The 72,089-nt window shown below is 49.3% G+C and overlaps 1 protein-coding gene across 4 annotated transcripts; it reads right to left on the bottom strand.

Moving 5' to 3' along the window:
• Positions 1–19,082: 19,082 nt before the first annotated feature.
• Positions 19,083–53,219, bottom strand: LOC145338687 (CXXC-type zinc finger protein 1-like). Of its 4 annotated transcripts, none has more exons than XM_080183081.1 (15): positions 52,821–53,219; positions 47,557–47,687; positions 46,543–46,643; positions 46,012–46,157; positions 44,530–44,685; positions 41,702–41,863; positions 38,697–38,804; positions 25,572–25,756; positions 25,120–25,327; positions 23,397–23,507; positions 22,274–22,323; positions 21,808–21,904; positions 21,387–21,539; positions 20,859–21,007; positions 19,083–19,355 (listed from the first exon to the last, which is right to left on the bottom strand). In XM_080183081.1, exons 1-14 carry the CDS (start codon positions 52,830–52,832, stop codon positions 20,861–20,863), a joined length of 1,767 nt encoding a protein of 588 aa, XP_080039207.1. In that variant the 5' UTR covers positions 52,833–53,219; the 3' UTR covers positions 19,083–19,355; positions 20,859–20,860. The 4 variants fall into 4 exon arrangements, with proteins under 4 accessions (XP_080039207.1, XP_080039206.1, XP_080039209.1 ...); XM_080183080.1 differs by having other exon boundaries at positions 44,530–44,688; positions 52,821–53,218; XM_080183083.1 differs by having other exon boundaries at positions 44,530–44,688; positions 52,727–52,825.
• Between the last annotated feature and the right edge of the window lie 18,870 nt (positions 53,220–72,089).

The following is a 72,089-nucleotide window of genomic DNA, read 5'->3' as shown; positions in this document are numbered from 1 at the left end:
GTGTGCCCTGAGGATCAGGCCTGAGGCCTCAGCTTTTAACTTATATTAACGACGCAGACAAAGTGACGTAGACTACTGGATTTCGGGTTGCTGGTAGTACAAAGCGAGGTAGGAAGGTAAGCTGTGAGGAGGTCACAAAGAGATGTGGACAGGTTTCGTGACCAGGCAATAAGACAGCGGGTGGATTATAATGTGGGATAGAGATTTTTTTCCCCACTGGTGGGATCTTGCTATGTGCAAATTGGCTGCACAAATTTCCTGCCTTCTAACAGAGGCCACATTTCAAGATGGAGATAGCCCTTTTTGGGCTGTGAAGTGTTTTGGGACGTCCTGAGTTCAGGAAACACGAACATCTCCCATCGTTCATTAACCAAGGAAGTAAAGCAGCCATTTTGATTAAAAAAAACACTTGCACACTCAGTTCTGCCTCTGTTTCGCTTGCGAACGTGAAACATGGTTAAAGTTCAGCTGCAATCGTTGCAGGAATATGAGGGCTATCTGTTTGTCTTTTGTTTCAGTAAGCAAATGAATAACGAGGCAGTGTTGGGTTCCTGGTTACCCTCACATGGTTGGAGGATTGTGTTGGAATACACGGTTGTTTATCAGCTCTCACTCACCAGTGCGTTATTTTCAACCGATGCGTCATTTCAAAAACCACGCACTGCTTTTGAAATTGAAGGCACATTTCCATGCTACCCTGTCGTAAAGGCACCGTTATATTCTCAGTTGACCAGCTCTCTAGTCTACAAAGCTTGGTGAACTCTGTGATGCGAGGAAGCCATTCGGCCCATTGTGCCTGTCCTCTTGGAAGGAGTTATCCAATTAATGCCCTCCCTCATCCCTGTTCTAGCTCTTTTTCTCCCATAGCCCTGCAACTATTCATCCAATTCATAGAATCCAACAATGCAGTAAGGGGTCATTTGGTCCATCAAGTCTGCAATGACCACAATCCCACCTAGGCCCTATCCCCATAACTCCACTCATTTACTCTAGCTAGTCCCCCTGACAGCAAGGGACAATTTAGCATGGTTAATCAACCTAACCTGCACATCTTTGGACTGTGGGAATCAACTGGAGCACCCGAAGAAAACCCACGCAGACACTGGGAGAATGTGCAAACTCCATACAGACAGTGACCCAAGCCAGGAATCAAACCCAGGTTCCAGGTGCTGTGAGGCGGCAGTGCTAACCATATGAATCTGCTTCCACAGTCCTTTCAGGCAGCACTTTCCAGATCACAACAATTTGCTCCTCATGCCACACTCTGGCTCTTCCAGCAATTCTCTTCTCTGCGTTTCCTTTGTGGTTTTGAAATGATTCCATGAGTTCTGATACACTGGAATTGAATCAATTATTATGATTCATGTATTGACCTCCTTTTCACAGGGCATTTTTGATATTCAGTCACATTGCTGGGGATCTGGAACCACGTATAGATCAGAACAGATAAAGCTGGTAGAACGCCTTCCTTAAAGGGCATGAGGACAATTGACAGGGTCATCGCAAGACTTTTAATTCCAGATCTTTATCACATTCAAATGTCACCATCTGCCTTGGTGAGAATTGAACCTGAATCCCCAGATCTTAAAGTTTATTTATTAGTCACAAATAAGGCTTACATTAACACTGCAATGAAGTTACTGTGAAATTCCCCTAGTGGCCACATTCCGGCACCTATTCGGGTCAATGCACCTAACCCGGACGTCTTTCAGACTGTGGGAGGAAAGTGGAGCACCCAGACGAAACCCACACAGACATGGGGAGAACGTGCAAACTTCACACAGACAGTGACCTAAGCCAGGAATCGAACCCAGGCCCCTGGCACTGTGAAGCAGCAATGCTAACCACTGTGCTACCGTGCCGCCCACTGCCCTGGGTTTCTGGATTATTAGTCCTGTGACAATACCACTTCGCCACTGCCTCCCCTACTTTATAGAACTATAGAACCCCTACAGTGCAAATGTAGGCCATTCGGCCCATTGAGTCTGCATGGAAACCACATTCCACCCAGGCCCTATTCCCGTAACTCTACATATTTACCCTGCTGATCCCCCTGACACTAGGATTAATTTAGCATGGCCAATCAACCTAACCCACATATCTTTGGACTGTGGGAGGAAACCCGGTCACCCGGAGAAAACCCATGCAGACATAGGGAGAATGTGCAAACTCTACACAGATCGTGAGCTGAGGCCAGAACTGAACCCGGGCCCTTGACGCTGTAAGGCAGCAGTGCTAACCACTGTGCCGCCCCACCCCTGCACTGTTCATTTCATTATAGTCCAGAGAGCCAACTGGTGAAAGATACAACTGGAGCCAATCTTTACACATTTCGTGATGTGTTACTGTTCACACAGAGAGTCCAAGTTGCTCTGCCAACAATCCTTTTTTGCATGCATGTTGTAGTCTGGAGTTCTAGATAATAATGACAGAGGCTCCAATTTCTTTCCAGCATCTGGTCAACCAAGGATCTCTCCCCGTCTGACCATCTTACTGGCAGTCCTTTCAGGCAGCGCTTTCCAGATCACAACAATTCGCTCCTCATGTCCCACTCTGGCTTTTCCAGCAATTCTCTGTGATTCCTTTGTGGTTTTGAAACGATTCCATGAGTTCTGATATACTGGAATTGATGTGTAGATGTGTGTTTGACGTATCTGCTCGTCGACACTCAACTTCTTTGACTGTGTTATAAATGCAACTTCCTTGGCTGCCAATTCCTGCAGTGAATGAGAGGACGAAGACCTCACTATACATTCGTTATCAAATTTATTTAGATTTCCTTGAGGCCATTTCTAAAATTTTAGAAACTGGACAAAGACTGTTTAATATGGCTGAATATATCTGTGATCTTTGAACAAAAGCTGTCCGGCTGTATCAGGGAAACCCGTACCTCGTTAACTCTGAAGGAGCACTAATGATGTCCCCTGTGGGCTGCACAGACCAAATTCATTAAACCAGATTGGCCAACCAGCATCTACCGGGCTGTCAGGATAAAGAGACCCACAACTTTTCATTCTGTTCTTAATGGCTGGAACACTTAACAATCCCACGGCCCCAGATGAGCAATACACATGGTGTGGAGAGATGGGTGGCACGTGACTTGGACATCTCATTTCTGGAACCAATGATTTCGCCTTACCGTACTTCAAACTCAGCCTGCCGTTAAGCATCCTTCAAGCAGTCCCCCAGAAAAGGAGCTCTCCCCCCAGATTGGATACCTGTCCTCCATCTACAATTTTTCCAGAGCAGAACGACATTCACAGACGAGAGCAGCACTGTGAGTATAAAACTAACTTACCGTGGGGATCCACGGCCTAGTCTGCAGGGAGCAGTTGGAGGGCAGAACAGAGCAGCACTGTGAGTATAAAACTAACTTACCTTGGGGACCAGAAGGTAGGTTTCCGGAAGAGACCTTCCTACTTCAAGTGAAGGCAAGCGTCCAGGTGAGGGCAGCAGAGCAGCGAAGGTGATTGATGGTTGCAGATCACATTTGCGTAAGTGCAGTTCCTGTGACCGAAGGTGGTTTGTGGAGGAGCTGCTGTGAAGGGATAGTTAAACCCCAAATGCTACTTCAGTGCTTCCCTCCCTCCCTCCTCCTTTAACCAAAAAAAAAGTTGGCAGGAGGACCACAAGCAAGGGAGAGGTGAGTTGCAATTCTTTTATCCTTTTAGCTGGATAAGGGCAGCGGCATGTTCCTCCTGCTAGACGTGGGCAATTAGGGAGTAATCTTGGTTCCCTGACAACTTTGTCTGCAGGAAGTGTGTCTAGTTGCAGCTCCTCACAGACTACATTGTTTGCTTGGATCAGCAGGTGGATACACTGCAGAGCATACAGGAGGCAGAGAGCGTGATAGACACTAGTTACAGAGAGGTTGTCACACAACAGGTTCAGACAGGTAGATGGGTGACTGCCAGGCAGGCAGGTAGTGCAGGAGTCTCCTGTGTCCATTCCCCTTTCAAACAGGTATACTATTTTGGATGCTGTTGAGGAGGATAGCCTGTCAGGGGGATATACCAGCAGTAGCCCAGGCCTGTGACACCACAGCTGGTTTTGCTGTGGGACAGGCTCGGGCAAAGAGCAAGCAAGCAGTAGTAATAGGGGACTCGCTAGTTAGAGGCACAGACAGGCGTTTCTGTCGAGACTCCAGGATGGTGTGTTACCTTCCTGGTGCCAGAGTCAAGGACGTCTCTGAGCGATTGCAGGACATTCTGAAGGGGGAGGGTGAGCAGCCAGAGGTCATTGTGCATATTGGTACTAACGACATAGGTAGGAAAAGGGAAGAGGTCCTGAAATGTGAATATACAGAATTAGGCAGAAAGTTAACTTACAGGATCTCAAAGGTAGTAATATCAGGACTATTACCGGTGCCACGTGCTAGTGAGAGTAGGAATAGGAGGATTAGGCAGATGAATGCCTGGCTTGAGAGCTAGTGCAGGGGGCAGGGATTTAGATGTTTGGATCATTGGGATCTTTTCTGGGGAAGGGCTGATCTGTTCAAGAGGGATGGGTTACATTTGAACTGGAGGGGGACTAACATCCTGGCGGGGAGATTTGCTAGAGCCATTCAGGAGGGTTTAAACTAGTTTGGCAGGGGGAATGAGATCGAAAGCAGTAGGGAGATAGAAGAGAAGTTTGAGGACAGCACAGACATTAAAGAGAGCACATTAATTAGTAAAGGCATTGTCAGTAATCCTAGTACCAGACAGATCAGGCAAAAAGCAAGACAGAGAGCAAGGGAAATCCAGATTAAACTGCATTTATTTCAATGCAAGAGGCCTGACGCGCAAGGCAGAGGAACTCAGGGCATTGATGAATATGTGGGACTGGGATGTTATAGCAATTACTGAAACATGGCTCAGGGAGGGACAGGACTGGCAGTTTAATGTTCCAGGGTACAGATGCTATAGGAAAAATAGAACAGGAAGAAAGAGGAGGGGGAGTTGCATTTTTGATTAGGGAAAACATCACAGCCGTACTGAGATAGGATATAACCAAGGGTTTGGCCACTGAGTCTATATGGGTAGAACTGAGAAAATCACTTTACAAAGAACAAAGAACAAAATCAGCCCGGGAAACAGGCCCTTCGGCCCAACGAGCCCGCGCCGCCATCTCAACACCACCAGTCCACCTCTCTACCCATGACCCCTATCTAATGTTTTATGGCCATCCAGATTGAGGGAAACTGATTTAGGGACAATTTATTCCTGCCAATCAGCCTAACAGCACATCTTTGGGGTGTGGGAGGAAACCGGAGCACCCGGAGAAAACCCACGCAAGCACGGGGAGAATGCGCAAACTCCCACAGACACCGGCCCAAATCCATGTGTCTGCACAGCAATCAGCGATAGTCACTGAGCTGTCGTCTTGCCCAGTATCTTGTCCAGTTTAGGCACACACTAACGACATAAAGCACTAGGCCAATCTCGAACAACCAAGAGCAGCCCCAGTACGACCCATCGCGTGTATGCCCCTCATTGGACACGAGGTGGACCGACTTATAGTACAACCCTTTGATAGGGTTGTACTATAGATCCCCAAATAATCGGCAGGAAAATTGAGGAGCACATATGTAAGGAGGTTACAGATAGCTCCAAGAAAAATAGGGGGGTAATAGTTGGAAATTTTAATTTTCCCAACATTGACTGGGCAGCCATAGTAATGGAGGGTTGGATGGAGAGAAATTTATTGACTGTATTTAGGAGGCATTTCTTATTCAGTATATGGATGGCCTGACTAGAGGAGGGGTGCAAAACTTGACCTCCTCTTGGGAAATAGGAAAGGCAGGTAACAGAAGTTTGAGTGAGGGATCACTTTGGGACCAGTGACCATAGTTCTATTAGTTTTAAGATAACTATGGAGAATGATAGGTCTGTCCCAAAAATTAAAATTTGAAATTGGGGCAAGGCCAATTTTGATGGTATCAGGCAAGAACTTTCAAAAGTTAATTGGGTGAGTCAGTGGGAAGGCAAAGGGATGTCTGGTAAGTGGCATGCATTCAAAAGTGTGTTAGCCAGTGTTCAGGGTAAATACATTCCTCTTAGGCAAGACTGGCAGAAGTTGGGAATCCTGAATGGCTCAGGATATTGAGGCCCTGGCCAAGAAGAAAGAGGCACATGACATGCATAGGCAGCTGGGATCAAGTAAATCTCTTGAAGAGTATAGGGGATGTAGGAGTAGAGTTAAGGGAGAAATCAAGAGGGCAAAAAGGGGACATGAAATTGTTTTGGCAGATAAGGCAAAGGAGAATCCAAAGAGCTTCTACAAATACATAAAGGGCAAAAGAGTAACAAGGGAGAGAGTGGAGCCTCGTAAATATACCAAGGTCATCTATGTGCGAATCCACAAGAGATGGGTGAGATCCTAAATTAATATTTCTCATCAGTATTTACTGTTGAGAAAAGCATGGATGTTAGGGAACTTAGGGAACTAATTGGTGATGTCTTGAGGATATTACAGAGAAGGAGGTGCTGGAAGTCTTAAAGCGCATCAAAGCAGATAAATCCCCGGGACCTGATGAATTGTATCCCAGGACGTTGTGGGAGGCTAGGGAGGAAATTGCAGGTCCCCTAGCCGAGATATTTGAATCATCGTTAGTCACGGCTGAGGTGCCTGAAGGTTGGAGAGTGGCAAATGTTGTGCCTTTGTTTAAAAAGGGCTGCAGGGAAAAGCCTGGGAACTACAGGCCAGTGAGCCTCACATCTGTGGTGGGTAAATTGTTGGAAGGTATTTTGAGAGACAGGATCTACAGGCATTTAGAGATGCAAGGACTGATTAGGGACAGTCAGCATGGCTTTGTGAGTGGAAAATCATGTCTCACAATTGTAATTGAGTTTTTTGAAGGGGTAACCAAGAAGGTAGATGAGGGCAGTGCAGTTGATATTGTCTACATGGACTTTAGCAAGGCCTTTGACAAGGTACCCCATGCAAACATGGGCAGAATTTGCAAACTCCATATAGACAGTGACCTGAGGCTGGAATTGAACCTGGTTCCCTGGTGCTGTGAGGCAGCTGTGCTAACCACTGTGCCATCGTGCTGCCAGTTGCTTGGCCATGCTTATATTGACCCCTAGTGTCAGAGGCATTAGCAGGGTAAAGAGATGGGGTTACGGGAATAGACCTGTTAGTTGTTGATGCAGTCTTGAAATTTTTCTGCAATGTAGGGATGTTAGGATTCAACACTGAGGAAGTGTCGCACTGAAAAAGGGTCAGTGCTGAGAGAACGGCATACTTTTGGAATGTCAGTGTTGAAGGAGCACTGCATTACCTGATGGTCTGTGCTGAGGGAACTTTGCACTGTCAGTGGGTCATTGCAGAGAGAGTGCCGCATGTTGGAGGGTCAGTGCTGAGGGAGCGCCGCACTGTCAGAGGGTCAGTGGTTCAGTGGTGAGGGAGCGCCGCACTGTGGGAGGGTCAGTGCTGAGGGAGCGTTGCACTGTGGGAGGGTCAGTGCTGAGGGAGGGTCAGTGCTGAGGGAGCGCCGCACTGTCAGAGGGTCAGTGCTGAGGGAGCGCCGCACTGTGGGAGGGTCAGTGCTGAGGGAGGGTCAGTGCTGAGGGAGCGCCGCACTGTCAGAGGGTCAGTGCTGAGGGAGCGCCGCACTGTGGGAGGGTCAGTGCTAAGGGAGCGCCGCACTGTCAGAGGGTCAGTGCTGATGGAGGGTCAGTGCTGAGGGAGCGCCGCACTGTCAGAGGGTCAGTGCTGAGGGAGCACCGCACTGTCAGAGGGTCAGTGCTGAGGGAGGGTCAGTGCTGAGGGAGCGCTGCACTGTGGGAGGGTCAGTGCTGAGGGAGGGTCAGTGCTGAGGGAGTACTGGATTCTGTTCTTCAGGTGAAGCATTCGACCCGGGGTCCCTTCTGATGTCTTATGTGGGCATAAAGGATTTCTATTGAAGGAGTGTTTGACGAGATGGGCGTGGGGGTTTCTCCTACGCTGTGCTCTGGGCAATATCCCTCAGCCAACATTTGAAAGCCAATTTTCTGGCCATTATTGCTTTTTTCATAGGATCCTGCCATGCCCAAGCTAGATGCTGTGTTTTATTTGCAACCATCCTTCAAACATCAGCTGCCAACTTTATTGCAGTGTGGTGTCCAGAAATTGTGGCAAATGTTGCAGAAATGCAATTCTTTAACGCTTAGCACCTCGTATCTCACCGAGGGAATTCCTTGAAGGAGTAAGGTTATCCAGAACGGAGGGAATTTTTGTGATCGGGAATTCCGAGGTCACTGGAAGAGCAGATTACCGGCTCTCCTCGTAGCTGACACAAGCTAGTCTCCGATGTCTGGCTGGTCGATCGCCCATGATGTTTGTGACGCACCATGATATGAATGCCTTCACAATACCACCCAGTGTGTGAACAAGATCGGACGAAACCAGCTCGGCGAGGCCAACTTGTGGACAGTGCCTGCAACTGCTCCGTGGCAGTTGACGTGGGAAAGTCGAATGGGGAGATTCTGAGAAATGTGACCAGATGAAAAAAATGATTGCAACAGGAAAGAAGGTTTGCAAAAATAAGTATCCATACTACAGAAGATATTCACCGGCGAGAGAGAGAGGAAACGTAGAAAAATTACAACATAATACAGGCCCTTCAGCCCACAAAAGTTGTGCCGAACATGTCCCTACCTTAGAGATTACTAGGCTCATCTATAACCCTCTATCTTCTAAGTTCCATGTACTTATCTAAAATTCTATTAAAAGACCCGATCGAATCCGCCTCCACCACCGTTGCCGGCAGCCGATTCCACACACCCACCACCCTCTGAGTGAAAAACTTACCCCTGACATCTCCTCTGTACCTACTCCCCAGCACCTTAAACCTGTGTCCTGTTGTGGCAGCCATTTCAGCCCTGGGAAAAAGCCTCTGACTATCCACTCGATCAATACCTCTCAACATCTTATACACCTCTATCAGGTCATCCCTCATCCTTTCGTCTCTGCAAGGACGAAAGGCTGAGCTCCCTCAACCTATCCTCATAAGGCATGCCACCCAATCCCTCTGACAGTGTGGCACTCCCTCAGCACTGACTCTCCATCAGCGCAGCACTCCCTCAGCACTGACCCTCCTACAGTGCGGCGCTCCCTCAGCACTGACCGTCCCACAGTGCGGCGCTCCCTCAGCACTGACCCTCCCACAGTGCAGCGCTCCCTCAGCACTGACCGTCCCACAGTGCGGCGCTCCCTCAGCACTGACCCTCCCACAGTGCGGCGCTCCCTCAGCACTGACCGTCCCACAGTGCGGCGCTCCCTCGGCACTGACCCTCCCACACCGCGGAGCTCCCTCGGCACTGACCCTCCCACCGTGTGGCGCTCCCTCGGCACTGACCCTCCCGCAGTGCGGCGCTCCCTCGGCACTGACCCTCCCGCAGTGCGGCGCTCCCTCGGCACTGACCCTCCCGCAGTGCGGCGCTCCCTCCGCACTGACCCTCCCACAGTGCGGCGCTCCCTCGGCACTGACCCTCCCGCAGTGCGGCGCTCTCTCAGCACTGACCCTCCCGCAGTGCTGCGCTCCCTCCGCACTGACCCTCCCACAGTGCGGCGCTCCCTCAGCACTGACCCTCCCACAGTGCGGCGCTCCCTCAGCACTGACCCTCCCGCAGTGCGGCGCTCCCTCGGCACTGACCCTCCCACAGTGCGGCGCTCCCTTGGCACTGACCCTCCCGCAGTGCGGCGCTCCCTCGGCACTGACCCTCCCGCAGTGCAGCGCTCCCTCAGCACTGACCCTCCCGCAGTGCGGCGCTCCCTCGGCACTGACCCTCCCACAGTGCGGCGCTCCCTCGGCACTGACCCTCCCACAGTGCGGCGCTCCCTCAGCACGGCGCTCCCTCAATAGTGAACCTCCAACAATGTGGTGCGCCTCAGGAGTAAGTAGGTTGTTCAGTAAATGTTGGTGCAGCCAGTGATGCCCACCTCCAGTGAATAGAAAAAAGAATCCTGAGAAGGAGTTTTAAAATTCTGAGAGGGGGGTATGTGATAGGATTGCATGAAATATTTAAAAGCAAGGGCTTGTGGAAGTGGCATTGAATTCAGAGTCTCACAATCTGTCTGTTAACTCGAGAACTGGGTCGCCCTGCTTCACAGTCAGCTGAACAGCTTCACACAGAAATGAGAGGAAGGGCCACAGACAGCAGAGACACAGCTCGCAGGAGAGACGTAGGTAATGAGAGTCAGAATCGATCGCTTCCCTCCGCTCTGTCTGTGAGCAAGCTGTTTAATCAGTCCCTCGGGCATCGCTGCGAAGGACTCACGCTGGGCTGCAGTAGGTGCTGCATCTTTGCCATTCCGTACACATACCAGCGCTGCCGAGAGTCACAGGAGCGCAAGGATTAATCATCCCAGGAGTCTGCCAAAGCAGGAGCAACTGCAAGCAGCCAGGTGCCAGAGCGACAGACCGGGACCCTGCAGTCTGCAGGCACAGAGGTCAGAATGCTGGCTCGAAGCAGATGGGGGGGGTGGTGTGAGAGAGGCAGCTCACACACACCCCTGGGGTCTGCCAGGCTTATCAACTGCAACCTCCTCATTCTAATCACTGGATTTTAGCATCAGTGCACACGCCTCCGCAAAATACAAATGCGCATGCAGAGATATGGCCTTTCACACTTGTTTCCTGGTCAGACAGGTTCGGGTTCAAAACCACATAACCACAGACTCAACAGCACATGAAGCAGACACTTCCCCAGCAAGGCTACAAAGCGGGTGCCCGCTCTGTCGCAGTGTCAGTGCTGAGGGAGCGCCGCACTGTGGGAGGGTCAGTGCCGAGGGAGCGCCGCGCTGTGGGAGGGTCGGTGCCGAGGGAGCGCCGCGCTGTGGGAGGGTCGGTGCCGAGGGAGCGCCGCGCTGTGGGAGGGTCGGTGCCGAGGGAGCGCCGCTCTGTGGGAGGGTCGGTGCCGAGGGAGTGCCGCACTGTGGGAGGATCAGTGTTGAGGGAGCGCCGCACTGCGGGAGGGTCGGTGCCGAGGGAGCGCCGCACTGCAGGAGGGTCGGTGCCGAGGGAGCGCCGCAGTGCGGGAGGGTCGGTGCCGAGGGAGCGCCGCACTGTGGGAGGGTCGGTGCCGAGGGAGCGCCGCACTGTGGGAGGGTCGGTGCCGAGGGAGCGCCGCACTGTGGGAGGGTCAGTGCCGAGGGAGCGCCGCACTGTCAGAGAGATGAGATGCCAAACCCAAGACTATCTGGCCATTCAAAACAGCACAAGATTCCACCACCACAGTTGAATGAAGAGCTGGGGTTGGGGGAGATTGGAGCCCTCCATGGTGTCCTTGTGCCAATACGATCTCTGTAGCCAAAGCATGAGAAAAAAAGTCATGTTCATAATCATGTGGCTGTATGTGGGATCTTGCTTTGCTCAGTTTGACTCCCACTTTCCCTACCTTACAACGCTGACAAACCTTTGACACTGTCTGGTGCTCAGGGGTATTGTGAGGCGGTGAAGGGGCCTCGAGTAAAAAGCACATTGTTTCCCCCTTCCATTTCTGTGTCTGCTGGAAAGGGGGCTACATTGCCAGCCCGGAGATCTCTGGGGATTTCTCGTGGGCTGACGGAGGGCAATGAAGGGATGACACTGCCTGGCTGTGTTGGAGGCCTGTCCCATTCAGATATAACACATCGATCAATACTGCAGAGAAAGAGGCCTCTTTGTGTTGAGGTCTGCTCCGGAATGCCACCTCGCTGTTGCGAGATGCACTTTTGACCTGCATGTTGCAGTCCAGACCTATGGATGATGATGCCGGAGGCTCTGGTGTTGTTTTCGTCATATGCCTGGCCAATAATCTTGCCCCCTTCCCCCCCACTGCTCAAGTACTGACCCAGTTCCCCTTGCAACCCATTGACCAAATCTGCCATCTTTTCTCAAGAAGTAAGATCGCAATTCTTCCTGCCACCGGAGAAACATATCCGCCAGGAAAAGTCTTTGCAGTCCTTTTTACCCCTCCTCCCGCCCCCCAGCTTTCTTGTTCACCACTCCGGTACAACTGTTTTTTTAAAATCACACCGCGTTCCTTGCCCATCCCCGCCCTGCCTCTACGACCTCTACAATCTCCGCCTCCTCCAATTCCGGCCTTTCGAGCATCCCCTTCATTCCCCATCGCTCCGTCATGCTTTCAGCTCCCCGAGGAGGCTCTAAACTCTGGAATTCTCCCTCTCTCTTCCTCCAGGTTGCCCGTAACAACGGTTGACACGAATATCACTGGTGCTGCGGTCAATTCTTTGCCATCCTGCCCTTTATACTCCTGCTCGTGGGGATGTTGCACTATTTGAAAGGCACTAACTTAATGCAAATTGACGCTGAATTGAAATGTGACATTTGACACACTGCCCTTCACCTAAGATCCTATTATTGATATTTTTGGGGTAATCCCTGATGAGGTAACTGTGGACCATAAAATCCCTATAGTGGAGGTCAGTTGGCCCATTGTGTCTGCACTGATTATCTGAAAGAGCTCCTTACACAGGCCCTCCCCTCCACCATATCTCCATGATCCCATAACCCCCCCCACATTTACCACAGCTAACTTGCACATCTTTGGACGCTAAGGGGCAATTTAGCATGGCCAATCCACCTAACCTACACATCTTTGGACTCTAAGGAGCAATTTAGCATGGCCGATCCACCGAACCTACACATCTTTGGACACTAAGGGGCAATTTAGCATGGCCTACCCATTTAAGATGTACATCTTTGGACACTTAAGGGACAAATTACATGGCTAATCCACCTAATCTGCACATCTTGGGATTGTGAGACGTAACTGGAGCACCCGAAGGAAACCCACACAGACACGGGAAGAACATGCAGACTCCACACAGTCGCTTAAGGCAGGGATGGAACCCTGCTGTTGTGATGCAGCAGTGCTAACCACCGTGCTACCCCTAGATAGATGCTTTTCCCTTCAGCTGATTGCTTGCACGTCAATTTATCCAATTGGAGATCTGTGGCTCCACCCTCCCACTTGCAATGAGTCAAGGAGATAATGATGTTTCCTAAACTTGAAAAGATTGAAAGCACCTTACACAAATCAGTTAAAGAAATTATTCTGAGCTTACTGTCAGCACGATTCTGTCTATTCCTACCCTCCCCCCGTCTCTCTTTTCGCCCCATTTTGTACCAAACTCGTTCTTTGCCTGTGATGCAACTTTGTGGTTTGATAAAAAAAAATCCGGAACCTTCTCCTGGCGACCTTGGCAGCTAAGCACCTAGCCTCATACGACCCCTGATGACGGCTGTGTCGCAGTTGGAATCGATGTATGGAGCCAGCCATCAACAGGTGATGTGTTCGACAAATTAACAGGGCCACACGCGAAGCACATAATTGCAATGAACAGACAGGCAATCGAGGGATCTCTGATGGGCAGAGCGATGGATCAATAAATGCCACACTCAAGTGACAGAAGGGCTCCCACAGGAGAGGAATGAATCGATTGATGCGGGGAAATTGAAACTTTTGATCAATGACTGAAACCATTTGGGAGGGGGATGGCCGCTATTGTTATCTACCAATCACGAAGAGTCCATTGATCATTGTCGGATTAACCGGCAGTGACAGGACCGAGAGTCAAATGAGGAACCTTCTGCCCAAGTGGAAAGTGGCTCCTTAACGTTCAGCTCACCTAAGAGCGAGACAATCCGTTTCCAACTGAGCCCATTCATTTGAGCGCTACTGATCGACCCGCCCGGGCCCCTGCTCCTCAGGCAGGGAGAACTCCGCAACAGACTTCCGGCAGTCCCCTCCTTCTCCACACTGACGTCCCAAAGAGCGTTACAAAAGTAGGGCGTCTATTCTTCAGTTATCTCGGGCACTGGTGAGACCACACCTAGGATATTGTGTACAGCATTGGTCTCTTCATTTGAGATAAGTAAATTGGGGAGGCAATGGCCTCATGGTATTATTGCTACACTATTAATCCAGAAACTCAGCTAATGTTCCAGGGATCCAGGTTCGAATCCTGCCATGGCAGCCAGCGGAATTTGAATTCAATAAGAAATATCTGGAATTAAGAATCTACTGATGACCATGAAACCATTGTCAGAAAAACCCATCTGGTTCACTAATGTCCTGTAGGGAAGGAAATCTGCCCTCCTTACTTGGTCTGGCCTACATGTGACTTCAGAGTCACAGCAATGTGGTTGACTCTGAACTGCCCTTGAGCAACTAGGGATGGGTAATAAATGCTGGCCAGCCAGCCACACCCATGTCCCATGAATTGAACAAAAAAATTGCACTGGAAGCAGTTCATAGAAATTTGTTTCAACTTGTTTCTATGATGTGGGCACCTATGGCTAGGCCAGCATTTATTATCCATCAGAAGATAGTGGTGAGCTGCCATCTTGAACCACTGCCATCCCTGCAGTGTAGGTACACCCACAATGCTGTAAGGGAGTTCCAGAATTTTCATAGAATAGAATCCCTACAATGAAGGAGGCCATTTAACCCATTGAGTCTGCATCATCCACAGTCCCACCCATAACCTCATATATTTACCATGCCAATCCCCCTTACACTAGGGTCAATTTAGCATGGCCAAATCAACCTAACCTGCATACCTTTGGATTGGAAACTGGAGCACATGGAGGAAACCCACACAGACACAGGGAGGATGTGCAAACTGCATACAGACAGTGACCCGAGGTAGGAAAGGAACTCGGGTCCCTAGCGCTATGAGGCAGCAGTGCTAACCACCGTGCCACCATGCTGCCTCTTATTGAACCAGTCACAATGAAGGATATATATTTCCAAGTTAAGATGGTGATGAACTTGCTGTTGCCCTTGGCCTTCTAGATGGTAATGGTCATGGGTTTGGAAGGTGCTGCCAAAGCAACCTTAGTGAGCTCCTGCATTGCATCTTGCAAATGGTACATGTCTACCATATTTCATCAGTGGTAGTGGGGTGAACATTTACCAGACTAATACCAGGTGTGGGTGGGTTGTCTTATGAGGAAAGGTAGGACAGGCTGGGCTTGTATCTGCTGGAGTTTGAGTAAGAGGCAACTTGATCAAAGCCATTAAGATCCTGAGGGGTATTGACAGGGTGGATGTGGAGAGGATGTTTCCTCTCGTGGGAGTATCTAGAACAAAGGGTCACTGTTTGAAAATGAAGGACTATCCACTTAAGAGATGAGGAGATATTCTGTCTCTCTGGGTGGTCAGTGTCTGGAACTCTCTTCCTCAAAGGATGGTGCAAGCAGAATCTTGGAATATTTTTAAGGCAGAGGTGAATATATTCTTGTTTAATGGGGGGAAAGGTTATCTGCTGTGGGACCAAGGTTACAATCAGATCAGCCACAATGTTATTGAACAGCAGAGAAGGCCCAAAGGGCTACGTGACCTACTCCTGACTCTAATTCGTATGCTCACCTATCTTTCTTCATTATTGATAGGTTCATCATCCTCCTCCAACGCCTCTCCTGCTGTCAACGCTGCTGGGTGAGATCTCGTCTACCCACTTCTGTCTTTAACTATTCAGTCGTAGGTATGAAAACCAGGAGCAATGACTTCCCTTCCCCTTCCCATCCCATTGCGTCTGGTGTCCCCCCCCAGGATCGATTCTGGGCCCCCCTCCTGCATTTCATCTATACAGTGGCCTCACCCAAGAGTAGTGTTACTTTTCACATGTATGCCCCAGATCGACCGCACCTCCCTAATCTCCAATCCAATGCTCCACTCTCGGAACTATCAGACTGTGGATCTAACGCGAGCTTGTAGTGGATGAGCAGAAGCTTATCACACCAAACTCCAGTTCCCAAGAAACCGACCCCATCCCTCTCTGGTGACAGTCCGAGGTTAAACCAGTCCGTTCGTAACCTGAGACACATTGAAAGCACCAGCACCCATTAACCCCCCAACCCCTCCCAAGATGAGATTCCAATCATATCTGCATCGTCACTAAGACTAGCCAGTTCCAACCTCCATAACTTGGCCCCACTTCACCTATATCAGCTCCTCTGCCATAGAAACCCTTATCCGCAGCTATCTTACCCACCAGACGCTCTCCTGTTTGCTCCCCGACATTCGACCCTATGGAAACTTAGCTCACCCCCCCAACTCTGCTGCCTCTCCCCGCCACAGAGGCCTCGCTGATCGTCACCCCTTGTGCTCGCTGACCCACACTTGCCCCCAGCCCGCAACACCGCCATTTTACAATTCTCATCCTCACTTCCAAATCCCTCCCTTTGTAACCTCCTCCAGCCCCTTCTGTAACTCCGGATTCTCTGTGCTCCTCCAATTTCAGCCTCTCTAGCATCCCATCGCTCCATCATTGGTGACCTTGCCTTCAAGCTGAGGGGATGGGGGTGCTCAAGCTCAGAATCTCCTCCCAATACATCGCCCCTGCCCCACTTCCCTCCTTTAAGGACCAACCTCTTTAACCGAACTTCTGGTCACCTGCCCGATATGTCTCAGGGCCAAATTCTGTCTGCCTATGACTGCCCTGAAGCACCTTGGAATGTCTTACTCCATTGAAGGTACCATGCAAAATGTTGTTGTTAACATGGATTAAAAGGTCCACTCGAGGGAGTGCTGCACTGCCAGATGTGCTGACTTCCATACAGTGGCAGCAGTGTGTACTGTCTACAGGATGTACTGCAAGAACTCATCAAAGGCACCATCGACAGCACTTCCCAAACCCGCAATCAGCTAGAACAAGGGCAGTAGACGCCATGGGGAAAACCCATAGGCCTGCAAGTTTCCCCCTGCAAGCCCACACCTCCCACCACCGCACCCCCCCCCCCCCCCCCCCCACCCCCAACACACACATACACACCATCCCGACTTGTAAATATATTGGCCATTCCTTCACTGCGGCTGGGTCAAAATCCTGGAACTCCCTCCCTAACAGCACTGTGGATGTACCTACATACAATGGACTGCAGCGGGTTCAAGATGGCGGCTCACCCACCACCTTCTCAAGTGGGGGGAATTAGGGACAGGTAATAAATGCTGGTCCGGCCAGCGATGTCCAGATCCCATAAATGAATGAAAAAAAATCTCAAAGGAGAGCACTGCACGGTGTTGGCAGTGGGATGGACCAATCCTCTCTGGTGTTCCCTGGCCCAGTATTTATCCCTCCACCACTGAATTAGAATCATTGAACCCTACAGTGCAGAAAGGGGCCCTTCGGCCCATCAAGTCTGCACTGAACACAGCCTCTAATTGCAAATCTGTTCTGGGAGCTAGCTGCATATGTGCAATGACTGCTGTGGTCCCATCCTGCACTGGTGATTACACATTTGGGGAATAATCTGCACACTATTGACTGCTGTGGAAAGTCCTGAGGGCAATGGGGGGAGGTCCCTTCTCCCTCCGATGAACCTTGGTGAGATGTCAGACATGTGCATGCTGCTCTGGGTGAATGACCGTCCTGGGTGAGGTTCAACGGGTACCTCAGGGCAAGGCAAGACCTGTTACCTTCCAGATTTATCCACAAGTTTCAGGGCCAGCCAATGCATAGGTGGGGGCATGGTCTCTTTCCGAGTTTTGGCCAGTGCCCCCACCACCCCTTGAGCAAGTGGTAACTCAGTCAGTGAAAGGTAGCAGAGGCCACACAAACCTGAAGATAATGCCTCAAAGGGGCAGGAGTATAAAAGTTGGCAACTGTACAGTACTGGCGTTTCTGCAGTTGGAATACTTACGCACAGTTTTGGTCTCATGACTTAAGGAGGGATGTACCTACATTGAGGGAAGTCGAGAGAAGGTTCACCGGGCCAATCCCTGGGATGAAGGGGGCTACTGTCTTATGAGGAAAGGTTGAGCAGGTCGGGGCCTGTACCCATTGGAATTTAGAAGAATGAGAGGGGATTTTATTGAGACATCTCAGATTCTGAGAAGAGGTTTGACAGAATGGATGCTGAGAGGAGGTTTCCCTCCCTCGAGGGTGGGGGGGGGGGGGGGGCTGGGTTCCAAAATAAGGGGGTCTCCTGTTTGTTGTGAAGTTGAGTTTGTGAAGTTGGAATTTGACACAGGTAAAGGTATCAAAAAATTGTTAAAATGATAGAGGAAGGAAAACATTGCGACGTCCCTCTGAAAGCTGGTGTTTTGCTTCAGTGCTTGGAGGTTTAAAATGCAAAGTACATCCTGAAGCATTTGTACCAAAAAGTCAAGCAATAGTCTCGACAAGACAAACTGTCTTTTTTAACCCAATCAATTTAAAGCAGGCACTTAGCTACCAGGAACCTAAAAGATTTGAATTTGATGGTGTTGACAACAGCAGACCAATCCTATTGTTGGAAAATTGAGAGGTCATCACAAGTATAAAAGAGTGCAGGGGGTAAAAAACAGGAGAGCAACAGAAGAACTGCCACCTCTTAAGCCTCGAGGAGGGAGCAGCTATCAACTCTGCCAATTTTAGATACTTCTTAAAAGAACGCACCATCTAACTAGCAAAAGGTACCAAATCAGTAAGAACTGTCAGATAGAGGAATCAACAGAGGAACCCCAAAAGATTCTGAAAGTCACAAACCTGGTTGTATTTTTGAGTAACTGGATTCTATTATTATTTTTTGGTTAATGAATGAGAATTGTATTTATTTGAACAGCATTCCACTGGAATTTTATTTTGTTTGGTATGTTACTTGTTTAGTTAAAGTTCCTGGTTAGTTAAATAAATAAATTCTTAAAGTGCTCATTTTTAATTGAATGTCAAATATTTCTGTTTGTTAACCACTAAACATTACTGAAGGACAGTTCACACCTTCCCACACACTTAACAGATTACGAGGTGAGGCATTCCTCTTTGCAGGATTTGGTGTTACTTCCCAAAAGGGTGTCAACCTCCGCATTGTAACACATTGAAGACGGAGATGAGGAGGAAGTTTTCTCTCAGAGGATGATGAGTCTGTGAAATTCTCCCCCCTCCCATCCTGGCCCATTACCAGTGGGGGCTGCGATTCATTGAATATATTAAAGTTAGACAGATTTCTGATTGACAAGGTGGGGATGTGGGGTCGATGGTCCTAATCAGTGCATATTCCAGCGTTCACTCTTTCAACAGTGGCAGGAAGTCAGGAAGGGGTGCGGGTGGGGTGTTTGTCGTTGGCTATTGCTAAATTGGTCCCTCATTTCTGTGATTCTCAGAGACAGAACGTGCAACAAGTCAGCAATAGGAAACAGTTGGACACTTTATTACTCTGATGGGTGAATCTGGTAGGTGACACAAGAGAAAGTTGTAAAAATCAGAATTTACACACGCGTTCTGTACATGTTTCTTTTAAAAAAAAGGCAAGGGGATTCTCTGCAACAATCACCAGGCTCGGACTACTCCCCTCCTTTTGGTCAAGAGATGACAAGCTGCCTTTTCAAGTCTGGCATGTGCTTGTAAAAGAAGGACCCCCGCCTGGCATCCTTACATTTTGGACAAATTACACCAATTTTCTGAAAAATGAACAAATGGCCGTCAGTCCCAAATAGAATGCATTTAAAATATAACAAAAACTCTTGCACAACTTTGAATGTAGGTCTGGCATCTGAAGGAAATGACGCCACTTGTCTGCTGAGAGAGCAGTGGTGGCATGGGAGGGAGTCCTTTGTACTGCCACTGGCTGCAACCCATGTCAGGCTGATTGACCACTGGGGTGGCAGCATCATTATTGCAAGGGCAATGGAATATATAAATGCAGGCACGTTGGACTGCTGTCGCACAGGGCACCTGGAGCACCGTGCAGTTACAGTCCCTTTAATTGGGAGAAAAATAAAGATACAATTGTATCAGAAGCAGTGGAGAGTAGGTTCACTGGGCTGATTCTGGGGATGAAGGGATGTGTGTGGGTGGTGAGGGGGTGGACAGACAGGAAAGTGGATTTGAGGCTGCAATCAGATCAGCCACGATCTTATGGAATGGGGGGGAGGGAGGGGGGAAGCAGGCTCAAGTGGGGCTGAACAGCCTGACTCCTGTCTTGTAAAGAGAACTTGCAGGTAGGGTTTGCTGGTGAGTTAAGCTCAGGCTCAAGAGGTGAACTTGCTGAGCGTCTGCCAGAAGTGGCAATGTGATGGTGGAGTCAAGAGTCTCTCTGCGCATGTCCGCTCTGGGCAAAGAAACAGGAACTGGGGGGGGGGGGGGGGGAGAGGGGTGAATGTCAGCAGGATCCTGCATTCCACACACTGCTTCAAACTCTGTCCTCGCTCATGTGTGCACACACACTCGTGCACTCATCCACTCTTCCGCAGACACTCTTGTGCATGCATGCAAATACATGCACGCGTGCACATATACTCAAGACACATGTGCAAATGCACACGTGCACCCAGTCACAAACATCTGCATACTCATCCACACGTGCGCGCGAAGGCACTCAAACATGGACATACATGCATTCAAAGCCTGTGCACACGCAAACACTCATGCACCCTGCGTACTTGTACACACCCAAACATGTGCGCATGATGGTGGCAGTGGTGCCACACAGCACTAGGGACACAGGTTCAATTCCAGCCTTGGGTGACTGTCTGTACAGAGTCTGCACGTTCTCCCCATATCTGCTTGGGTTTCCTCCGGGCGCTCTGGTTTCGTCCCACAGTCTGCAAGATGTGCAGGTTAAGTGGACTGGCCATGGTAAATGGCCCCTTAGGGTATCTGAACAGGTGCTGGAGTGTGGCGACTAGGGGAATTTCACAGTAACCTAATTGCAGTGTTAATATAAGTCTACTTGTGACATTAATAAATAAGCTTAAAATTAAAATGCGTGCGTGCACACACTCATACACATCCACCACACACACATACACAAATGTACACACACAAATATGTGAAAGCACACCCAATGCAAGTGCACTCACTTGTACACACATTCAAACATGCACACGTGCGCAATCATAATGCCTGTGAATTCAACACGTGTACGCACGCTCTCACGCCCCCGGCAGTGTCAACTCACTAACCTTCATCGCTCCTTGTTTGATCGCAGGTCAGTGGTCACAGGGTCATGTTGGATGGTTTGGTGTAACATCAGTGCTAGGAGTCCAGCACGATTTGCCATGGCCATTCTCACGTTCCTCTCTTGCTCAAACAGCTCATCCAGTTTGTACCACTATCACACAGCAAAAGGTTAAATATCAGCAAAGATACTGATACAGTCAGTAACACAGGGTGCTCAGGGAGAGGGGTTACTGACTGACAGTGTCGGGGAGCTGGATTAACATCAGTAGGGAGACAGTCAGTAACACAGGGTGCTGGGTGGAAAGGGGTTACTGAGTGACAGTGTGAGGGAGCTGGATTAACATCAGTAGAGATACAGTCAGTAACACAGGGTGCTGGGTGGAAAGGGGTTATTGAGTGACAGAGTTGGATTAACATCAGTACAGCTACAGTCAGCAATATAGGGCACGTGGGAGATGGGAAGAGGGTTGTCATGTATGCTTTGGGGGAGGGGCTGCTCCCCTCCTGACCTCAGGATCTGGGCTACTTACCACTCGCACCCTCTCCAGATCAACCTCTGCCCTCCGCAGTTTCTCCCAGCAGTAATGTTTATTACACTTCCGTTTGGCCACTCGACAGAAATCACCCGTCAGCTCAAAGACATCCTTCACTATTGGACAACCACATACCTCGTCTGCCGAGACCTGGGATCAACAAGAAAGCACAGCACAGGCTTAAATACAGAGTAAAGCTCCCTCTACACTGTCCCCATCAAACACTCCCAGGACAGGTACAGCACGGGGTTAGATACAGAGTAAAGCTCCCTCTACACTGTCCCCATCAAACACTCCCAGGACAGGTACAGCACAGGGTTAGATACACAATAAACAGAGTAACAGCCTTGCTGTTTTGACTGAACTCTCTGTTCCCCCCTTTACAAGTAGAGATGAAAATCCCAGCCAGAGATGTTACCTTGGGATCTCGAGAATGTTCTGGACACAGCACCTGCAGCCTCTTGCAGTAGGTTTTGCTCTGGGTATTGTAAACATCACAGAATAACCGTGTGGCCCTGCAAGGGTCGGAGAGAGGGAGTCAGAGATTGCGCCTGCGATAGACACCAGACAACAAGCAGCTGGCATCAGACACATTACATACATTCCAGACTCAACACAAAACACACACGACACGCACACCACAGCACACACATTCATGCATGCTTACCACGGCAGCTGCTCAATCTCTGCTCCAAGAGACAGCCTGTGCCCTCTTGCTGCCCCTCCCTCCACCCTGCTCGAAGGGTGTTCCCTTTTGCCCCCCACCCTGAAGTCTTCGCCCTCTTGTTGCCCCCTCATCCCACCAAAGGGGCAGCCTGTTACCTCTTGCCGCCCCCGCCCCCCCCCCCCTCCTCCTAAGGGAGGGCCTGCACACTCGTACTCACCCCTCTATGCGAGTTGGGTACATGGAACCAAATGACGTTTGACTCTCGTACTGAAAATAAGAGAGAGATGGGGAGTGAGAATGGAATCTGCATCAATGAAACACCGTCTGTTCGCACCTCAATCCCAGTGCCTCTCCACTTTAACCCTCATAACTGCATAAATGAATGTGAGCACAGGGAGGTGACTTATGATTTGGACAGTGCGAGTTGAGGTTGCGGGAGGGTAGAGGGACAAAGGGATCTCAGTGTACAGAGACAGCAATCACTAAAGGTCATGCCACAGGTCAGAATTTTAAAGTAGGGAGGTGATACTGAACCTTTGTTGAACCTTGGTTAGACCCTCAATGCAGACAGTTCTGGTCCTGGTGTAAGAGACGCGGATCTCAGCAGTGTAGGAGACTGTGCGGAGGATGCAGGCCTGGTTAACTTGCAGTTTGGTGTTCTCAGCCAGATCATTGCTGTTCCACACACTATTACTCACCTTGGATATAATCTACTGCAGCTCTCATCCCCAGAGTTCAGATACAGATTAGACACGCCTGAATGACAGGCTGGGGATGGGGGGCTCCTCCTGTTCTTGTGTAACAACTCGAGAAGGGTTGAATGGGCCTTTTCCTGTTCCTGAGTAACAGGCTTGAGGGGACTGAATGGCCTCCTCCTGTTCCCTGGAAACAGGCTCGAGAGAAGGGGCTGAATGGCCTCCTTCTGTTCCTGTGTAACTGGCTGAAGGAGGGCTGAATGGGCCTCTTCCTGTTCCAGTGTAACAGGCATGAGGGGAGTTGAATAGCTACTCCTGGTCCCCTGTAACAGGCTCGAGACGAGGGGCTGAATGGCCTCCTCTTATTTCTGTGTAACAGGGTCGAGAGCAGATGAACGGGCCTTCTCCTGTTTCTGTGTAACCCGTTAATGTGACAGATATAATGTGGAACTTCACTCGTCTGGTCTGCTCGAGCGCACTTTCCCAGAACGTAATTCACTAACCATTTGCCATCCTCAATAACCAATTAGAAGGTATTGAATTGACTTAAGTATTGAATCCAATAGCAGAGAAGATCTTTACAAGCGTGATATTGAGGGTATGATTCAGAGCAGAGCGGATTGCTGGTGAGACTCTCTCCTGTACCTTGGCGTAGCACCGTTCCATATGCTTCATGGCTGTTTTGGGATTGATCGGATGACCACATGACACGCAGAAAATTTGGAAGTCTGCCTCTTCGCTGTCACCTTCATTCACCTACGGAACCAAAGAGAACAGGTTTCACAGGAAAGGAAAACATTGTGCACTTTCCAAACCCCTTCCCATTCACTCCCACTGTCCACAATGCCAATGGATCCAAACCCCTTCCCATTCACTCCCACTGTCCACAATGCCAATGGATCCAAACCCCTTCCCATTCACTCCCACTGTCCACAATCCCAATGGATCCAAACCCCTTCCCATTCACTCCCACTGTCCACAATCCCAATGGATCCAAACCCCTTCCCATTCACTCCCACTGTCCACAATCCCAATGGATCCAAACCCCTTCCCATTCACTCCCACTGTCCACAATCCCAATGGACCCAAACCCCTTCCCATTCACTCCCACTGTCCACAATCCCAATGGATCCAAACCCCTTCCCATTCACTCCCACTGTCCACAATCCCAATGGATCCAAACCCCTTCCCATTCACTCCCACTGTCCACAATCCCAATGGACCCAAACCCCTTCCCATTCACTCCCACTGTCCACAATCCCAATGGATCCAAACCCCTTCCCATTCACTCCCACTGTCCACAATCCCAATGGATCCAAACCCCTTCCCATTCACTCCCACTGTCCACAATCCCAATGGATCCAAACCCCTTCCCATTCACTCCCACTGTCCACAATCCCAATGGACTCAAACCCCTTCCCATTCACTCTCACTGTCCATGATTCCAATGGATTCAAAACCCTTCCCATTCACTCCTACTGTACACAATCCCAATACCAAACCCCTTCCCCTTCACTCCCACTGTACACAATCCCAATGGACCCAAACCCTTTCCCATTCACTCCCACTGTACAATGCCAATGGACCCAAACTCCTTCCCATTCATTCTCACTGTACACAATCCCAATGGACCCAAACCCCTTTCCATTCATTGCCATTGTACACAATCCAAATTCCTTCCCATTCACTCCCACTGTACACAATCCCAATCCCAAACCCCTTCCCGTTCACTCCCACTGTACACAATCCCAATCCCCTTCCCATTCACTCCCACTGTACACAATCCCAATCCCCTTCCCATTCACTCCCACTGTACACAATCCCAATCCCCTTCCCATTCACTCCCACTGTACACAATCCCAATCCCCTTCTCATTCACTCCCACTGTACACAATCCCAATCCCCTTCCCATTCACTCCCACTGTACACAATCCCAATGGACCCAAACCCCTTCCCATTCACTCCCATTGTTTAGATGAGTAAGAGGTGATCTGATTGCAAGATCATTAGGGGTTACAGGATTGACACGGAAAGGATGTTCTCTCCAGTAGGAGGATCCTGAGGTTTCCCAGTTAGGCAGCAGTGAGAAGAATTATTATCTCACAAGGGTGGTGAGTTTTTGGAACCTCCTTCCTCAACAGACATTGGAAACAGTGTTTTTGTGAGGCAGAGCCAGGTGGATTCTAGGTTAACAAGGCGGTGAAAGATTATGGCGGGGGTTCGGTCAGAATGCGGATTGAAATTTACAATCAGACCAGCCATGATAGAAGTGAATGGTGGAACAGGCTCGAGGGGCCGAGTGGCCTATTCCAGATCCACAATCCAAATGGAGACCATCCCCTCGTACTCCCTCCCAAGTCCCGCTGACCTCTTCGTCCTCTTTGATCGACTGCTGCTTGGCTTTGGCTATGATGGACTCCAGTTCGTGGAACTTGCGCTCCATCTCCTGCAGTTTACAGCGGGCCTGCTGTTGCTCACGCCGGATCTTCTCCAGGAGCTTTTTGCCATGTTCCTCGGCGATGCAGGGGCTCTGCTGCCACTGCTGGATCCGCTGGGGCAGGATCTCATAGATGCGGCTGCAGAGTGACCAGAGGGCAAAACATTAAGCAGGAGGGGTGGGGATGTGTATGAGAGAGAGGGGGGGAAGTGAGGGGGGAGGTGATCGAGAAAGTGGGGGAGTGAGAGAGAAGGGGGTAAGTGAGAGAGAGGGAGAGAGTGAGTGAGGGAAGGTGGGTGTGGGGGCTCAGAGAAGGCGAGACAGGCAGAGACTTGGTCGTGCGATGTGGTGATGAGAATACTGAAAGTGACACACAGCCTTACTTGGCAGCTAGTTTGATTCCACACTCATCAGAGCAGTACTTGGAGTTCTGTCGAGCTACCTGGACACAGCCAGGCCCCAGGCACTGCCGCAGGCTCGTCAGCTGCTTACTCTCCACCTTCTCGGGGTGCTTGGTTTTCTGTTTGCGTTTCTGCTTCTGTTTGTGGCGCCTGTACTTCTCCTCCTTCTGAAAGAGAACGGGGGACATGGTTTCTTACCACGGAAACAGGGGAAGGGGTGGCTACGCGCGCAAATTGACCGACAACCTGCAGCCCCTCCGCACCCGCCGACCCAAACCAACTATGTACTTCATGCCCACCAGTACGCAGAAAAACGCTCCACCTGCACCTATCACACCAGCCCAATGCTCCATCTTCTTCACACCCATCAGCACAGGGTCATCTAGAGATCAAGTGCGCGCCCCAAGGCCCTCATAGCTAATGAGTCCCTCTTGACCTGCCTGCGCCTGAACTGAAGCCAGCCCGTCAACGCTTCTGTGCACAGCAGATCTCCAAGTACAGCAATCTGTCGAGGGCCTCACTTAATCCTTTCTTTCACAGTTCAATTGTGTCTATTTGCTTGGTGCTGGCTTTGAGGGAGGTACGTTGGCCCAGGAAGGTGACTGTGGGGATTTCTTTTCCCTCTGAAATCGTGCGTCCGTTCGATTTAGCATCTCACACCAGACACTGGCTTTCAGGGCCTCGGATCTCAAGGGGTGCGTCTCAGGGAACGGAAGCACACTCATGTATGCACATGCATATGAGCACACTGCCTCATTGTGCACATACATGCATACACACATGCGCACTGCTAGCACACGTGCATACCATGCACACTGCTGCACCATGCACTCATGCATATGATGCGCAAACTGCTGTACTGTGAGCACACATGCGTACCATGCATACACTGCTAGCACACATGCGTACCAGGCGCACACTGCGTGCACACACGCATACCATGCACAAACTGCGTGCACACACGCATACCATGCACAAACTGCGTGCACACACGCATACCATGCACAAACTGCGTGCACACACGCATACCATGCACAAACTGCGTGCACACACGCATACCATGCACAAACTGCGTGCACACACGCATACCATGCACAAACTGCGTGCACACACGCATACCATGCACAAACTGCGTGCACACACGCATACCATGCACAAACTGCGTGCACACACGCATACCATGCACAAACTGCGTGCACACACGCATACCATGCACAAACTGCGTGCACACACGCATACCATGCACACACACAATGATAGTTATTGGAAGTATCGTCGTTCTCCAAAGCCTCAGCATGGACGAGGGAGGGAGGGAGGAGGAGAGATAGAGAGAGAGAGACAGAGAGAAAGAAAGGGTTTCTTTGGTGTAGAGGTGGGTGGGAGAATGAAGGTTTGAACTTGAGCTTCTTTGGGGGAGAAAGGAAAAAGCAGCCAGTCTGCTGCAGTGGAGAGGGTGCAGGCAGTAATCCAGCTAGGCCCTCAGAGGGACCAGACTATTTGATGAACAAAGAACAGGCAGCTCTGCCCTCCCCACCTCTCCCTAGTTTCCAGGCGACCTGTCGAGAACACAAACTGCGGATCACGTGAGCTCAAATCTGGAGTGATTGGGAGAGGAGGTCATACTGAAGGATCCCAGCACACAGAGAGTATGTGAGTCATGGGGTGCGTGTGTGTTGGCGCGTGAGTGCGTCCCGCCGTTTGCCCATGCCAGAGATTTGGCCACTGAGGGTAACTGGGTTGGCGGGAGGATGGGGTGTGCTGAGTGTGGGCAGAGAGGGGAAGGGGTCAGCAATGACAACACCCTCCCCTTCACTCCTGAGCCTGTTTCCTCATCGGCGGGGGTGTCAGTGGGACCTGACGGGGAGGAGGGAGAGATACAGTGCAGCCTCCTTCGCCTCCCGCCAAATGATTGATTCACTGCGCTGCTCAGTGTCAATGCACTGTGAGATGTGATGGATATGGCCCTGGACGGTGCTTTCCAGAGACTCCTGCTAGACAGGGAACACTTGTTCCGTTGGTCGAAACCGCTGCGTTGTGACTCAGCCTGTCTCCTGTTACTCTTCACCTCAATGCTTTGTATATCGAAATATATATACACGTATGTATCAACATCGTTCCAAATAGTAACCCTGCGGGCTAAGTGTCTGCCTCTGGCTGTACACCAAACGCCTTTGGCCGCCTGCCTCTGCAATGGTGCAGCACGCTCCTGAATCTCGCAGCCTGACGGGGAAGCATCGCATTGACCGACTGTTGGTTCAGGCTAAGAAAAATAATTGGAGTTTAAGATTACACAGAAGGAGCAAATCAGATTGGATTAACAATACTAATTTTATACTGGCTTTTCCAGAACTGTAAAAAAGCTTGGGCTGGATGGCGGGGGTGCCTCAGAGTCAGAACGTGAAGGGATTGCCCATTCTGCGTACCCTTCCCTGTTGGATGTTCCAAATTGAGCCTTAGCGATAGGGACATTGGGTTTGAAAGCAATGTGAGTGGGCTGTGAGGGTCCAGAGAGGGGTGTGTCCTTATACCTGCTCTCTGAGGCTGCAGGGCAACATCCTTTCCATGTACACCAGGAGACTGGACTGAAACAAAGGTTGGGTGGGGTAGAATTGGAGGACCACTGGAGGAATTGGCATTCAGATTCATGCCAGACTGGATTCCCTGAGCTGCCATCATGAAAGCCTGAGCAAGGCGAAGAGGGTCACTCCAACTGTGCTGCTCGCCCCTTACACACACACACATCACAAGCTGGGCACAGCTGTCATGGAGAGGTCTGTGTTTAGACGTCAGCATGCACAGTGCACATACAAGCAAGCATCAGCCCAGGTGTAGTCAGCCAATGCTAAATTTCATAGGGAAATCACAGTCGATAGCTCCCTGCCATCCAGACCCTCACGGCAGGCAGAGGGGGCGACAGACAGAGAGAGAGAGACGGGGTGACAGACAGAGAGAGAGAGAGAGAGAGAGAGAGAGGGCGACAGACACAGAGAGAGAGAGAGAGGGCGACAGACACAGAGAGAGAGAGAGAGGGCGACAGACACAGAGAGAGAGAGAGAGGGCGACAGACACAGAGAGAGAGAGAGAGGGCGACAGACACAGAGAGAGAGAGAGAGGGCGACAGACACAGAGAGAGAGAGAGAGGGCGACAGACACAGAGAGAGAGAGAGAGGGCGACAGACACAGAGAGAGAGAGAGAGGGCGACAGACACAGAGAGAGAGAGAGAGGGCGACAGACACAGAGAGAGAGAGAGAGAGAGAGAGAGGGGGCGACAGAGAGAGAGAGAGAGAGGGGGCGACAGACAGAGAGAGAGAGAGGGGGGGAGAGCGAGCGACAGACAGAGAGAGAGAGGGGGAGAGAGAGCGACAGACAGGGAGAGAGAGAGAGGGGGAGAGAGAGCGACAGAGAGAGAGAGAGAGAGAGGGGGAGAGAGAGCGACAGAGAGAGAGAGAGGGGGAGAGCGAGCGACAGACAGAGAGAGAGAGGGAGAGAGAGCGACAGACAGAGAGAGAGAGAGAGGGGGAGAGAGAGCGACAGACAGAGAGAGAGAGAGAGGGGGAGAGAGAGCGACAGAGAGAGAGAGAGAGGGAGAGCGAGCGACAGACAGAGAGAGAGAGGGAGAGAGAGCGACAGACAGAGAGAGAGAGAAGGGGCGACAGACAGAGAGAGAGAGAGGGAGAGAGAGCGACAGACAGAGAGAGAGAGGGGGCGACAGAGAGAGAGAGAGAGAGAGAGAGAGAGGGGGCGACAGACAGAGAGAGAGAGGGGGTGACAGACAGAGAGAGAGAGGGGGGGCGACAGACAGAGAGAGAGAGGGGGGGCGACAGACAGAGAGAGAGAGAGAGAGAGAGAGAGAGGGGGCGACAGACAGAGAGAGAGAGAGAGAGGGGGCGACAGACAGAGAGAGAGAGAGAGGGGGTGACAGACAGAGAGAGAGACAGAGAGAGAGAGGGGGCGACAGACAGAGAGAGAGAGAGAGAGAGAGGGGGCGACAGACAGAGAGAGAGAGAGGGAGAGAGGGGGCGACAGACAGAGAGAGAGAGAGAGGGAGAGAGAGCGACAGACAGAGAGAGAGAGAGGAGGCGACAGACAGAGACAGAGAGAGAGAGGAGGCGACAGACAGAGAGAGAGAGAGAGAGAGAGGAGGTGACAGACAGAGAGAGAGAGAGAGAGAGGAGGCGACAGACAGAGAGAGAGCGTGACAGAAAGCAATACACAGAGAGCACGTGGAGACTGGAAGCTGGAGCGTTGCTGCCCCCAACCGGCAAGTTGGTAAAATAGCGCACAGCTTGAACAGGAGGATTTGGAATTGCTGCAGCATTAAATGCACGCCCTCTGCTGGAGGTAGGCGCTCACATCCGCACTAGTCTCACTGACAGCTCCCTCTCCAAACCCATCAGCTGCCTACAACCTACACTCCCAGACGGTGCCAGCCTCGCGCTACCATCATCCACAGAGATTTCAGACGGCCACGCGATCAGAATGGATAGAACCAGAGAGGGAAGGGAAGATAGCAGTGAACGGGGTGGAGCTGGTCACATGGTTGGGGTCAGCCATTCAGCCCATCGAGCCCATTCGGGCACTAAAGACCAAACTGATCTTTGGCATACAAGAGGAAACAATAGCGAGAGCACAGAGCAATCTGCGCAAGCTGGCGCGAGGGGGGTGGCCGGGGAGTGGGGCGCACGTGAGGAGGGCGGCCGGGGAGAGGGGGGCGGGTGCGAAGGGGGCAGCTGGGGAGAGGGGCACAGGCACGCGTGGGAGGGGGGCGGCCGTGGGCGCGCGCACGAGGCGGGCGGCCGGGGAGGCGGGCACGGGCACATGCGTGAAGGGGGCAGCTGGGGAGAGGGGCACAGGCACGCGCGGGAGGGGGGTGGCCGTGGGCATGCAGGAGACGGGCGAGCGCACGAGGTGGGTGGCTGGGGAGAGGGGCACGGATGCACACGCGCGAGGGGGGCAGCTGGGGAGAGGGGCGCGGGCGAGGAGAGGGGCACGGATGCACACGCGCGAGGGGGGCGGGCGAGGAGAGGGGCGCGGATGCACACGCGCGAGGGGGGCGGCTGGGGAGAGGGGCGCGGGCGAGGAGAGGGGCACGGATGCACACGCGCGAGGGGGGCGGGCGAGGAGAGGGGCGCGGGCGTGCGCGTGAGGGGGGTGGCCGGGGGGAGGGGCGCACGCGAGGGTGGCCGGGGGGAGGGGCGCACGCGAGGGTGGCCGGGGGGAGGGGTGCGCGAGTACAGCAGGAGGCGCCCTTTGAGCCTGCTCCACCATTCATTACAATCGTCGCTTATTGTCCAACTCAATAGCCTAATCTTGCTTTCTCCCCACAGCCTTTGATCCCCTTCGCTCTAAAGTGCTCTATCTAGCCTCCTCTTGAAAACATTTAGTGTTTTGGCGTCAACTACTTCCTGTGGTAATGAATTCCACAGTCTCACCACCCTGGGTGAAGAAATGTCTCCTCACCTCCATTCTCAATGGTCTAACCCGAATCTTCAGACTGTGATCCCCAGTTCTGGAAACCCCCACCATCGGGAACATCTTTCCTGCAAGTACCCTGTCTTGTCCTGTTAGAATTTTCTAAATCTCCACGAGATTCCCCCCCCTCATTCGCCAAACTCCTTCAAAAACAATCCAAACCCAATCAATCTCTTCTCATACATCAGTCCTGCCATCCCCGGAATCAGCCTGGTAAATCTTTGCTGTGCTCCCTTGAGGACAAGAACATCCTTCCTCAGGATGCCCAAAACTGCACATAATACTGCTAGGTATCCTCACCAAGTCCCTGTACAATTGCAACAACACATCCCTGCCTGCCCCTGTACTCGAAACCTCTCGCAATGAAGGCCAACATACCATTTGCCTTCTTTATCGCCTGCTGCACTTGCATGCTTACCTTCAATGACTGCTGCACAAGGACACCCAGGTCTTGCTGCACACTCCCCTCTCCCAATTTACAGCCATTCAGGTAGTAATCTGCCTTTTTGTTTTTGATTCCAAAGCAAATAACCTCACATTTATCCAAATTATACTGTATCTACCATTGATTTGTCCACTCATCCAACCTCCAGATCGTGCTCATAGAGTCATAGAGGTTTACAGCATGGAAACAGGCCCTTTGGCCCAACTTGTCCCTGCCGCCCCCCTTTTTTTAGCCCTTAAGTTAGTCCCAATTGCCCACATTTGGCCCATATCTCTTGATACCCATGTAACTATCTAAACGCTTTTTAAAAGACAAAATTGTACCCGTCTCTACTACCACCTCTGGCAGTTTGCTCCGGCCACTCACCACCCTCTGAAAAATTGTCCCTCTGGATACTTTTGTATCTCTCTCCTCTCACCTTAATCCTATGCCCCCTAGTTTTAGATTCCCCTACCTTTGAGAAAAGATATTGACTATCTAGTTGATCTATGCCCCTCATTATTTTATAGACCTCTATAAGATCACCCCAAAGCCTCCTACACTCCAAAAGTCCCAGTCTATCTGGCCTCTTCTTATAACTCAAACCATCAAATCCCATAGCATACTAGTAAATCTTCTCTGAATTCTTTCTAATTTAGTAATATCCTTTCTGTAATAGGTGACCAGGACTGTAAACAGTATTTCAAATGTGGCCTTGCCAATGTCTTGTACAACATCAACAAGACGTCCCAACTCCTGTATTCAATATTCTGACCAATGAAACCAAGCACGCCGAATGCCTTCTTCACCACTCTGTGATCCCTCTTTCAAGGGACTATGAACCTGTACCCCTAGATGTCTCTGTTCTAAAACTTTCCCCAAAGCTCTACCATTAATTAAGTCCTGCCCTGTTTCAATTACCAAAATTACGTTGCATTTATCTGAATTAAACTCCATCTGCCATTTGTCAGCCCACTGGCTCAATTGATCAAGATCCCATTGCAATCCTAGATAATCTTCTTCACTGTCCACTATGCCACCAATCTTGGTGTCATCTGCAAACTTAATAACCATGCCTACTAAATTCTCATCCAAATCATTAATATAAATGACAAATAACAGTGGATCTAGCACTGATCCCTGAGGCACACTGCTAACCAACCCTCTACAATCACCCTCTGTCTTCTGTCATCAAGTCAATTTTGTATCCATCTGGCTACCTCACCTTGGATCCCATGAGATTTAACTTATGCAACAACCTATCATACGGTACCTTGTCAAAAGCCTTGCTAAAGTCCATGCAGACATCAACTGCACTGCCCTCATCTACTTTCTTGGTTACCCCTTCAAAAAACTCAATTAAATTTGAGACATGATTTTTCATTTACAAAGCCATGGTAACTGTCTGTCATCAGTCCTTGCGTCTCTAAATGCTGGTAGATCCTGTCTCTCAAAGTACTTTCTAACATCTTATCCACTACAGATGTGAGACTCACTGGCCTGTAGTTCCCAGGCTTTTCCCTGCAGCCCCTTTTAAACAAATGCACAACATTTGCCACCCTCCATTCTTCAGGCATCTCACGTGACTATCGATAATTCAAATATCTCTGCTAGGGGACCCGCAATTTTGTCCCTTGCCCCCCACAATGTCCCAGGATACACTTCATCAGGTCCCGGGGATTTATCTACTTTGATACGCTCTAAGATTTCCAGTATCTCCTTCTCTGTTATATGTACATTCCTCAAGACATCATTATTTATTTCCCAAAGTTCCCCATCATCCAAGCTTTTCTCAACAGTAAATACTAATGAGAAATATTCATTTAGGATCTCACCCATCTCTTGTGGGTCTGCACATAGATGACCTTTTGATCCTTAAGAGGTCCTACTCTCTCCCTAGTTACTCTTTTGCTCTTTATGTATTTGTAGAATCTCTTTGGATTTTCATTTGCCTTTTCTGCCAAAACAATCCCGTGTCCCCTTTTTACCCTCCTAATTTCTCTCATAACTCTATTCCTACACCCCCTATACTCTTCAAGGGATTCACTTGATCTGAGCTGCCTACACACGTCCTGTGCCGCCTCCTCCTTCTTGACTAGGACCTCAATATAGCGAGTCATCCAGGGTTCCCTACTTCTACCAGCCTTGCCCTTCACTTGAAGAGGAATGTGCTTACCCTGAACCCTGGTTAACACACTTTTGAAAGTCTCCCACTTACCAGATGTCCTTTTGCCTTCCCACAGACTCCCCCAATTAACTGTTGAAAGTTCCTGCCTGATACCATCAAAATTGGCCTTGCCTCAATTTCGAATTTTAACTTTTGGGCCAGGCCTCTCATTCTCCATAGCTATCTTAAAACTAATGGAATTAGGGTCACTGGTCCCAAAGTGATCCCTCATTAACACTTGTTACCTGCCCTTCCTTATTTCCCAAGAAGAGGTCAAGTTTTATTCCCTCTCTAGTCAGGCCATCCATATACTGAATGAGAAATTTCTCCTGAATACACTCAACAGATTTCTCTCTATCCAAGCCTTTAATACTATGGCTGACCCAGTCAATATTGGGAAAGTTAAATTCCCCTACTATTACCACCCTATTTTTCTTGGAGCTAGCCATAATCTCCTTACATATTTGCTCCTCAATTTCCTGCTGACTATTTGGGTGCCTATAGCACAACCCTATCAAAGTTATTTCCCCCTTCTTATTTCTCAGTGGGTGAACCCTTCGATATATCCCCTCTCAGTATTGCTGTGATGTTTTCCTTAATCGCAAGTGCAACTCCTCCTCCTTTCTTACCTCCTGTTCTATTTTTCCTATAGCATCTGTACCTTGGAACATTGAGCCGCCAGTCCTGTCCTTCCCTTAGCCATTTTCAGTAATTGCTATAATATCCTAATTCCACATACCCATCCACGCTCTGAGTTCCTTTGCTTTGCTCATCAGGCATCTTGCATTGAAATAAATGCAGTTTAATCTGGACTTCCTTTGCTCTCTGGCCTGCTTTTGCCTGATCTGTCTAGCGCTAGGATTACTGACACTGCCTTTACTATTTAATGAGCTCTCTTTAACTTCTGTGCCGGCCCTAACCTTCTCTCCTGTCTTCCTAGTGCTTTGCGTCCTACTCCATCTGCCAAACTAGTTTAAATCCTCCCTTGGGGCCCTAGCAAATCTCCCTGCCAGGATACTAGACTCCCTCCAGAAGGATCTCTGCATTCTCGTCACAGTTCACCCTCCTACCACTTGGTATCATCCGCAAACTTTGAGATGTTACATTTCATTCCCTCAACCAAATCATTAACATACACTGTGAATAGTTGGGGTCCCAGCACTAATCCCTGTGGCACCCACCAGTTACGGCCTGCCAATTTAAAAAGGACCCATTTATTCCAGCTATTTGTTTCCACTCTATCCATCTCAATACACTTCCCCAATCTCATGAGATTTAATCTGTTATGCAGGACTTTGTCAAACGCTTTCTGAAAGTCCAAATATACCACGTTGAATAGGTTCCTTCCCCATGTCAATTCTACTAGTTAGATCTTCAAAGAATTCCAACAGATTTGTCAAGCAATATTTCCCCTTCATAAATCCATGTTGACTGTCTGATCCACCTACTGCTTTCTAATTATTCTGCTACAGAGTCCTTGGTAATGGATTTGAGAATTTTCCCGATGTTAGGCTTACTGTCTATAATTCCCTGTTGTCTTTCCACTTCTCTTTTTGAATACTGGAGTGATGTTAGTTATTCTCCAATCTGCCAGGATTGTTGTAGAGTCTATAGAACCCTGGAAGATGGCCACCAATGCATCCACTATTTCTAGACTTCCTTACGTACTCTGAGATGCAGATTATCAAGCTCTGGGGATTTATTCCTGTAAATACTGACACACTCCCTTGGGACTCCCGTCTAAATACAGACACACTCCCCGGGGACCGTCTGTAAATACTGATACACTCACCGGGGACCCCCCTGTAAATAGTGACATTCATAAGAACATAAGAACTCAGGACAGGAGTAAGCCATCTGGCCCCTTGAGCCTGCTCTGCTATTCAATAAAGATCATGGCTGATCTTTTCATGGACTCAGCTCCACTTGCCCGCCCAGTCACCATAACTCTTAATTCCTTTACTGTTCAAAAATTGTTCTAGCCTTGCCTTAAAAACATTCAATGAGGTAGTCTCAATTGCTTCACTGGATAGGGAATTCCACAGATTCACAACCCTTTGTGTGAAGAAGTTCCTCTTCAACTCAGTCCTAAATCCGCTCCCTCTTATTTTGAGGCCACGCCTCCTAGTTCTAGTTTCACCTGCTAGTGGAAACAACTTCCCTGCTTCTATCCTATCTATTTTGTTCATAATCTTACATGTTTCTATAAAATCTCCCCTCATTCTTCCGAATTCCAATGAGTATAGCCCCAGTCTACTCAATCTCTCCTCAAAAGCCAACCCCCTCAACTCCGGAATCAACCTAATGAACCTCCTCTGCACCCTCTCCAGTGCCAGTATCTCCTTTCTCAAGTAAGGAGATCAAAACTGTACACAGCACTCCAGGTGTGGCCTCATCAGGACCTTATACAGCTGCAACATAACCTCGCTGTTTTTAAGCTCCATCCCTCTAAGCAATGAAGGACAAAATTCCATTTGTTTTAATTCCCTGCTGCACCTGCAAACCAACTCCTTGTGATTCTTGCACAAGGACACCCAAGTCCCTCTGCACAGCAGCATGCTGCAATTTTTTTACCATTTAAATAGTCCATTTTGCTGTTATTCCTAACAAAATCGATGACCGCACATTTATCAACATTGTACTTCATCTGCCAGACTCTCGCCCACTTACTTAGACTATCTATATCCCTTTGCAGATTTTCAGTGTCCTCCGCACGCTTTGCTCTGCCACTCATCTTCATGTCTGCGAATTGTGAGACACAATTTTGACACTTGGTCCCCAACGCCAAATCATCTACGTAAATCATAAACAACTGCGGTCCCAACACTGATCTCTGAGGCACACCATTCGTCACTGATCTTAATCCCTCCTTTATCCATGCTCAAATATTACTCGTAACACTGTGCACCTTTATCTTATGCAGCAGTCGTTGGTGCTGCACCTTGTCAAATGCCTCTGGAAATCCAGATACACCACATCCACAGATTCCCCATTGTCTACTGCACACGTAATTTCTCAAAGAATTCCACCAAATTAGTCAAACATGACCTGCTCTTCATGAACTCATGCTACGTCTTACCAGTGGGACAATTTATATCCAGATGTCTCGCTATTTCTTCCTTGATGATAGATTCAAGCATCTTCCTTACTACAGAAGTTAAGCTAACCGGCCTATAGTTACCCGCCTTTTGTCCACCTCCTTTTTAAAACAGTGACGTCACATTTGCTGTTTTACAATCTGTGGGGACTACCCCAGAATCGAGCGAATTTTAATAAATTACCACGAGTGCATTTGCTATTTCCCCCGCCATCTCTTTTAGTACCCTGGGATGCTTTCCATCAGGGCCAGGGGACTTGTCTACCTTTAGCCCCATTAACTTGCCCCACACTTCCTCTTTCGTGATAATGATAGTTTCCAGGTTCTCACCTGCCATAGCCTTCCTGTCATCAATTTCTGGCATGTTATTTGTGTCTTCCACTGTGAAGACTGACACAAAATATCTGTTCAATGCCTCAGCCATTTTGTCATTTCCAGTTATTATATCCCCCTTCTCATCCTCTAAAGGACCAATGTTTACTTTAGCCACTCTTTTTCGTTGTATATATTTGTAGAAACTTTTGCCATCTGTTTTTATATTCTGAGCTAGTTTACTCTCATAATCCATCTTACTTTTCTTTAAAGCTTTTTTCATGGCTTTCTGTTGACCTTTAAAGATTTCCCAATCCTCTAGGTTCCCACTAATTTTTGCCACTTTGTATGCATTTTCTTTCAATTTGATACTTGCCTTTATTCTATGATTATCTCTTTTTCTACAATCTTTCCTTATCATTGGTATGTACTTTTGCTGCGTACTGTGAAAGATTGCTTTGAAAGACCTCCACTACTCCTCAATTGTCCCACCATAAAGTTTTCGCTCCCAGTCTACCTTAGCCATACTCTGCAGGGGCTCTCCCCTGTAAATACTGACACGCTCTCCAGGGACGCCCCCTGTAAATACTGACATACTGACTAGGGGCTTCTCCCTGTAAATACTGAAATACTCTCCAGGGACTCCTCCCTGTAAATTCTGACACACTCTCCAGGGACGCCCCCCCCTGTAAATACTAACATACTGACCAGGGACTCCTCCCTGTAAATATAGGGGTGTCCCTGCTCCCCGGGGGCCCCCTGTAAATGTTCACACACTCCCGGGACCCCCTTGTAAATACTGACACATTCCCCGGGGACCCCCTGTAAATACTGACACACTCTGGGGACTCATGCCTGTAAACACGTGCCCTCAGTCTGTCTGTACAAAGACAGGAAAGCCTCAGTGAAAATATTGTTTCTCTTCCTGTCAATGGCGCACTGCAGAGAGCGGTCAATACAGCATTTCTCCCACCTGTCCTTTTCCCAAGGAAGCAATTCCAAAGGTTACCACTCAGCAGTGACTGAAGCACTGCGCACATGCAGTGGCACAGAGGGAGTGACATGATGAGGGCCTCAGAACACTAGGCCAACATGTTTGTTTTCTGAGATTGAAGTAGGGCCGGAGGCACTCCAGCTCAGGGGGAGGGGAGGGAGGGAGGGAGCTGGCAGGTGGGCGGGGCAAGGGATTATGTTGGAGGGCAGAGGTCACCCCTCGCGCTCCACCAACTCATCCTCAAAACACTCATTTTCAATTAAGATTCGACCCCTTCACCCTCAACCCTTTGCCCTCACATGCTCACTTTCCTCAATCCTCACTTGGCATCTCCTCTCAGCTCCCCTCCTGCTCAATACTCACTCCTTCCTCTCACGCATAGCCTTTCTGGACACGTTCAATCCCCTCACCTCCCCCTCATTATCAATCCTCTGAGGCTGCACTGAATCTCCCAATGAAAACCCTTCCCTCTGTAACAACAACGCTATCCTCAGGAAGCCTGGCTGGGGGAGGGGAGTGACATGGGCTGTGGGAGCTATACTTCCCTCGACTGGCGCTGGTCTGGTCTGTTGAAAGCTGCACTGCGTGTCCTGGATGAACGGTGGACAAGTTCAGCAGGAGTTAAAAAACATCCTCTTACCTTCTTCTCTGATTTCTTATCCCTCCGCTGGACGTGTTTGACCTTCACAGCCCGCTTTCGCAGCGGGGGATCGATAAACAAGGAATCCTCAAACTCACTGAGCCATGGCTGTCAAAGGGCGAGAGACGGAAGATCATTAGTGACAGGGTGGGGGTCAGACCTTCACCCTGATCTATCGACATCACCCCGCCCCCGGCCCTGACCCACGTCGACACCCCCCAGCCCCGACCCGCGTCGACACCTCCCCCCCCCCGCCCCGCCCCCAACCTGTGTCGAACTCCCAATGCATGGTGACATCCCCTGGCCTGCATTGACACGCCCCCCCCCCCGACCCGTGCCGACACTCCCGAGGCACGGTTACATCCCCTGGCGACGCCCCCCCTGGCCCACGATGACGCCCCCGCGATGAGGAGAGATGGAATAAACTAGGATTGTTTTCACTGGAAAGACAGAGGCTGAGGACAGGCCAGATAGAGGTCTACACAATTATGAAATGCAGAGACAGGGTGGACGGTCAGAGGCTTTTTCCCAGGATGGAAATGTCAATTACAAGGGGCACAGATTCAAGGTGAGAGGGAGAAGTTTGAGGGAGGTTTTTCACACTGACAGTGGTGGGTGTCAGGAACGCGCTGCCAGAGGAAGTGGTGGAAGCAGGCACATTAGCAACATTTAGGAGACATCTGGATGGGTACAGGAATAGGGAGGCAATAGAGAGATAAAGTCGAAGGTCATAAGGTTTCTTTGTTTAGTTAGGTCATTGTGATTGGTGCAGGCATGGAGGGTGAAGGGTCTGTTTATGCACTTTATTCTTTGTTCCTCCCTCTGCCCCACTTCTAGCCTCCTCCAACACCTCACAATCACTTCCTTTATACAGAAAGCCATCCTCTTAACCCTCCAACATGACAGTTGATGGAATTTAAATTCAATTAATAAAATCTGGAATTGTTCAAAGGTGCCATTAGGGATGGACGTCCACAACCCTTGTGATAGAATTTTCTTTCAAAAGGTTTCCAGGTGCTGAGAACTCGAAGTGGAAGAAAACACCACAGGTCTCGTCTTTACCCCCAGTGATTGTTAATGAATTGATAATCTCTGATCACACTGCCCCTCCCAAACTCTCACCCACACAGCACTGCCCCCCCAACTCCCTCACCCACACAGCACTGCCCCCCCAACCCCCTCACCCACACAGCACTGCCCCCCCAACTCCCTCACCCACACAGCACTGCCCCCCCAACCCCCTCACCCACACAGCACTGCCCCCCCAACCCCCTCACCCACACAGCACTGCCCCCCCAACTCCCTCACCCACACAGCACTGCCCCCCCAACCCCCTCACCCACACAGCACTGCCCCCCCAACTCCCTCACCCACACAGCACTGCCCCCCCAACCCCCTCACCCACACAGCACTGCCCCCCCAACCCCCTCACCCACACAGCACTGCCCCCCCAACCCCCTCACCCACACAGCACTGCCCCCCAACCCCCTCACCCACACAGCACTGTCCCCCAACCCCTCACCCACACAGCACTGCCCCCCCAACTCCCTCACCCACACAGCACTGTCCCCCAACCCCTCACCCACACAGCACTGCCCCCCCAACTCCCTCACCCACACAGCACTGCCCCCCCAACCCCCTCATCCACACAGCACTGCCCCCCCAACCCCCTCATCCACACAGCACTGCCCCCCCAACCCCCTCACCCACACAGCACTGCCCCCCAACCCGCTCACCCACACAGCACTGCCCCCCAACCCGCTCACCCACACAGCACTGCCCCCCCAACCCCCTCACCCACACAGCACTGCCCCCCAACCCGCTCACCCACACAGCACTGCCCCCCCCAACTCCCTCACCCACACAGCACTGCCCCCCAACTCCCTCACCCACACAGCACTGCCCCCCCAACCCTCACCCACACAGCACTGCCCCCCCAACCCGCTCACCAATATAGCACTGCCCCCCCAACTCCCTCATCCACACAGCACTGCCCCCCCCAACTCCCTCATCCACACAGCACTGCCCCCCAACCCCCTCACCCACACAGCACTGCCCCCCCAACCCGCTCACCAATATAGCACTGCCCCCCCAACTCCCTCATCCACACAGCACTGCCCCCCCAACCCCCTCACCCACACAGCACTGCCCCCCCAACTCCCTCACCCACACAGCACTGCCCCCCCAACCCGCTCACCAATATAGCACTGCCCCCCCAACTCCCTCATCCACACAGCACTGCCCCCCCAACCCCCTCACCCACACAGCACTGCCCCCCCCAACTCCCTCATCCACACAGCACTGCCCCCCAACCCCCTTACCCACACTGCACTGCCCCCCCAACCCCCTCACCGATATAGCACTGCCCCCCCAACTCCCTCACCCACACAGCACTGCCCCCTCAACCCACTCACCAATATAGCACTACCCCCCCAACTCCCTCACCCACACAGCACTGTCCCCCAACCCCTCACCCACACAGCACTGCCCCAACTCCCTCATCCATACAGCACTGCCCCCCCAATTCCCTCATCCACACAGCACTGCCCCCCCAACCCCCTCACCGATATAGCACTGCCCCCAATCCCCTCACCCACACACCACTGTCCCCCCAACCCCCTCATCCCCACAGCACTGCCCCAACCCCCTCATCCCCACAGCACTGCCCCAACCCCCTCATCCCCACAGCACTGTCCCAACCCCCTCATCCCCACAGAACTGCCCCCAATCCCCTCACCCACACAGCACTGTCCCCCCCAACCCCCTCAAACCCACAGCACTGAACCGCAACCCCCTCATCCCCATAGCGCTGCCCCTCCCAACCCCCTCACCCACAAACCACAGCCCCCCCCAACCCTTCTTGCCTATCATAACTAAAATCCCACCGCAATCTTTGTTTATTTTAAAAAATGTCCCTTTTGTTTGCAAACAGTCCCTGTAATAATGAAGCAAGATCTGTAAGCACAGGATGATATTGCGGGGAAACGCAAGTCAGACCTGCTGACCTTGTTCTGGTCACCGCTGCTGAAGGATGCGGCGTAGTCGTGGTACATGGGAGGTGCAGAGCTGCGTTCGCCATCGTCTGACATGGATTCCGGGTCAGTCTTTACCTGGGCCAGCTGCTCCTTGATCATCATGAGCTCGTCGTCGCGCACCCGCAGCAGTTTCTGGCAAAATAGAGCGAGAGTTTAAACAAAAGCTGGCTGGCGCCAAACTGGCACCTGCAGCTGAGAAAGAGAGAGTGTGAGAGGGGGTGAAAGTGGGCAGGGGAGAGAGATCAGAGCAGGAGTGACAGGAAAGGTGGGCGAGGGAGCGACGAGAGGGATGCCAGGGAGAGGAGGAGGAGGAGGCTGGAGAGGAGAGGAGGGCGACGCCGGAGGGAGGAGAAGGCTGCAAGTCGGGGGGGGGGAGGGGGAGGAGGAGGAGGAGGAGGAGGAGGAGGAGGGAAGAGAAGAGGGCAGAGTGGGTAGACGGGAGGGAGAGTGAGGGGGAAGGCAGGAGGGGAAGAGATGGAAGGAAGGAGGTGGGGGTGCGAGAGAGATGGGAGGGAAAAAGAGTCAGACACAGGGTGACAGAGATTGGGAGAGAGACCGTGATGGAGTGAGGGGGAAAGAGAGAGGTGGGGGTGGATTGGAAGGGGAACTGGGAAGAAAGGCTGAGAGTTAGCATGTGTTTGAGGATGGAGATTGGGAGAAAGAGTGCAATTGACTGAGGGAAAGAGAGAGCGAGTGAGTGAGGGGTGGAGATGCCTCCAGTCTGTGTGCAGCCACATCTTAATAAACTAAATAAATAAAAACTACCAGAGATCACGGACTGAGTGAAAAAAGCATCTCTTTATTGTGCTGTCTCTCCACAACAAGTTGATACATTCTTTAGCTTGCTATATTGTATGTGGGCTGGACGAGGTGTGTCTGACATGCTGCGAAACTGCAGTGACTGAGAGAGCGAGCGAGCGAGAGCTGGGACACGGCCTGTGAGGGGAGGGATGAGATGCAGGTCAGAGAGAGAATGAGACAGGGACAGAGATGGGAAGGGAGTGTGCACTTTCGGTAAAGGGAGAATGTGAGAGAGAAAGACTATGGATGTGTGTCTGAGTGCGTGTGAACGCAGAGGACAATTGAGAAGAAGCGCGCACCAAAACGAGCAGGTACTGAGGAAAAGATAGATGTTGCAGTGTGAAGGGACAGTGAAAGCAAGAAGACAACAAGGTGGAAGGAGAAATTGTCAGAGGGCTCAGGGTAGAGGGCCGGACGAGTGCTCCACTGCCAACTCCTGTTGCTTCTGGACCAGTCACTTTCTGCTCCTCACGAGTGCCAACAATATGGCCACAGGAGCAGCAGCAGAGTCTGCCTCTCTCCTTCAGGCAGAGATGTTTCCTTCCATTGAAATGGAGTTGGGAGGAACACCGGGGTACTGGGTCTAATTTCCCGTCTCCACGCCAATCCCCGGCAAGAGACTGCCTTGGATTAAACGGAGTCAACTAGACACTGAGATCCTTCTCTGTCTGCAACTTACTCACTGAGCAGCACGAGGGGGAGCCGAGGGACATTCACGCCAGTGGAGGTCAAAGGGCAAGTGAGTCAAAACACCACATGGAGGGAAGTGAGGAGATAGAGTGGGAGGGTTGAATGAGGTGGGGACAGAGGGAGGACAGACAGGATAATTACAAACTTCATTGAAACTGAGAGCAAGAGGAGCACGGGCTGTGGAGAAAGTGTCAGAGCTGATGCTGTGATGGTGCGGAAAAGACAGTGAAAGCAAAAGCAAGTCCAGGGTGATTGTTTGCAGGAACAAAGCAGGGATGGGGTGGGGGCGGGGGAGGAGGACGGGGGGAGAGAGAGACAGAGACAGACAGACAGAGAGAGAGAGAGAGAGAGAGAGAGAGAGAGAGAGAGAGAGAGAGAGAGTCCCAGCTCAGCCCAACGACATCGCACCAGTTCCTTCGAGTGCTCCTCGCATTTGTGAAGCTTCCGGAAGGCTCCACCTCCCTTCGGGAGAGGCGCACAAGCAGCCATTTGTCAAAGACTGCAAACTCTACCAAAGTCCGACTGGCATTGGTGGGGGGTGGGGGGCGGGTTGCTGTGGACAGGAGGAGGGAAAGTCATCTCCTTGACACTGGGCACCAGAGATAGACAGCTTTCAGCCTGGCAATGGATTGTGGGTGAGCAAGCTTGCTGTTTGAGTTGAGGGGGAGGTGGGGAGGGGGGAAAGAGGGTGGAGCCTGAATCGGGTGCAATTGCCATACGTCTGGAGACCGGAGGCGAGGCTGGAGAGGGGCATCTCGTCGAGCGAGGAACAAGTTCAGAGACGCTACGGAGGGAAGTTGAAGGCGAGTCCGAAGATTACTGCGGTTAGAGTATCAGCCGTGCACTGGACGAGCGGCATGCGTATCACTGAGCGCCTCCTTGCCCCCCACCCTCATATCCCCTGCGCCTGAGGTACATCAGAGGGCACACCACCTCCTGCACCAACCCCCACACAACCTTCCACTCCCAAATAGTCACTGATCCCTTACCATTCCGTCAAACCAACACATACCCACCTTAACCGGTCCTCATATTCACACGGCCACAACATCCATGGCCATTCGCCCACTTCCCCTGCAAAACACTTTCTCCACCAATCCTCTCCCCTGAAAACTGGTCAAACACCCCTCCCCATTCACTCTCAGCAGTGCAAACAATAAACTGGTGGACCGTCAACCTCTCCACAAGCCTGACCCTCCAACTTTACCGGTGGGTGGGGATTAATCGCTGGCCCCACCCTGCCCTCATGTCTCCATTCCACCACTCCCTGCTGGCACCCCCCACCCCGCTCCCTCCCCCTCACTTACCCGCGCTCGGATTTCACACTGACGCAGGCGGCATTTCTGCCGGATCTTGTTTGGCCCTCCGAATTTCTTCATGTCCTTGCAGAAGTCGCACTGGCCACAGTCCTCGGTCCTCCGGCAGGCTTCGCACTCGCCGCACATGCGGGCTGATCTCTTAATCTGCTTCTCGAGGGATGGGGAAAAAAAAGGAGAGGGTTGCAGATGACTGATGTGAAACAAGCCACACTAAGACCTCAGAACATCACGCTCGCAGACACGGTGTACGGGAGACTCGGAATGTCACATTCGGAGAGACAGTATCGGGGAGACTTGGAACACTGTGTTCAGAGACATGGGGGACTTGGAGGATCAAGCGGAGAGACAGCTTACTAGAGACCTCAGAGCAGCATGCCAGGAGAGACAGTGTACAGGAGATCTCGGAATGTCACATCTGGAGAGACAGTGTACGGGAGATCTCGGAATGCCATGTATGGAGACACAATGTACTGGAGATCTCGGAACATCACGCTTAGAGGGACAGTATAAGAGAGACCTTGGAACGTCATATTTGGAGAGACAGTGTACGGGAGATCAGAATGCCGTGTATGGAGACGTTGGAATATCACGCTCGGAGGGGCAGTATACAGGAGACTTGGAATGTCGCGTTTGGAGACAGCATACTGGAGAGTTGGAGCGTCACTCTCAGAGAGACAGTGTACGGGAGAGTACGAAGTGTCACTCTTGAAGAGAAAGACCTCAGACTGTCACGCTGGGTGAGATGATGTACAGGAGAACTTGGAACATCCTGCTCAAGTCACAGGTAGGCGAGACAAGGTACGGACGGAAGATTTCCTTCCCCAAAGGACATTAGTGAACAATAGTCTGGGAGCTCACCATTAATTATTTCACATTTGATTTGAGATGCACTAAATCAGAGGTGGGAGGTTGGGGGGACATGCAGGTGTGCGTACAATTGGAATACAAAGTGTACCAGGCGTCCAAACAACCCATCCTGGCAGGCCCAGCTCAATCAGAGCCTCGCAAATCAGCTATTTCTTCATAACTCCACAAATTGCACCTCTTTAAATATAATCAGGCTGGGTGGAAGCGAGAACCTTCATATCATTCAAAAAGGGGAATAAATCACCTCAAGTTGCCCTAGATAAACAATTTCGAAACAACTCATTTCAAACACCTCAAGCTTCGGATTGAAGTTGGGACACCATGTTTTTGTTAAATCCGACGTGGACTGTGTTTGGTTGTGGTGGGGGTTTGTTACAGAGTGATTGAGTTTGGGGGGCTGTTAGGAGTGGGGTGATAGAGTTCATGACAAAGCAGCCTGACCCCGGGTTGCAGTGCCTGTTCCAGCCTGCTGGCATCTTCAACCTTTACAGCCCCAGGACTGTTCTGATGAATGTGCCATTCGCACCCAACACTTCACTCTCTACTCCCCCCCCACATCACCTCTTAACTCTCATGAGAAATCACTCGTGCAGCTGCTCTTACATTTGCTGCCACTTTTCTCTTATCCATCTTTGTCTCTCCCTGCTCCTTCCTCCTCTCCTTCTCCAGTGCTGCCTCTCCGTCACGCTCTCGCTCCTTCTCTTTTGCTTTCTTCTGACGGTATTTGATAGCAAGCGTTGGGTCGTTAACTGGGAGCAAAACAAAAGGATGGCAGTGGTATTAAGTGCATCACATTACTGGCTTGACCGATTGCCTTCAGCTGCTTGTTAGTGTAGCTATCAGTGCACTCAGGGTTATTCATAACATGCTGCCCAGTCACAGAATCATATTGAACAGCAGACATTTTATGTTGGTTTCTTCGCGAGCGTGGGCTGGTTACACCTATTGCGAACTGTGGAAGCAGTGTGCTTGTGAAGGGGCAAGCGGGAGTGTTAGACGATTGTTCATTTAGTGCTGACCAGTTGTGGAATGATATTGAACAGAAGATATTTTGAGTTGGGTTTTTTGTGAACATGGGCCAGTTGAGCGTGAAATGAAATAGCGCGCCCATTTGATTGGCTCAGTTGATCTCACCTCGGCACTGCTGGCAGTACCACTGCCGGATTCCCTTGGCCATCTTCTCCGTGATCTGGATGCAATCTCCATGAAACCATTCGTTGCACTTCTCGCAGCCACTGACAGGGTAGGGGGAGGGAAAGAGGAGAAAAGGCAAGATCATTATGACACACAACGCCATTATTCACCAACCTCCCCCCCCCCCACTTTCCCTGTGGACAAGGTACCAACCCTGCATCTTACAAGAGAATCCATGTGACAAGATAACTATCTGACTGTGGGGAACGGCATCAGGAGAAAGGCACCGCGCACATTCACACGCAGATATGTTGGGCACCAGTGCACCAGTTACCATGCCCCTTCTGACATCAGATCCACAACCCCCAACCTCATTGGACACCAGCACATGAGATGCTGCTTGGCCCTTGTAACAGTGCCTTACCACAATGATGCTCATGGAAGGCTCGAAGAGAAATGCCACAAGAAGCTTCTCCTGAAAACTGTTCAGGGCACCAACTGCAGTTTATTTGGGGCTGGCTTGGGATTGGGCAAAGAGACAGAAGGAAGTGAACTAAACAGCCGTTTCTCAAGTTATTGGGACATGGGATAGGGATATGTTTCTGGTATTGCTATATATTGAATTGTGCAGCCCAGAAATCGGCCATTGAGCCCTTCTGCTCATGGGGTTTCTGGCTTCCTCCCTCCCCCTCCAATCTCCACCTCCACATCCTTCTAGTCCTTCCTTCCTGGTGTGTTTAATCAGTCCGCACAGCCGCCACCCCCCACCTCCCAACTCTGATAAGCAGAGCGGAGTGTGATGGCTTTCCTGGGAGATTAGTCTGCCAACATTCAAACGGCAATCGGGCCAGCAGAAAGCATCCACTGAATACTGGCAATCCAGGGGAATGGGGTGTGGGGACCCACATTCATAATGGGGGTGAAAGTTTTGGTGGGAGGGTGTGGTGGTGGGGGAAAAGAAACCGTTACAGATTCCCCCCCCCCCGCCGCCTTCCATCACCAGGGATCACTCACATCATGAAGCAGTTTATGTCCGGTCGCCGGCAGATGCAGTATATGGGGGAATTAGCCATATCAGGGTCGGTCAGCTCCAGGTCTTCCAGCCTCGCTGCCTCCAGGCTCACTGAGTCGCCTGCCACGATGCCCTGTGAAGAGAGGGAGTCATTTGAAACCACATGTCAAAGATCAAATCTCCATGCGCGCTGTCACATCAAAACTGAGAGGCAATGCCCATCTCCAATAAGAGAGGATCTAACCATCTTCTCTTGACATTCAATGGCATTCCCATCGCTGAATCCCCCCCCACTATCAACATCCTGGGAGTTACCAGTGACCAGAAACTGAACTGGACTCAGGAATAGTTTTGATTTGATTATTATTACATGTAATGTATACAGTGTGGCACGGTAGCACAGTAGTTAGCATTGCTGCTTCACAGGGACTTGGGTTCGCTTCCCAGCTCGGGTCATCGTCTATACGGAGTTTGCATGTTCTCCCTGTGTCTGCGTGGGTTTCCTCTGGGTGCTCCAGTTCTCTCCCACATTCTGAAAGATGTGCTGGTTAGGAGCATTGACCCAACAGCGCCAGACTGTGGCGACTTGGGGAATTTCATAGTAACTTCATTGCAGTGTTAATGTAAGCCTTACTTGTGATAAACAAACTTACAATTTATTGCTTCTCGCGCACTATGCAGACAAACATATAAATATGTGGCTACCAGAGCAGGTCAGAGGCTGGGAATCTTGCAGTGAGTAACTCACCTCCCGACTCCCCCCAAAGCCTGTTACAAGACACAAGTCAGCTTGAGTGCTGCTCCAAAAACACTTGAGGAGCTCGACACCCTCCAGGACAAAGCAGTCCCACTTGGTCAGCACCCCATCCACAAATGTTCACTCCCTCCCCCACTGACCCACAGAGGCACAAGGGGAAACAATCTCTCAGCATCTACCCCAGGCAAGCCCGAGAATCCTTTATGTCTCAATAAATGGTACATGATTAACTGTGTAACACAGGGGACCAGAACACCCTTAGCGTGTCTACAGATTCCTGAAGGTAACAGGGCAGGTCCACAGGGAGATGAAGAAAGCATGTGAGATACTTGCTTTCATTAGGCAGAGAATTTAAGAGCAGGGAGGTTATGATGAATATGCCACTGATTAGGCCACAGCTAGAATACTGTGTGCCGTTCTGGTTGCCACATTATAGGAAGGATGTGATTGCAGTGAAGAGGGTGCAGGGGAGATTCACCAGAATATTGCCTGGGATACAGCATTTCAGCTAATGAAGAGAGACTGGTTAGGTTGGGGCCGCTTTCCTTTCAGGAGCCATGGTGGTGCTGTGGTTAGCGCTGCTGCCTCACAGCGCAAGGAATCTGGGTTCAATTCTGGCCTTGGGTGTCTGTGTAGAGTTTGCACTTTCTCCACGTGTCTGCATGGGTTTCCCCTGGGTGTTCCGGCTTCCTCCCATAGTCCAAAGATGTGCAAGTGAGATGGATTGGATATGCTCAAGTATCCCTTAGTGTCCAAAGATGCACAGGTTAAATGGATTGGCCATTGCCTTTCAGTGTCCAAAGATATGCAGATTATAGAGTCATAGAGGTTTACAGCATGGAAGCAGGCCCTTTGGCCCAACTTATCCATGCTGCCCTTTTTTTTAACCCCTAAGCTAGTCCCAGTTGTCTGCGTTTGGCCCATGTCCTTATATACCCATCTTACCCATGTAACTATCTACACCATTTTTAAAAGGCAAAATTGTACCCGCCTCTACTACCACCTCTGGCAGCTTGTTCCAGGCACTCGCTGCCCTCTGCGTGAAAAAATTGCCCTCTGGGCCCTTTTGTATCTCCACCACTCAGCTTAAACTTATGCCCTCTAGTTTATTCTCCCCTACCTTTGGGAAAAGATATTGATTATCTAGCTGACATATATCCCTCATTATTTTATAGACCTCTGTAAGATCACCCCTAAGCCTCCTACGCTCCAGAGAAAAAAGTCTCAGTCTGTCCAGCCTCTCCTTACAACTCAAATGATCAAGTCCTGGTAGCATCCTAGTAAGTATTTTCTGCACTCTTTCTAGTTTAATAATATCCTTTCTATAATAGTGTGGCCAGAAGTGTACACAGATGAGATGGATTGGCCATACTAAATTGCCCTTCAGTGTCCAAAGATGTACAGATTAGGTGGATTGCCCATGGTAAATGCATAGGAGTATAGGGAGAGTGGGTGAATGGGCATGGGTAGAGTGCTCCTTTGGAGGGTTAGCGCAGACTCGAGTTGAATGGCCGCCTTTTGCACTGTATGGATCCTACGGAATAACATTTTTACCCAGAGGATGGAATGCACTGCCTGAAAGGATGGGGTACCATTGAATCCCTGCAGTGCAGAAGGAAGCTATTCGGCCCATCGAGTCTGCACAGCCTCTCTGAAAGAGCATCTGACTCAGCTCCCTCCCCCACCTCCCCCCAACCCTGCAGCGGCGGGAACCCTCTAACATTTGAGAAGTAGTGAGATGAGAACTTGGCAATATCACTGCACACGTGGCTGTGGACCAGGTGCCGGAAATGGAGTGTGAATTGATAGGTGGTGAATGGCCTGTGAGGACAGATGGATCGAAGGGCTTCTTGCTGCACTGGGGAATGACACAGGATCCTAATAAGGTCGCCTCTGGATTCTCAAGTCACATGTTCCTGATAATCCCTGCTCCCTGTTTTGTTATGCTTTTGCCTCCCGTGTTGCCGACTCCCCATCCCAACCAATGTCAATCCCATTCCTCCCCCAGTCGTGGGGTGGCGCGGTGCCCTATGCACATTATTTGAGCTCCACAGACAGTACTCATAAACAATACTCAGGTCAGTTTATGGCGTGGTTTGGTTTGGAAGTAGCTGTTTGTGACACATAGTTCATGGTAACAGCATTGCTCTAGCAACCTGTCAATTTTTATTTATCATGCCAATTCCCTGGTGCCCTATGCACATTGATTAAGCTCCATAGGCTGTACTCAAAACACCACGCCGCCCCACGACTGGGGGAGGAATGGGGCAGTGGTTAGCACTGCTACCTCAGAGCTCCAGGGATCCAGGTTTGATTTCTGGCTTGGGTCACTATTTGTATGGAGTTTGCATGTTCTCCCTGTGTCTGTTTCCTCTGAGTGATCCTGTTTCCTCCCAGATGTGCTAGTTAGATGAATTGGCTATGTTAAATTCTCCCTCAGTGAACCCGAACAGGTGCCAGTGCACGGTAAGAGGATTTGCACGGTAACTTCATTGCAGTATTAATATAAACCTACTTGTGACACCAATAAATAAATTTAAACTTGCTATGGACTTCCCCCTCCCTAATATCAATCCCATCCCTCCCCCCAAGTCATGTTGCTGTTGACTCCCCTCTCTCAATATTCCAAGATCCTTTGGACTCTGGACTGGTTCTTACACATGCTGGAGGGTAATTAACACAAGCCCACTATTCAAAAAGGGAAGTAGAGAGAAAACAGGGAACAATAGACCAGTGAGCATAACCTCAGCAATGGGGAAGTTGCTCTAGTCTACATCAAGAATTTCATAACTCTGCATTTGGAGGGCAGTGATATAATCGGACAAAGTCATCACGGATTTACAAAGGGGAAATCATGTTTGGTGAATCTATTAGAATTCTTTGAGGATACAACTAGTAGAGTTGACCAAGGAGAACCAGCCAATGTGGTTTTAGATTTTCAGAAGGTTTTGGACAATGTCTCGCATAGCAGATCACTATATAAAGTTAAAGTGCATGGGATTGGGGGGTAGTGTCTTGAGATGGATTGAAAGTTGGTTAGCAGATAGGAAGCATTATATATGAATGATTTGGAAGAGGGAATTAAAGGTACTATCTCCAGATTTGCAGATGGTACAATGTTGGGTGGGAGGGTGCGCTGTGAGGAGGATGCAGAAAGGCTTCAGTGTAATTTGGACAGGCTAAGTGCATGGCCTTATACATGGCAGATGCAGCATAATATGGATAAATGTGAGATATCCATTTTGGTAGCAACAATAGGAAACCAGGTGAATTGAATGGGTGTAAATTGGGAGAGGTGGATACTCAGCGAAACCTTGGGAGTCCTCGGGCATCAGCTGCTGAAAGAAAGCACGCAGGTACAGCAGGCACTGAAGAAGCCAAATGGTATGTTGACTTTACAAAGAGAAGATTTGAGTATAGGTAGAGGGACGTTTTGCAGAATTGTTTCGGGCATTGCTGAGGCCACACCTGTATTATTGTGTGCAGTTTTGGTAACCTTATTTGAGGAAGGATCAACTTGCTACAGAGGGAGTGCAACAAAGATTTACCAGGCTGATTCCTGGGATGGAAGTTTGTCGAATGAGGACAGATTAAATCTGTCAGGATTATGTTCATCTCACAGAAATTTATAAAATTCTAACATGATTAGACAGAGTAGATTCAGAACAAATGTTGCCACAGGTGGGGGGATCCAGAACCAGGGGCCATAGTTTGAGGATAAGTGGTAAACCTTTTAGAACTGAGGTGAGGAGAAATTTCTTCACCCAGAGGGTGGTGAATGTGTGGAATTCACCACCACAGAATGTAGCCGAACCAAAACTATGAGATTTCAAGAAGGGATTAGATATATAACTTGGGGTTAAAGGGATCAGCGATATGGGATGGAAGGGGGATCAGGACATTGAATTTGATGATTAGCTGGGATCATAGTGAATGATGTGGAAATGCTGGCATCAGACTGGGGTAAACACAGTAAGAAGTCTCACAACAGCAGGGTAAAGTCCAACAGGTTTATTTGTAGCAAACACTACAAATTGTGGCGTTTGCTACAAATAAACCTGTTGGACTTTAACCTGGTATTGTGAGACTTCTTCCTATCGTAATGAATGGCAGAACAGGCTCAAAGGGCTGAATGGCCTCCATTCTGGTTTCTGTGTTTAAATATCAATCCCACCCCCCAGTCATTTTGTTGTTGACTGCCCCTCCCCCATATCAATCCGACTCCCCCCACCTCCCACCTCTCCAATATCAATCCCACCTCCTCCGTTAGTCTTTGTGGCTGTTTTTGAATTGATTTGAGGAAGTGGGGGGGAGGATTTGATGTTGTTGCTGAATTGTGTCCCCCGCCCCCTCAGCTCCTCCAAGACCCTGAATGAAAACCATGTCCTCTCTCTGTAACCATCAGCCCCACTGACCTGTCAATATTCCAAACAATTAATAATCTGCTCCTCCCTCTGCGTTGATTCTTTGTGACTGTTTTTCATTGCCAATGACTTGCTTCTCACTTACCGGCCGCTCCATCACTCTCAAGCTCTCTCGGGGCAACAGGCTTCAAACGGCAGCTCCCCGCAGCTAGGCCGCCCTTGACAACGACCGCTTCCGGTTTCTCACCACTTCCGTTTCCGGCTACTCCATCCTGCCATGTCTCCGCTCCGCAAAATATCACTTCCGTTCCCCTCCTTTGCCAACCGTCCGGAGCTGCAGCATCTATTTCCGGGTCAATTCTTCATCCCTCGCACCTCCCATTCGCCCTGAGGCTGATTTCAGCCGAATTTTAAATTCGGACCCGCTCTTTGCTTGATTTAGCGCCCCCGGAGTTGGAGGAGCGGGACTGCAGCTCCCCCGGAGCCGGAGGAGCGGCACTGCAGCGCCCCCGGAGCCGGAGGAGCGGCACTGCAGCGCCCCCGGAGCCGGAGGAGCGGCCCTGCAGCGCCCCCGGAGCCGGAGGAGCGGCCCTGCAGCGCCCCCGGAGCCGAAGGAGCGGCCCTGCAGCGCCCCCGGAGCCGGAGGAGCGGCACTGCAGCGCCCCCGGAGCCGGAGGAGCGGCACTGCAGCGCCTCAGGGCTGGAGGAAAGCGACCGCAGCGCCCCCTGGAGCCGGCGGGGCGGGACCGCAGCTCCCCCTGGATCCGCAGTCTGCACATTCTCCCCGTGTCTGCGTGGGTTTCCTCCGGGTGCTCTCGTTTCCTCCCATAGTCGAAAGGATGTGCGGGTTAGGTTGATTGGCCATGGTAAATTGAGCCTTTGTGTCCCAAGATGTGTAGGTTAAGGGGATTGGCGGGATAAATGTGTGGGGTTACAGGTATAGGCTGGGCAGTGCTCTTGGGCAATGTTAACCTGGCACCCTGGTAGTGCCCATCAGGCACGTTAGCACTACCCACCAGGCACCCTGCAGTATTCCCTGGAAATCCTGGCAGTGCCTGTTGTGTCGGGGTGTGCCAAGGGTGTGGTGAAGTAGGGAAATGGCTAATGGATTTTGTACCAAGAATATGTCACAAAGATAACCCTTCATCATGACTGATCTTCTCAAGCTTATACTGCTCCTGGCACTAATATAAGTTATTTGTTCATGTATTACATGCTTTAACTTCCATTTTTATAAAGAGAGACAGTTTAACGTGGCTGTTATCTTGCAGACTTTGCAAATCTTACCTATTTATGTTAGTTGGACATCGTTGCACAGATGGTAGTTTATGATATTGGCTTTTGACAACTGCTGATGGCAGATCGCGATATCGGCTTTCAACGTAAAGAGTCCTGCTCGGACAGCCACGATCGCACAAGTAACTTCAGAGACAGGGATGCCAGTACTGCTGCAGAAGGGTTTTGAATCGTGACCGGATTAATCCTGTGTCGTGACTGCAGCACTGTGATTCCTGATTAAATCTGGGGCTGAATCATGACCAAGGAAGGAAGACCTGGAAGTCTGGCAGGAATTGGAACTTTGAATCATGATTACTGCTGGAGCTCATACCCACTTGTGTTTGTGTTCTGTGAGAAGTCTGGTAGTCCTGGTTGGAACCAGTTTCTCCCAAAGCTCTGGAATAAACACCAGAGCTTTGAAACAAAAACCACTCTATTTTGACTGACTAACAGTCTCAGAGGTGTTATTTTACCTACAACAGTGGGAACTAAGTGAGGGCAATAATGGAAAGGTTATGACAGTGGGGCTATGGCAGTGGGTCTATGATGGGGACTATGTGGGGGTTATAATGGGTGTAGAATGACAGGTGCAGGCTATGTAGGGGGGCTTTGCGAGGAGGTTTGCACAGAGGTGGAGCGTGAAAGAGATCATGATAGGGACGTGTCTTGGGTCATGATGGCAGTTGGATGTCAGCATGGGGGCATATTGGGGTCATTATTGGGGGCATATTGGGAGTCATGACGGGGGCGCATGTCAGGGGTCGTGGAGAGGGATCTACTGGGAGGGCCCAATATACCCATTGCGAGCGACCCATGTCATTGAAGGGCAGGGGAAACATGCCGCTAATAAGAGAGTCCCAATGTCCAATACGGGGTGGGGGGGGGGGAGGGGGGGGGTGGGGGGGGAGGGGCGGAGGGTGTCTTCCAGTTCACTGCGAGATGGGGGGTATCCTTGCAAAATGGTGCCTGAGCACCTTGAAGCTGGGTTTACCAACGTACTTTGACCCCCATGGGGCCCAATGCTGGCATGAAACTCACCACTCTGTCAGAAAGTGACTGAGATTGGAACTCAAGTGCAGTTAAAGTCAGAATCAGATCATTGACCATCGAGTAACTGTGCTCGATTGGCCCACTCTGCGGACATTTCTTATAATCTTACCATCCTTGACCTGGAGGTGCATTGAGTTGTTTGAAAATTTGGCTGGTTTTTCATTCAAAATGATACAAATTCACTTTGGCCTGTGAACAAACTGCATCTTCCAGGCAATCTCATCTTTTCATCTAAAGGGCCAGCAGAGCACTTGGGAAAATACAAGTTATTTTCTTTATTGGCATTCCAATATCGTGATCTATTTTTAACTGGGTCTCCTGATATTCGACTTAAAAGCAAATGTCCTAGACAGAGGTTCTGGTTGAAAGTGATTCCTTTTAGCTCAGTGTTCACTCTTGGGAGGATGAGAGTCTCTCTCGCTCTCTCCCCTCATCCGCTCTGTCTCTCTCTCTGTATTGTCTGTTGTCCAGTGGGAGTAAAACTCCAATTTCTGAATAAATTGTCTGTATTTGGAAAACTGTGAAACAGTGGCAACAGAGGGTGACGCAGTGGTTAGCACTGCTGCCTCACAGCTCCAGGGACCTGGGTTCAATCCCTGGCTCGGGTCACTGTCTGTGTGGAGTTTGCACATTCTCCCCGTATCTGCATGGGTTTCCCCCCGCCCCCCGGGTACTCCAGTTTCCTCCCACAGTCCAAAGATGTGTGGGTTAGATTGATTGGCTGTGTTAAAATGACCCCTTCGTGTCCTGGGATGTGTAGGTTAGAGGGATTGGTGGGTCAATGTGGGGGTAGGGCCTGGGTGGGATGGTGGTCGGTGCAGACTCGATGGGCTGAAGGGCCTCTTTCTGCACTGTAGGGTTTCTATGTTCTAATAAAGAATGAAGAACAGTCGGCCCCCAGGCTCCAGAAATACAGCACATCAAAAGAGAGATGGGTAACAGTACAAAAGGGATTAATAACTTTGCCTCAGCAACTAAGATGTTTTTATTACAAACACCTATAAATTAAATATAATTGAAACACATTTCCCGCATCCCAGTTTTGTGGAATTGACCCAGGGTGATAACCTAGTTATTGTGCTGACCTGGAATCGAACCTGGGTTTCGCCATCAGAGAACAGAACCCGAACACATCATCGAAGCCGCTATTTAAAATAATTTCAAAGCGACTTCTATATAAAAAAAAGAGTTTGTCATTAAAAAGCCGTCTTTTTATTCTTGTTCGGCGTAACGTGAGTGTTTTGGAAATGTTAAAAGCGTCAGACAGCGCCCAGGGTGAAACAGGTTCGAACTTATTAACTAAGTTGATGCTGCGAAGTAACCACTGAGCTAAAGCTGACGCCGCTTTTGAGCAGCGCTGCAGTCTATGTCAAGGATGAACAGGAACTTACGTGGCGGGCTCAGGGTCTTTCCACTGACAAGCACTTCCCAGAATCAGATAAGTGCTGAAAACCCCGCAGAGGGCATTCAGCCACTTTTCCTCAGCGGCTCTCTACACAAACAGATCATTTAGTCCCGCTCCAGCGCCCTTTTCCACACAGCCCTGTGTCTGCTATCAGTCACCTCCCACATTCCAGTTTGGGAGGCACTATTTGGATCCGCCTCCAGCAGCCTCGCAGGCAGTGCAGACCAGATCAGAGACACTCACTGTGTGAAAAGCTTTGCAAGAGATAGGCTGGTTCTGTTACATCGGAAATAGAACAGGATGATGCGAGCTTTAATGCACCTTTCAAACGTCTCTGGATAACGTGGAGAGAAATGAATTTTGTCAGCCAACAGAGAAATAATTGGTCGAAAGGTTTAACATTAAAAAGCAAAATGAAATGCACCTATCTTCACTGGAGTTTAGTGTGGAAAGTGGTACACAAATGAATAGCAGTTGATGGAGACTACACTCGTGGTTGCTCCATCAGTGAATTAGATCATAGATGAGATCCTGCCACAATTTCCTGCCTGCTCCCCAGATCATTTAATTCCCTCACAGATTATGATGGAAGCAGAAACACCCAACTTCATTTCAAATGGAGTTGGACATGATGGGTTGCTGTAATCTGCAGTGTTGCAGCTCTGGAAGGTAGAATGTATCTGTATCACAGTAATAATGGGCCCAGAGACAGTAACGATGGGCCGAATCGCCTCCTCGAGTGTTTTCCCATTATACATATTCTTAATGTTTCTAATTCAGAAGCGGCAGCCAGAATATATCTGGCTGACCCAAGGTGTGGAAAAACCTTGCGCTCCGGAAGAATCTTCGCCTGAGACAAAATGAAACAAACAGAACAGAGTAAGGAGTCTCACAACAGCAGGTTAAAGCCCAACTGGTGTATTTGGTATCACCAGTTTTTGGTGCACAGGATGTTTTGGTGTATAAGATGTTGAGAGGTATAGATTGGGTGGATTCTCAGAGGCTATTTCCCTGGGCTGGAATGGCTGCCACGAGAGGACACAGGTTTAAGGTGCTGGGGAGTAGGTACAGAGGAGATGTCAGGGGTAAGTTTTTCACTCAGAGAGTGGTGGATGCGTGGAATCGGCTGCCATCGATAGGGTCTTTTAAGAGACTTCTGGGTGAGTACATGGGACTTAATAGGATTGAGGGTTAGCCTAGTAGGTAGAGATATGATCGGCGTGACTTGTGGGCCGAAGGGCCTGTTTGGGCTGTAGTTTTTCTATGATGTGTGTAGAGGAAGAATATTATTGCACTTTGAGTGCGGTCCACTTTGGAACGTTTGCAATGCTCTCTCAGATATTTTGCGGATGCAGTCCATTTTCACAGAAGAATGGGGCAGCACGGTAGCACTGCTGCTTCACAGCTCCAGGGACCTGAGTTCAATCCCTGGCTTCGGGTCACTGTCTGTGTGGAGTTTGCACATTCTCCTCGTGTCTGCGTGGGTTTCCCCCCTCCGGGTACTTCAGTTTCCTCCCACAGTCCAAAGATGTGTGGGTTAGATTGATTGGCTGTGTTAAAATGACCCCTTCGTGTCCTGGGATGTGTAGGTTAGAGGGATTGGTGGGTCAATGTGGGGGTAGGGCCTGGGTGGGATGGTGGTCGGTGCAGACTCGATGGGCTGAAGGGCCTCTTTCTGCACTGTAGGGTTTCTATGTTCTGATAAAGAATGAAGAACAGTCGGCCCCCAGGCTCCAGAAATACAGCACATCAAAAGAGAGATGGGTAACAGTACAAAAGGGATTAATAACTTTGCCTCAGCAGCTAAGATGTTTTTATTACAAACACCTATTAATTAAATATAATTGAAACACATTTCCCGCATCCCAGTTTTGTGGAATTGACCCAGGGTGATAACTTAGTTATTGTGCTGACCTGGAATCGAACCTGGGTTTCGCCATCAGAGAACAGAACCCGAACACATCATCGAAGCCGCTATTTAAAATAATTTCAAAGCGACTTCTATATAAAAAAAGAGTTTGTCATTAAAAAGCTGTCTTTTTATTCTTGTTCGGCGTAACGTGAGTGTTTTGGAAATGTTAAAAGCGTCAGACAGCGCCCAGGGTGAAACAGGTTCGAACTTATTAACTAAGTTGATGCTGCGAAGTAACCACTGAGCTAAAGCTGACGCCGCTTTTGAGCAGCGCTGCAGTCTATGTTAAGGATGAACAGGAACTTACGTGGCGGGCTCAGGGTCTTTCCACTGACAAGCACTTGCCAGAATCAGATAAGTGCTGAAAACCCCGCAGAGGGCATTCAGCCACTTTTCCTCAGCGGCTCTCTACACAAACAGATCATTTAGTCCCGCTCCAGCGCCCTTTTCCACACAGCCCTGTGTCTGCTATCAGTCACCTCCCACATTCCAGTTTGGGAGGCACTATTTGGATCCGCCTCCAGCAGCCTCGCAGGCAGTGCAGACCAGATCAGAGACACTCGCTGTGTGAAAAGCTTTGCAAGAGATAGGCTGGTTCTGTTACATCGGAAATAGAACAGGATGATGCGAGCTTTAATGCACCTTTCAAACGTTTCTGGATAACGTGGAGAGAAATGAATTTTGTCAGCCAACAGAGAAATAATTGGTCGAAGGGTTTAACATTAAAAAGCAAAATGAAATGCACCTATCTGCACTGGAGGTTAGTGTGGAAAATGGTACACAAATGAATAGCAGTTGATGGAGACTACTCTCGTGGTTGCTCCATCAGTGAATTAGATCATAGATGAGATCCTGCCACAATTTCCTGCCTGCTCCCCAGATCATTTAATTCCCTCACAGATTATGATGGAAGCAGAAACACCCAACTTCATTTCAAATGGAGTTGGACATGATGGGTTGCTGTAATCTGCAGTGTTGCAGCTCTGGAAGGTAGAATGTATCTGTATCACAGTAATAATGGGCCCAGAGACAGTAACGATGGGCCGAATCGCCTCCTCGAGTGTTTTCCCATTATACATATTCTTAATGTTTCTAATTCAGAAGCGGCAGCCAGAATATGTCTGGCTGACCCAAGGTGTGGAAAAACCTTACGCTCAGGAAGAATCTTCGCCTGAGACAAAATTTAAATTTAAATTTGCATGTTCTCCCCACGTCTGCATGCATTTCCTCCAGGGGCTCCAGTTTCCTCCCACAGTCAGAAAGACGTCCTGGTTGGGTGCGTTGGCCGTGCTAAATTCCCCATCAGTGTATTCAAATAGGTGCTGGAGTGTGGTGACTCAGGGATTTTCACAGTAACTTCATTGCGGTGTTAATGTAAGCCTGTTGGTGAAACAGATAAATAAATAAGCTTGAAACGTTTAGTTCTTGACAAGCCTGGCCCTCCAGGCAGGTTCTGTGACATTGAATCAATATTTCCACAAACCCAAATTGTGAATCATATATCCTTTAAATACCCAAATTACCCACCGTAAGTCTTTTTCGTCTTCGAGTCCCATCTCAGTCGATGCGCAGTCTGGCTCAGTGATTTGGATTGGCATGTCTGCCCTTTCTCGGGGCACGAGAGCCTTTGATATCCAAATATTGGGTTTCTTTATCCACTCTCCTGTTCTTCTGGTGGAGACACACACAATTCCACGATAGTATTATAGCTTTATAGAAACTTAGTTAGGCCATACTTGGAATTCAGTGTCCAATTCTGGTCACCACACTACCAGAAGGATGTGGAGGCTATGGAGAATTTGACAAAAGAGCATCAGGAATCCCAACAGTTAAATCTTCTGTACTTTGTAATCCTTTCACCAATCTATCCCAACCCATCGCACAGCTCAGCTCTCTCTTTCTCCACCTCACTTTCTCTCTGTCTCTCTCTCTCCTTTTATGCTTTTCTGATGTGGAGATGCCAGCTTTGGACTGGGGTGGGCACAGTAAGAAGTCTCACAACATCAGGTTAAAGTCCAGCAGGGTTATTTGGAATAAGAACATAAGAACATAAGAAGTAGGAGCAGGAGTAGACCATCTAGCCCTTCGAGCCTGCCCCGCCATTCAATAAGATCATGGCTGATCTGTCGTGGCTCAGTTCCACATTCCCGCCCTCTCCCCATAACCCTTAATCCCCTCGCTTATCAAAAACCTATCAACCTGCGTCTTAAATATATTTAGCGAGGCAGCCTCCACCACTTCAACGGGCAGAGAATTCCAGAGATTCACCACCCTTTGAGTGAAGAAGTTCCTCCTCAACTCCGTTCTAAACCGCCCCCCCTTTATCTTGAGGCTGTGCCCTCTAGTCCTACTGTCCTTTCTGAGCGGGAAGAGTCTCTCCACCTCTATCCTATCCATCCCATTCATCATCTTATATGTCTCAATGAGATCTCCCCTCATTCTTCTAAACTCTAACGAGTACAAGCCTAGTTTATTCAGCCTCTCCTCATCGTTCAACCCCCTCAACTCTGGTATCAGCCTAGTAAACCTCCTCTGCACTCCCTCCAAGGCCAAAATATCCTTGTGTTAAGTGCGGCGACCAAAACTGCACACAATACTCCAGCTGCGGCCTCACCAGTGCGCTATACAGCTGCAGCAAGACCTCCCTACTTTTATATTCAATCCCCCTCGCTATGAAGGCCAGCATCCCATTCGCCTTCCTGACCACCTGCTGCACCTGCAGGCTGGGTTTTTGCGACTCATGCACAAGGACCTCCAGGTCCCTCTGCACCGTCGCATGCTGCAGTTAGGAATCAGCAATACACTTGGATTCATCTGCCATACGGATTCCATAACAGTCAGCGATTTTTCACAATACATAGCACAGATAATAGAACCTTGAGACTATGTAGGAACTATCATCTTGTAATATGTGGATGACATTTTGATAGCATCAATAACACATTGCTGTGCCGTACACAGAGCGATTCAAGCAATTCACAAAGCTGGTCTTATGTTACATGATGTGGAGATGCCAGCGTCGGACCGGGGTAAACACAATAAGAAGTCTCACAACACCAAAACTGGTTGGACTTTAACCTGGTGTTGTGAGACTTCTTATTATGCTAAATCCTAGCACAGCACAGTTGGGGCAGGAACAGGTGACATACCTGGGACATGTTATATCCCGAGGTTAAAAAACAGATTCCAGAAGATCGAAAGAAAGCTATGCTTTGTTTGCAAACACCACTTGTTGCACAAGGGGCGAGACAAGAGTTAGGACTTTTTAATTATTACAGGAATTTTGTGGAAAATTATGCAGTGTTGGCAAAACTCTTCTGGATTTGATTAAAGGAGGAAGGGTGAGCAATGAAAAAATAGAATGGGGAAAGGAGGAAGCAAGGCTTTCTTCAATTTAGAACAAGCTATGGTCAAAGCCCCTGCATTAGGACTATGGGATTTTACTAAATATTTCACATTTTCTGCCAAGAGAATGATGGTGGTAGCCCAACAACATGGGCACAGATTAAGACTGGTAGGGTATTACTCTGCCTAACTAGATTTAGTTGCCAGGGGTATGCATCGATGTGTGAGAGCACTCGCATTGCCTCATGGGCAGTAAGTGTTTCAGAGTCACTCATCCTGATGAGAAAAATAATTCTCCACAGTCCTCACACAATTGTCCAGCTTTTAGAAGCCGGGAGATGGAAAGGACGGAAGATGTTCAAAATGGGAAGCAAATCTCTTGCCGGGGAACAGGCATCAGCAGAGATGTAAGGGAAAATCCTGCAGGAGGATGGAGAGCGCAAGGAACAGAGCATGACTGTGTTACAGGAGCGAACGAGGGAGCAAGTGAAGGTTTAGCAGAAGAACCACTCAAGGTGATTAACCTATGAGTAGATGGAGCTAGAAAATATATTAAGGGACAACACCACATTGCATGATAAATGATGACGGAGCAGTGATTACAGGAAAGTAAATCAGAGGGAGTAATTCAGTACAAGTAGCAGAGTTGTTATCTTTAACGAAAACTTTAGAATGGAGCAAAGGGAAATGAGTTAACACTTAGACAGACAGTAGATATGCTTTTGGGGTAATGCATGATTAAAAAGCTTGGACAGACGTGGTTTCAATACATCAAGTGGGGGTCATGTACAGCATGGGAATTATATTACAAATCTAACCCAAGCAATTATATTACAAATCTAACCCTAATCAAAGTGCAGGTTCGTAACAAGATTAAGGCCAGAATTTTATCAGTGTGCTGAGGGTGGGCAAGGCTCATGGAATGGCATCCTCCATTGGCCTCAGGCGGGATCTTACGAGCCTCATGGGGCAAGGTGGCAAAATTCTCAGATAAGAGTCAAGCACAGAAGGGAAATAGTTAAGCTAACAAAACAGCAAAATATTCATTAATACAAAATTTGAAAGGAACTCAAACAGCAAGCGCGGTCGTATTACAAGTTCGTGACGTTACAGACATTAATGTGAAGCAAGGACAGGAACAAGTGTCAGAGGAAGAGGAGCAGAAGTGGGTAAAAGAAGAGGGACAAAAAGGTGGTGAATGGAGAAGAGAAGAGAAAATAATAGCACCAGAAACAAACTTTGTTAAAAGTACACAATGGATTAGCTCATACAAGCAGAGATGAAATGGTCAGTTTAGTTGGAAATCGTTGGTGCTGGAAAGGTGTGGGAGGAGGCATAGCAAATTTTTGTTAGAGGCTGCACAGTGTGCCTTGGTGGGATTAGGACGTCACTACAGGGTTAAGATGTGGTCCCAAAGGACCAGGGGAATATTTGCTGATGGATTTCACAGGACAACCATTTGGAGTAAAAGGGAGGATTTATTGTTTAGTAATTATTGGTCAGCTTGCTCGATGGGTTGTAGTATTCCCATGTAAGTATGCCACAGCCAAAACTGTAGCTTTGATATTGGTGAATGAAATAATACGAAGGTGGGGAATGCCTCTTCAGATAGACTTAAGACCAGGGATCTCACTTCACAGGAAGAGTTTTAAGAGAAGGCTGTAGAATGTTAGGGATGCCATATCACCCAGAGGGCTCAGAAACGGTAGAAGACCAGTGCCCCACAAGGCTGTGTCCTCAGCCCTTTAATATACTCTTTATACACTGACGACAGCATGGCCAAATTCATCTCCAACTCGATTTTCAAGTTTGCTGATGACACCATCGTAGTGGGTTGGACCTCAAGCAGTGACAAGACAGAGTACAGGAACGAGGTAGAGAGTCTGGTGAACTGGTGTGATGACAATAATCTCTCCCTCAATGTCAACAAAACGAAGGAGGCAGTCATCGACTTCAGGAAGTGTAGTGGGGGACATGCCCCTGTTTACATCAATGGGGAAGAAATTGAAATGGTCGAGGGCTTCAATTTTTGGGTGTGCAGATCACCAGCAAACTGCCATCACCCATAGAACCCTACAGTGCAGAAAAAGGCCCTTTGGCCCATCGAGTCTGCACCGACCACAATCCCACCCAGACCCTACTCCCATATTGCTAGATATTATTATCCGCTAATCCCTCTAACCTAAGCATCTTAGGACACTAAGGGGCAATTTTAGCATGGCCAATCAACCTAACCCGCACATCTTTGGACTGTGGGAGGAAACCGGAGCACCCGGAGGAAACCCACGCAGACACGAGGAGAATGTGCAAACTCCACGCAGACAGTGACCCGAGCCGGGAACTGAACCCAGGTCCCTGGAGCTGTGAAGCAGCAGTGCTAACTACTGTGCTGCCGTGCCACTCCCACTGTGCGACCGTGCCACCCCCACTGTGCTACTGTGCCACCCCTGCTGTGCTACCGTGCCACCCCACGGTGCTACTGTGCCGCCCATGCCAACGCCACAGTTAAGAAAGCCCACCAACGCCTCTACTTTCTTAGATGACAAAGGAAATTTGGCAAGTCCGCTACAACTCTCACCAACGTTACCAGGTGCACCATAGAAAGCCCTCTTTCTGGTTGTATCACAGCTTGCTATAGCACCTGCTCGGTCCAAGACTGCAAGAAACTATAAAGGATCGTGAATGAAGCCCCGTCCAACACTCAAACTAGCCTCCCACCCATTGACTCCGTCTACACTTCCTGCTACCTCAGAAGAGCAGCCACCATAACTAAGGGCCCCACACACCCTGGACATACTCTCTCCCACCTTCTCCCATCGGGAAAAGTCTTGAGGACATGCGCCAACTGACTCAAGAACAGCTTTTTCCCTGCTGCCCTCAGACTTTTGAATGGACCTAGCTCACAATAAGTTGACCTTTCTCTAAATTCTAGCTATAACTGTAACACACTACATTCTGCACTCTCTCCTTTCCTTCTCTATGAACGGTGTACTTTATCTGTATAGAACGCAAGAAACAACACTTTTCACTGTATACTAATACGTGTAACAATAATAAATCAGATCAAAACAAATGAAATCGAACATTGAAGAGTAGTTTAGCCAAAGCTATTTTGGAAGAAGGAAACAGTTGGGTACAGGCTTTGCCTGCAATATTGCTATGACGGCGATCTCCTCCTGCTAAAGGTACAGGATTAACCTCTTTTGAGCTGATGGCTGGTTGGGCAACGTGCCTCCAGAAGACGTAGTGATGGGGAAGAAGATCTTCTAGTTGGCTGAGAAGGAATATTTCAGCGTATGAGGGATTTAGTAGACGGTTTACGGTTCTCTCAAAAAACAGGTAATCCACTCAACAGCAGCACAGAGACTGATTAACAGAAGGGAGTGACCTACACCAGGGGATAAGATAATGGTGAAACTTGTGATAGAGAGAAAAGGCCTAGGGGTCCATCAGTGTGATTGTCACAGGGCAAATATGTGCCCTAATTGATGAAGAGTACAGTCCGCGATGGCAGCACGATGCAGTCGAAACAATATCCCAGTGAGCAATCCAGTAACAATAAAATTGTTGCAAGGGGGACGACCTTGTAGAATAGGAGATCCTCATAGCTTTTGCAGCTGCTTTACTGATAATAGGAATAATTTGGATTTGCAGATGAGTTACTAGGTTAGACCAAATCATGGCAGCAGGAAATCAGGGTAATATTAAAATAGAAGAAATAAAATTCACTTAATGTAGTACTAACTTAAGTGCCAGAAGGCATCTTTGTTAATGTTAAAAGAAGTTGTATGAAGGTACCAAGATATCTACGAGATCCAGGGGACAACCAACAATCAAAACCCAAGACTGTTTGTCAAGCCCCAGACCTGAAATTAAAGGTGCGTGATTATTGCATGGACCTGTAAATAGATGTCTTAATATTGACCAGCAGTTGGGAAATATAAAAGAGGGTGTAGAGATTGTCAGCTGATAGTCATAAAAATGATTGTGAACATTTCTATCCCTTTTCTGTTGAATTTACTATTTTTAATGCAGAAACTTCATCTGGGACTGTATCCTAAACACTTTTCCCCCAAGTATTTTCCCCAAGTATTTAGCAAATACTTGGTCCCTGTATTTGCGAAGGGATATTTTGGCCTTGGAGGGAAGGTTCACCAGGCTGATACCGGAGTTGAGGGGGTTAGCTATGAAGAGAGATTGACTAGACTGGGTCTGCACTCGTTAGAGTTTAGAAGGCTGAGGGGGGATCTTATAGAGACGTATAAGATAATGAAAGGGATGGATAGGGTAGAGGTGCAGAGATTCTTCCTGCTTAGAAAGGATAGCAGGACTAGAGGGCACAGCCTCAAAATAAGGGTGGGGCAGTTTAGAATGGAGTTGAGGAGGAACTTCTTCACTCAAAGGGTGGTGAATTTCTGGAATTCTCTGCCCGTTGGAGTGGTGGAGGCTACCTCGCTGAATATATTTAAGTCACGGGTAGATAGATTTCTGATAGACAAGGAAATTAAGGGTTATGGGGAGAAAGTGGAAAGTGGAACTGATCCACTTCAGATCAGCCATGACCTTATTGAATGGCGGGGCAGGCTCGAAGGGCTAGATGGCCTACTCCTGCTCCTATTTCTTACGTTCTTATGTTCTTTCCTGTGTATGGCATACACTTATGCCAGAACTGCTAATTAATCTAAATGTTGGGTTTGCTCACATTCCTATCTTGTGCTGGAGTAGACTTTTACAGAAATAGATCCTGTACAAGTGGGACAGGTCACATGAATAGGTGCTCACTCTTATATTTCACATCCAGTCCACTACCCAGCCTTATCTTAGATGAAGTAGAATCGAAACTGAAAGGGATATTGAAAATGAGAAAAGGTTCTGGAGGGGACTTGGGTATAAATAGGTGTCAGCACACTGTGAGGTTAACCAGTCAAATTTGTATGCATCCACCTAGCAATGATCGATCCTCCGATATTCCATATTCTTTCAAGGGGGGAAGCATACTTATTCAACACTCAGTGGCACATATTGGGTTTGTGGAAACATGGTTACTTCTAGGATGGAAGGAGTCATGTTACCTTGGATATGTCATCCCATATATCTATTATTCTTATCATCTCCAAACTGGACGAAGCCAACATGCCCTTGTGGGAATAGACAACTTCTTTGGCATAATAGTGCTCCCCTATGTGTATTTAAGATTGTCGACTGAGATTGAAGCCATTAGGTCAGTTTTACAACAGGTTGCCAATGACCCTCGTTGACACCAGTGATGAGATAGTTGCTGTGTGCGCAGTGGTAAACCAGAATCAAATGGCTCTAACCTCTACTTTGGCAGCTAAGGTTGGAATATGTGCTTTAATTGGATCACAGTGTTGCATATATATACCTGACACTTCAGAGAACGTTTTGGTCACACACATTAGAAAGGAGGTTGAAAAACTTAAACAAACAACATCCTTTTCTCCGGGCAACTGGCCGGATGGGGTCTTTGAATTTACAGTGCCGAAGGAGGCCATTTGGACCATCGAGACTGCAGTGACAACAATCCCATATATTTACCCTCCTAATCCCCCGCCACTAAGGCGGAAACACGGCCAGTCAATAAACCCGCACATCTTTGGATTGTGGGAGGCAACTGGAGCACCCGGAGGAAACCCATGCAGACACGGGGAGAATGTGCAAATCCCACACAGGCACCCGAGGCCAGAATTGAACCCGGGTCCCTGGCGCTGTGAAGCAGCAATACTAACCAGTGTGCTACTGTGCCATCCACGGTTCTCTGGGACCAAACAAGGGGTGGTGTTCTTCTTCATTGTTGTGTTAATGTTCATTGTAATTATACAAATGTTTAGTTGCTGCCGTTCTTTAGCATGGAAGCCCGTAAGAAGTGCAGCAACAATGTCATCAATCCGTGTGCACAATGAGATGTCCCTAATACCAAATTCCCCTCCAGAGTATGAGAATATGTACTGTCAGATATCTATTTCATGGCACACATGAGATAATATTACTTTTCCTTATGATTTTAGTGTGAGTGGGGATTATAAATACAAATAATACAGTATGAGTATTGAAAATCAAAGTAAAGAAGAAAGAAATCAAGAAGTCAAATCATGATATAGGGTTTAAAAATATTTCCTTAGAATATTTCCTTTGTTTAGATAGAGTAATAGAGGTTTACAGCTTGGAAACAGGCCCTCCGACCCAACTTGTCAATGCTGTCCTTTTTTTTAAACCCCTAAGATAATCCCAATTGCCCGCATTTGGCCCATATCCCTCTATACCCATCGTACCCATGTAACTGTCTAAATGCTTTTTAAAAGGCAAAATTGTACCCGCCTCTACTACTGCCTCTGGCAGCTTGTTCCAGACACTCACCACCCTCTGTGTGAAAGAAATTGCCCCTCTGGACATTTTTGTATCTCTCCCCTCTCACCATAAATCTATGGCCTCTAGTTTTAGACTCCCCTATCTTTGGGAAAAGATATTGACTATCTAGCTGATCTATGCCCTTCATTATTTTATAGACCTCCATAAGATCAGCCCCAGCCTTCTACGCTCCAGAGAAAATGTCCCAGTCTATCCAGCCTCTCCTTATATCTCAATCTATCAAGTCCCAGTAGCATCCTAGTAAATCTTTTCTGCACTCTTTCTAGTTTAATAATATCCTTTCTATAATAGGGTGACCAGAACTGCACACAGTATTCCAAATGTAGCCTTACTAATGTCTTGTACAACTTCAACAAGATGTCCCAACTCCTGTATTCAATGTTCTGACCAATGAAACCAAGCATGCCGAATGCCTTCTTCACCACTCTGTCCACCTGTGACTCCACTTTCAAGGAGCTATGAACATGTACCCTGAGGTCTCTCTGTTCTGTAACTCTCCCCAACACCCTATCATTAACTGAGTAAGTCCTGCTCTGGTTCAACCTACCAAAATGCATCACCTTGCATTTATCTAAATTAAACTCTGTCATTTGTCAGCCCACTGGCCCAATTGGTCAAGATCCCCTTGCAAGCGGAGATAACTTTCTTCGCTGTCCACTATGCCACCAATCTTGGTGTCATCGGCAAACCTACTAACCATGCCTCCTATGTTGTCATCCAAATTATTGATATAAATGACAAATAACAGTGGATCTAGCACTAATTCCTGAGGCACACTGCTGGTCACAGATCTCCAGTTTGAATAAGAACCCTCCACAACCACCTTCTGGCTTCTCTCATTTAGAAACCTCACTATGAATCCTGTGAGATTTAACCTTATGCAACAACCTACCACGCAGTACCTTGTCAAAAGGCCTTGCTAAAGTCCATGTAGACAACATCAACTGCACTGCCCTCATCTCCCTTCTTGGTTACTCCTTTAAAAACATTTAATGGCTTAGTATTGTGCCAGCTGTTGGCCAGAAAGGGGGTGTTGGACGTTGAAAGGGGAAAAATTCTAATAAGTTAGTGAAGGTTTTTAAACCACTGGACATTAAGACACTGTCAAAACTACCAGCATTGAGTTAAAGGACTTTAAAACAGACTTATAAGTTAACAAGGAAGAAGTTTATACACACCTGAAATTCAGTAAGAGCATTAAACAAGCGATTATGATTTCAAAGCCCATATGCTGATATTTTGAATTTATTAATGCATTTTTAAGACTCATTGTTCACTTTTGCCAAAGGCAGTTTGCTGCAAAGCATCATGGTGAAGCTCGTTAGGACAGAGACAGGAAATATTGGAGCCTTGCTAATTAAAACTTGCAAATTTCCAAGAGTTTCTAATGGTAAGGACATTCAGAATACTCAATCAAATTTCGTGAATAAGATTTATGCACAGTCAAGATGGATGCATGCCCAGATGTAGAGACATGTGATACTCTGGTTTGGAATTGACCTGTAGAGGGATTTATGGGAATTTGAACATTCACTGTAAAGAATGATGGAAGCAGAAACGCCCAACAGCATTTCAAATCAAATTTGAGCGTGTAAATCAGACACTACAATCTGCTGCACTTTAACAAAACTTATGACAAAACAATGTCGCCTAATAATTAAACATGACTGAAACACATTTCCTCCATCCCCACTGCGTGTAATTGGTACACAATGACAGCTTAGTCATTGGGCTAACCCGGAATCGAACCTGCGTTTCTGCAGTCAGAGAACAGGACCTAAACACAAAAAAGGTAGGAGCCGCTATTAAAAATAATTTTAAAGCAACTTCCAAACTAAAAAAAAAGGACATCGAGCTTAAGTAGAAACTGGTGTTGAACTTGTATTTGGTGTAACGTGGTGTGTTAAAAGCGTCAGCAATGCTCACGGTGAAACAGCCTCAAGGCTGTAAAGTAACCATTGAGCTAAAGCTGGCACTCGCTTCATACATCGATGCAGTCTATATGAAAGATGAAGAGGAACAATGCTGGGTGTGCTTCTGTTTTCGTCACTGACAGACTCCTCCCAGACTCAGACTAATTCTTAAGAGGCCATTCATCCTGCGTTTGCTTTCGCGTCTCTCCAGACAAGCAAATCACTTAGCCCCAGCGCCACCGTCCTTTCCTTTGAGCCCTGCGTGTGTTGTGAATCACCTACCGCATTCCAGTTCAGAAGCTAAGTTGTACCTGCCTCCACGAGCACAGCAGGCAGTGCAGACCAGACCCCAAACTCTTCGCTGCCTGAAAGGTTTTGAAACAGTCTTTCCGTCGGAAAGACTGTGTAATAACGCCACGGGAGGGGAAAGTCCCATCACCGAGTTACTTTACTTATGCCGTACACAGCCAGCTCTCCGGTTGCTCCCTGCTGAATGGGAGTCTGACATACCTGCTTTGATTAAGGAGCAGAAGGCTCTCACATTTAACTATCAATTAAGACTCATCAGTTCGTTCATACTCTAGCAAGCCAACCTCATTAGCCTGGCTGAAGTCATCACACTACCCCCCCCACCCCTTCAAAGTCCAAGGAATCCCCTCGGTTTGCTTCCCTCAGGGGTCTTTTCCTCAGCTTGGGAACCAGGACCCTCCAACTCGGCCTCTGATATCCGCGGTGTTTAACGGTTGGGCACCTGTCTCTTCCACCATGACTATGGCGGAGCTCTGTTTCCTCGTCCACTTCAAGTGGCAGGGTAATCGCTGCAGCTTCTTTCCCTGTGTCCGTCTGGGACCCTGAGGTCCCCGACGAGGGGGAGTGGTGCTGGCTCGTCGAGGGGGAACTCTAGGGCTGTGGGGCGGACTCGGCTCCGGAATGGGTGGAGAGCTTGAGGCCTGGACCTGGTCTAGTTGTTTCCTTATCACTGCCTCGCCTACGCGCACTCAGCAGCATACGGTCCGGTCCTAACATAAGAAATAGGAGCAGGAGTAGGCCATCTAGCCCTTCGAGCCTGCCCCGCCATTCAATAAGATCATTGCTGATCTGAAGTGGATCAGTTCCATTTTCTCCCCTCGAAGGGCTAGTTGGCCTACTCCTGCTCCTATTTCTTATGTTCTTATGTTCTAGCCCTTAATTCCCTTGCATACCAAAAAAACTATCTATCTACCCACGACTTAAATATATTCAGCGATGTAGCCTCCACCACTTTGGGTCCTGGACTCGATTGTTCCGTTTACCCAGATGGGTCCAACAGCCTGACCCAAATTCTCTCTCCCCTGTTTCAGAGTGCCTCGCTCGGCGAATGTTGTTACGGTCCCTGCACTGGGCTTTCCTGGCATCTTTCCATCTTTCCTCCCAGATTTGGCAATGACGGGCTCAGTCTGGTGTGGGGCAGTAACTCTGCTGGCACAGTTCCCGTGGTGGAGTGTGGAGTGGTCCTATAGTCAAACCGCATCTTGAGAGTTCTGTCCCTAATGAGGCCACTGGCCGTTTTTACAACCCGGCCTGTAATGTCTGGACTGCTTTCTACAGAAGGGTCGAGAGAGGCTGGGTGAATGGGCCAGGAGCTGGCAAATGGAATTTAATGTGGGCAAGTGCGAGGTGGTCCACTTTGGTAGGAATAATGGTAGGAAGGATTATTACTTACGTGGCGAAAAACTGCAGCAGGCGACGGTGCAGAGGGACCTCGGGGTCCTTGTGCATGAGTCGCAAAAACCCAGCCTGCAGGTGCAGCAGGTGGTCAGGAAGGCGAATGGGATGCTGGCCTTCATAGCGAGGGGGATTGAATATAAAAGTAGGGAGGTCTTGCTGCGGCTGTATAGGGCATTGGTGAGGCCGCAGCTGGAGTACTGTGTGCAGTTTTGGGCGCCGTACTTACGCAAGGATATTTTGGCCTTGGAGGGAGTGCAGAGGAGGTTTACTAGGCTGATACCGGAGTTGAGGGGGTTGAGCTATGAGGAGAGGCTGAATAAACTAGGCTTGTACTCGTTAGAGTTTAGAAGAATGAGGGGAGATCTCATTGAGACGTATAAGATGATGAATGGGATGGATAGGATAGAGGTGGAGAGA

Source organism: Carcharhinus amblyrhynchos, unplaced genomic scaffold, assembly GCF_965287045.1.
Source record: "Carcharhinus amblyrhynchos unplaced genomic scaffold, sCarAmb.v2.hapA chromosome_140, whole genome shotgun sequence".
Lineage (NCBI taxonomy): Eukaryota > Metazoa > Chordata > Chondrichthyes > Carcharhiniformes > Carcharhinidae > Carcharhinus > Carcharhinus amblyrhynchos.
Note: the sequence above shows the minus strand (reverse complement) of the source record. Positions and strands in the feature narration are given on the sequence as shown.

Excerpts from the sequence above, each read along its gene's own strand:
- LOC145338687 (XM_080183080.1), bottom strand. Across the intron at positions 21,540-21,807 it reads AACATTCTCGAGATCCCAAG|GTCTCGGCAGACGAGGTATG; the intron begins GTAACATCTCTG and ends TGTTGATCCCAG. Across the intron at positions 21,008-21,386 it reads ATCTGGAGAGGGTGCGAGTG|TGGTACAAACTGGATGAGCT; the intron begins GTAAGTAGCCCA and ends GCTGTGTGATAG.